General features: G+C 38.9%; 1 protein-coding gene across 1 annotated transcript; it reads right to left on the minus strand.

Moving 5' to 3' along the window:
- Positions 1–18,872: 18,872 nt before the first annotated feature.
- Positions 18,873–37,682, minus strand: map1b (microtubule-associated protein 1B). The gene is made up of 7 exons (XM_030787035.1): positions 37,493–37,682; positions 33,628–33,729; positions 26,430–26,512; positions 25,227–25,367; positions 19,690–24,970; positions 19,276–19,508; positions 18,873–19,028 (listed from the first exon to the last, which is right to left on the minus strand). The coding sequence occupies exons 1-7, from the start codon at positions 37,680–37,682 to the stop codon at positions 18,873–18,875; spliced, it is 6,186 nt and encodes a 2,061-aa protein (XP_030642895.1).
- Between the last annotated feature and the right edge of the window lie 34,407 nt (positions 37,683–72,089).

Below are 72,089 nucleotides of genomic sequence, written 5' to 3' on the forward strand. Positions count from 1 at the left end.
CTGTTTCCCAGGTAAAAATCTGGCTAATAGAGCTGAAGACAAAAAAAACTGCAGGACTTTGATCCTTCAGGGCTAGACTTCAGAATCCTTGATTTATATTATAACATAGAGTGCCACGGAGTAAGCAATTAGCGTACATTTAAAACCACCGTAGAGATCCCAAATGCATAATGACCAAACCTATCCTTTTCAAAAGCACAAGGGTTTCCAGACTCTGAACTGTGAACAGCCTAGTGTATCACGCGCAGTATGACAAATCATCTGGTCTGACTGTCCAGCATCTTTCATATGAGAGCTTCAGACCGTTTCACTGTAATCAGCAATAGGTTTCTACAACCGAGATCTGTCAAACAGTGACCTCACTAAGTCAAAAGCAGCACACCTCCACTGGGAGGGCCCCAAGGGAAGGAATGTACCTCAACTGCTGTTGCGTGTGTGTGTGTGTATTTGTGTGTGTGTATGTGTGTGAGTGAAGGGGGGGGGGGGGTGCTCTGTGATAATGAGTGCTCTAAGGGTGGTAATGGAGAAAGAATGTTGGTTCGGTGCCATCTGATGCTTTTTTGTAAGTCACTAGTCATACTCACATCTGCACTGTTTAGATGGAAATTACTTAAAAATATTCTAGTTGACTATTCATTCACCTCCTGGGTCATCAGGAGAGATGATCTTTCTACAAAGAGAGGAAATAAGTTCCACGAAATCACTGAAAACGAATTTGGAACAGTCTGTATCAGCAGTCTTACAAAAAAGATTATTAATAATTTGAGTCTTGGATTCAGTGCAAAGTCATTTTTAATAACAGACCCTGAATACAAGACACAGACACTTTTGAAGCTCAGTGACACATTGATACATACATGCCAATTGCCAAAAAGTGATAGCCGTTCGTTTTTATAATAAAAGAGAAACGGGATATCAAGGAAAAGACACTTGGAATGATTTATTTTAAAGTTAAGCATGTATACCACTGGCCATTGCTTACGTAGTGTGTATCAAAGAGTCACCATACTTTCATGTGGATATCCAGTAAGAAATTGACTCCCCCTACTGCACACAGATGAGAAAATTATGGCACGAAAGGAACCTAAGACTGTATCAATTTCATTTGACCAATTTAAACTGAACCGTTATTTATTTATTTGTTTAAATTAAAAAGGCAATGTATACCACAGTCTATCATGACTGCACTTCAAGATGACTGCACTCCTCAAGTGAAGAAGTAATTTTCTTTCTTTTTTTTTCCACAGACAGATAGAGAATCACACATAGGTTCATAAGCCACGTTTTAAAGTGTGATTTTATTTGTTGAGTTACTTAATTAGGGGGATTAGCACTTTCTCAGTGACTCGTCACAATTTTACAACCAATTACCCCCATTTACGGCGTTTCAGCCGTGAATAGAGCAGGCTTTCATTATTATTGTTTTAACATGTACAATACACCCACCTATAAATCCAGCAACTTTGACGCACGGAGCATCTGAATTGGTGGGAGCGGCTGGTGAGAGCAGTAGGAAATGCCACACACTTCAGTATGACATGATTAGACTAAGAGTGGCTTTTCATATTGTCAAATTCACATGGACAAACATAAGGGATTCTCTAAATGCACTATTTAAAGATTCCAACAAATTGTGACAGTCTAGAACTAAACGCATAGACAGTTAATGGATAATAAAGTGTAATGAAGATTTCAGGCAGTCTACCCAGATATGTTACCAGGTGTGCAGTCTATTGATTCATTCAGACCTAGCCCATACATATTTCACTGTAAGATACCAGCTTTGTAATTTAAGGTTCATCATTAACTGAGCTATGGAAATGTACCATGCTTGGACCATGTTGTCTTTTTCTCAGACTTTCATAAAATCAATTCTTCTTTCTCATTCAAAACCTAAGGAAAACAAAACAAAACAAAACAAAACAAACAAAACAAAACAAAAGCAAGAACGAAAAAACCCTGATCTCTTCGCAGGGAGTATAATTCCTTGCACTGCCTATGGTGTAGATTGAGTGGCGTCTACTGCCACCTACCGTTCTGATGGGGCAAATACGCTGCAGCAAGAGAGAGTAGGCAAAGCAGGAAATGAACTGCACCAAGCACCTGCATGATCAGCTGTAATTTGTACAAGAAAGTATTGTTTACAGGTAGTGGAAAAGGTATAGCCAAAAATGTTCAAAAATTAGGATCAATGAAAGGCACAGAGAATATCGAAAGCAGTTGCTTCCATTCGACTGTGTTTCTTGAGTTGCTTAGGTAATAAAATCCCAGCATTCCAAAGGGTGTGTGAAAAAAAAAAACCCAGCCTGATCACGTGTAATTATGGGTATTATGACCATTAGGTGAGAGTACACTAACTGCTAAAGAGGACTAATGATTAGGGTGTGTTTGACAGGAGTCTTTGAGACTCCTGTCAATTTGTTTTTGGAATACTGCTCATAGACATGTTTGTGTGCTTAAGACTGGTTTCTAGATTGAAAGGTGGAGGATCCCACTGTGCCTGTGTGAGGTGGTAGTTCTAGAGAACCACAGGTCTAAGATAAATGTAACATTTCAGGTTATTGGCTGTGCACTCATCATTCTCATCAGTTCCTGTACAGCGTTCGGATGAGAGATTTAGGGTTTGATATAAATGACCTGAGTGCTTTCTCAAAGAAAAATTAGATCACAATTCATTCACTCCAAGGTAAGTATTTCAAACGCTTCCTTTATCTAAAGCATTTTCTCCCACAATAAAACACCACTGCATTGATTTACATTGCTTATCAGGATGACTTACACTGAAGGCTCTATTTTATGTTTCATTCTATATTCATTGTTCTATTCTTAAAACAAAAATCTCTGCAAAAGGACTTTAAATGCTCTGTAAAGGGTCTGTACACTGCAGTTTATAATCTTGACCAGAACTGTAAAATTTCTTAGATGTGTCTGAACAGGAAAAAATGACATTTGTCACGCTGTGAACAGAAATGAGTGACTGACAGACACCTGGTGAGACAGCCAAATTATAGCCAGTTGTTTTTGAGTAACAGGAGTGACATAATTAGTTAATCAGTTAAGCAAGCAAGATACGTAAGGAGACATCAATTATATTTTTATAGACAGTTACTGAATGAATAATCTATATAATAGTCTGAGTTTCAGGAAGCTGAAGATATTGAGGGATGTTGTGGCTTTGACAGTGGCTTTGGAAATGATCTCACATTTAAAAAAATGCCTGTAATGCTTCATGAGTAATGCATTCTTTGTCTCTGTGGCCTGCAGATCCATGTCGTTATGGTTTTGGATTGTCTCTGCAGCAGTTCTAGTAAACAGCTAGAATGGTTTGACCTTAAATATATTGGACTTAAACGTATAAAGAGAAGTATGTCAACGTATTTTGTAATGTGTTTGTAAGTTTTAGACACATATTAAAGAAACCTATGGGAATACTGTATATTTCATTTTTTCACCACATAACCACAGAACTCCAAACCTTGTGATTTTCTATTAGCTGTAAACCTTGCCATGCTCAGTGAAGTTGAGATGGTGTCATAACTTGAGCTCAGCTTCTCATTCAACGTGAAATATTTACAGTAGACTCAAAACTGACTGAAAACAAGTTTACAATAATGAAAGGACTTTTCAACACTGAAGAAGAGAGGTAATTTAAAGATACTTTCTAGATTGATGAGTAGTAGTGCAGTAGTGCAGTCACACGAGGCTTCTTTTACATTAAGTAGGCAGTAGAAAGAATTTTACTGGTATTATGCTGTAACTTCACATCTGACTGAAGATTTGGGGTATTCTAATACCCTCTCCCAATATTAATATTCCTAAATAGACACTGTAAGTGATTATCCATGCCTCAGGTCTTTGACAAGAGAGATGAAAAAAGCAAGGATAGTGGAAAGCGCACCAAAACTTAAAGGCTTGTGTAACTCAGATCTAACAGAATTTCAAGCAGAATGCTTGGTAAGGAACAATATCTGCCACTTACATGGACCCCTGACATCTGAGCCTTAAGATATAAAAACTTAGTCATGAAAGTGCCTTAATCTGAGTCCACTGCAGCTCAATAAATAAGTCGTCTGCTTCAATTTCTTGATTGAGGTCAACTTGATTTTTTCAGATTAGCAGGATGTAAGTCAGTAAATAAATCTGCCTTTCTAAAATTTATATAGTATGAAAATAAATAATATGGCATGACCACATCTCTAAATCATTAATTACATTTATAGAACTTTTTTTTTTTTAAAAAGCCCCCAGATGTGATGAACCTAACATCCATTAGAAATATTTTTGGTGTTGGACATTCAGAAGTACCAACACCCTTATATCAGCCCCAGAGAAAGACTAATTTTACAACTTTCAGGAGCATTTTTCCCTGAATCCAGAATTGTTGACAAGAAGTCATGCACAGTGACAGTACCCCAGTTTGGCTCTGTAAGTGTTGGAGAAATGGAAGAAGGCCTCTGTAATGGAAGAAGGCCTCTGTAAGTTGAAGCCAACAGAAGAGGACCTCGGTATACCAAAAAGGGAAAATGCAAGTTCAGCAAAACATGAAGGCAATATGAAAAGGGTGAAATCTAGGTTATAGTGACAGGGAAGCATAAGTAATGGCCGGGGTGTAGTTGCTTCAGTGTCCGCCTTGCATGGATTAGCCCATCGCTTGATAACGAACACCTGCGTTAAGGGGTAAAATATCTGAGGTGAGATCGGGGACATGGTTGAGTATCCAAAGCAAAGTAAGGACATGGCTGAATCATAATTTTTTACTTAGGCAAAAAAGGAAGTCGGAAACAGTGATGTACGGAATAATGAAACTTTGGGAAAATTTGGGGAAATTTCTGGAAGCGAATGGGTTGGACCGTGCAAAAACGGATGATGTAAGGGGTGTTACTATACAATTGTGTTATGCGCTTACTGGATACACAGGTTTAGCATGACGGTAAAATTTTAAATATAAGTGCATGATTTTCTGTATTAGATTCAGTCACTCCCTGGGACCTGACTCAGTTTGTTGTATTTTGCTCACCACTGAATGCAATAAACTTACACTGCATTGGACTCCTGAAGACTTTGACTGCTTTTTGAAACTTAGAATTTATTTTTTAAAGAAGAAGAGCTTAGAATAGGAAATAGAGCACTTAGTTAGGAGAAGGGACTCGGTCACATCTGGCCCTGACCGGGGAGTCTCTCCCACATAAGGATCAACAGGGATCACAATTTTGCTATCTTTGTAACTTCAGCCCCAGTTTCTCTGCACCAGATGAGAGCTAAAGCCTGCCTAAGTTGTCAGACCCGGGGCTGAAAAGTCTATATATATATCCATCAATCAAAATCAAAATCCTGTCTGTAGTCAGTTAGGGAAATAGTAGGTCACAACCAATCAGTGAACCATGTTTTTAGTATTCAAGACAGCTGTTATTCTGCCCCTCCCAAAGAAGCCCAATTTGGAAGGTACTGGTTCCTTCACCAACTTCCCCTTCCTACCCACAACTCTGCAGAAAGTCATGGTCACACAACTACAATAACCCAACTACAGTTGCCACAATAAACTTTGTGAAACTGTTCAGTCAAGCTTCAATTCTGTCCCAGCACAGAGATTGTACAACAACTGAAATGTTCTCATATTCTCAGATGAATTATTCTCATATTCTCTCTCTGTTATAAAATACCGTTTGCATTACCCACTGAAAAGCTGTTTAGGGGCTTGAGTCATGCAACTAACAGATCATCAGTAGGACATTTAAAAGAAAGTTTGCATGTGTTGGGCAAAAAACAATATAACACTGAATGACGTCACTTAATATCATGTGATGTATTTGTGTATATGTCTTCGTAATGTTTGATGTTTAAGCATTTTAATAGTCCAGTTCACTTCATCCACAGTCCTTTGGGGGATTGGGTAGGGGTGTGTATTTGAATGTGAATCCTGTGTGAAATAGAATAAAAATGGCCTCTCTTAAATTTAATTTTAGCTCTGTATTACAAAGAAAAAACCCTACAAAGAGGTAAGCTTTAACCACAAAGTCAAAATAACTTAACAAAAGTCAAAATAAGTAACGCCTATGAAGAAGATGGTTGCATTTTTTTTTTTATATTCTCATTTTTTTAATTCAATTTTGATTGGAACACACAACTGTTATAACATAGTTGGTACACAATGATTCACAGTGCCCAAATATGCAAATAAAAGGAGGAAGTTCACCAGTAAAATGCTGCTCTGTAGTTTAAATATTTCCCCCATTTAAAGTGCCACAGTTTGAAGCCAAAGATACACCTGAGCTGATCATCAAGGGAAAGCCCAGTTTATGATGAAGCTCATGCTCTCTAACCGAAACACTGCTTGTCTAAAACCAACACCAAACATGATACAGCAAAAACTATTCATCGATGAATCTTGTTCTGCTCGTCAAGGTACAGTATATACCACACTATTAAGAAGAGGACTTTATTATGATTATGATTATGATCATTATGATTATGATTATTATGATTATTATGATTATTATTATCATGATTATTATTATTTTTGTTTTTGTTTTGATGTTGCTGTTGTAGTTATGCCAGAGGAGTATTTACCATGCAATAGTTTTAATAGTTTAGACCATTTACTTCACTATTTTAGTTCTAAGGTGTATGATATAAGATACGATGGTAGCACATGTACAGACATGCAATAATTCTGAGAAGACATACAGTAGAGCTAATAGGACTTGATGTTTCAATCCCTGTTGTAAGTCAACACTCCTGACGTTGACAATGGGATTGGAGTGGTGTACAGAGAAGGAAGGTCTGTCCTCAGGGTCTTAGGTGAGTGTCCTCCTTCTTTAACGTTTCGTATATAAGCCCATGACATCTCCAGAGGACTCAGTGGTGATGCCTGGCATACCCACTTGTCTTCATCTTGCAGTCCAGTGGTGGTCTTTCCTTTTGATCCAACACCAGTGGAGCGATCAAAACGGACTATCCAAAAATTTTCACCCCGTGGTATACAGCCCTGCTTGGCTTGAGCGATGAGAAACACGCGCACTATGACGAGAGACACACCGCAGGGTCCATAAACGCAATGAAATGAAAAAATGAAAGTTCAAATTTAAAAAATTCAATATTTTGCTTTTTATCGAATACCTCTGGTTGATTAAGGTCTCTAAAGTTTGTAAAATAAACTGAACCACTAAAATGCTGACTAAGTTGACCAAATGTATTTCAAATAGCAGTAAGGTTAAATTGATTTATTAATTGATAATTGATTTAAATTAATCAAACGATAGCTTATGATCAAGAGAAACTGACTGTGCGATGTAACTGAATGAATAAGTCAAACTAAACTTCTCCTTTTACAGGGAACTGCTATAGCATACTGAAGTAAATTGTGTTTTACTGAAGTAATTTTACTTTGAGTCATTAGCAAAGGATTTACAGTAATCCGTAAAATTTACATGGGCTGAATAACGCTATCACAAGTTCCTGATAACACATTTCCCAAAAGTTTCTGTAGTTTCTCAGAATAGCTTCACATGCTCAATGCAATCTGATGGTATAGCATGCACTGAACATGCAAAAGTCTATGGCAAGTTACAGAACAATACACAGAGCATAAGATCAGATAGAGTGGTAAAATGCCTGGATATTTACCTGTTTATGTATTATCTGGTTATGTATTTATATATTTGTTTATTTATGCCTTTATTGATTTAATCCAAGTATCATTTTAAAGATTCGTTTTTAGGTTGTGGAGGTTCCCTCCATCAGAATTGAACAGAATTTAAATTTTTGATCAGTGGAATGGAACTTATAATTAGCACATGCGCAGGCAAACCTTGGAAATACTTTAAATGAACAGAAACATTTTTTTTTAACTTATACCTTCTTGGCATAATGTTGAACAGTGATCAGTATGTCTACTCCAGGTGCTTTCCAGATGTTATTTTCTGAATTCATAACTTCCAAGTCAGGTTTGTTTCTGTAGGCCACTGAATTGAGAGCCTCAGCTAAGGTGTTGTCTTGTTTATTGACACAGAGCTGCAGCAACAGGAATAGCTGGTAAATGATGTGGTGAACTGTACTGACATAGATCCACATGCTATTAAAAATACAACAACAACAACAACAAAAAACCCTCTAACATGACAAAACATTTGGGTGGCAAAATGGACTCATGAGCTGAATACATGAATTGGCTCAGTGGGTTAAGTCTCAAAAGAAGAACACTGCTATGTCCTTGAGAAAGGCACTTAATCCAAAGTTACTCAGAGAAGGAAGACTCCCACCACGAAATTCAGGCTGGAGACACAGAGCCTGTAGATGCCAACACTATTTTGTTAGATCTGGTTCCAGCAGCTATATTGCAACAAACCCAGTTGTGTTCTTTGCCCAACCCAAACAGAATAGACGTATAAATCTGAAGTCACGACCTTGGTGCTACACCACTCGTGCCAGACCTGTAACTCTGAAAAAGAGTAATTGTGCTCAGTGGTCCTGGTGTGGTAAAGGCAGGATTACTAATTTAGTACATTTAATCCAAATAACTGAAACCAGCACAGATATCTGGGATCTAGCAACATCTTACCTCAGCATTGTTTGGAGATGAAGTTGGGCCAGACAAAATCTAGCAATGTCTGAAATCAAATCAATCAAAAGTAATTCACACTGGATGCCATTCTGTTTCTCATTCTTCAAGTGCAGTATTGTATTGGATAGAAAATCGGTGCTGTTATAGCTTTATCTAAATGATGCCCTTCTGTTCTAGAGCTATGAAGCTGGAGTACAGTTTGACAGACAGACAGACAGACAGATTTGATCTCATGAACAGAACACACAAATCACAAACCCTGTGATTTAACTGTGAAAAGTGCCCATATAAAATGCTCATAGCTTTTTATTTGAATGGCCTTGACAAGTTAACTGAGGACAATACAAAAAAAATATCTAAATGTATAACCATCAGCTCATCATTGTAAATGTCTTTTCATAAACATATCCCATATTTAAAAACAGTATATTTATAAAATGTTAAGATGGATTGGTAAATAAATGCATGTTCTTATGTATATTTTCACATCAATAATGAAATTGGTACTCCCTTGAACTCTTGCCTATAAACTACATTTTTCAGATGAACTGTTTTTGCTACATGTGTTTCATGTGTTTGTGCGTGAGTCCTCCCTGTTCTCTGGGTTATTTAGGAGCCATGACTAACCCTTGTTTTAATTCAGATCTGATTCCCTGGTTATTATCTGTGTCATTTACAGGTAAGAAGTCCGGACATGTCCATAATCAGGGTAAGCTCCCATTCACTGTGCAAATGCTGCTACTGGTGGTGACATTGTTTTCAGGTAGGTCTCAGTATGACACTTATACACTCTCTTAAATCCACTCTCTGTTTTGTTTAATTGTAAGCTTTTAAAACTGTGTTATCAAACATTTGTGATCACTGTGAAAGAGATTGTATATATAAACATCTGCTGTTATCATGGTCACACTTAAACTTCTTATTGGTTCAAGTTCAAGTTCAAGTTCAAGTTTATTTAGAGCCCAATATCACTGTTTACAGTCTCAAGGGGCTTTACAGGCCACAACAGTCAAATCAAAATATGACGGCACCCCCTGACTTAATCCTCATGGCGGGCAAGAAAAAACTCCCCAAAAACCCAAGAGGGAAATGGGAAAATGGGAGAAATCTTGAGGAGGACCACAGAGAGAGGAGACCCCTCCTTGGTCAGACAGGTGTGCAATAGGTGCCGACCACGTGGGCAGTTACAGCTGAAAATAAATTGGGGCATGAACAAAGGGGATGGTGATGTAGACAGGAGGCTGACAGGGGATGGTAACCAACTAATAAAGGTATCTAAAAAGATTAACTGTTATGTCATTAGTACAATATGTACCTGCAAAGCTTGAAGGTCAACCCAGTACTGAAGCGCTTGACTGCTTTTCAAAAATATTTATAGCAGCCTCTACCTTACCATTAGCCCTCTTGTCCTTTTCAGTGGGGTTAATGCCAGCATGTCTTATTCCCTCCTACCACAGTGTCTCTCCAGGTTTCTGCCTCCAGCACTCCTGATTCAGGTACAGTATGCTACCTTAGGAACCAGCTTCTGCTCTATGTAATGCTGTGATACTGTGAAATTGATGAAAGTAAACACACTCACACACACACACACACACACACACACACACACACACACACACACACACACACACACACACATGCACATACACATGCACATACACACACACATGCATGGCTTAGCTGCCCCTCTCTCTTATGCTGAAATGTGTCTTAATAGCTTTGTTGCTACGTTACCCATGTTACATTTTATACACATAGCATGTAAACATTAACATTTTCTTTTTAAATTCAGTGTCACATAATCCCCATGTTGGTAAAATGTGTGTAAAACAACAATGTAAATGTTTAGTGAAGAATAACTGTGGGGTTTCCTTTCACAGCTCGTCAATGCTTAATTCATATTATTGCTGGTGAATCTTTACATCTGGATTTGCGCTCATCAGACCATGTGAAAGTTCGTTTCACCAAGACTCACACCGCTGATGTAGAGGATATTCAGATGTGTTACTGGAATGGAAGTGGGTATTTTTGTGTACCTCAGTACAAGAAGAGAGTGTCGATCAATACTACCTTTCTGGAGTTGAAAGGAATGATGCCATCTGACAGTGGAATTTACACTGTGTTGAACTGGAAGAATGATACAGTCATTAGAACCTGCAGTGTCTCTGTCAGGGGTAAGAATTCACTGTGTTCTCTCCTACCATTTTTCAGAATGCAAGCCGTACATGTGATGAGAAACATGGATTCCAGTAGCATCTATAAGGGTTTTATAAATTTATAGTAACAGTCTGTCTGTAATATTTTACTATAGAGACAGAGCTGAGTGATGTGGTCCACTGTCATTAATTTGATGTATTTCTGTTTTCTTCCTCAGAGGTGAACTATGTGGTATGGATGGTGGCAGTAGCAGTGTTGGCAATGCTTGTGCTGCTACTCCTGATGCTGTTTGTTCCACCAGTAAGAAAGGCATCATTGCCCTACCTTAGGATGTTGTTAACTTGTTTTTGCAAAGCTGCTGAGGAGCTGTCAAACAGCAAATAAGAATAATTTAATGATGACTCCTTGTGTTAATCAGCCTACAGAGAATGGCCACACGCCTATCTATCTATCTATCTATCTATCTATCTATCTATCTATCTATCTATCTATCTATCTATCTATCTATCTATCTATCTATCTATCTATCTATCTATCTATCTATCTATCTATCTATCTATCTAATGAAACAGGAAAAGTCTGGATGTGTGTGTTCTGCTCAGATTAAAATGGTTATGCATCAGAATTGGTTCATTTTGTGTGGAATCTTCATTAACATCTCATGTTAATCCCAACTTGATCATTGAATTGAAGAGCCTTGTGCTGTATTCCTGAGTAACATAAGTAGCGGAAAAAGTTATTTACAATCTGACCATTGCATGCCTTTCAGACATGCTGTTTAATATTTCTGTCCAGAAATGAGTCATGAGCAGCTAAACTGAGTGAGAGTCAGTCAATGTAATACAAAATAATTGTGTGATCTGTAGTGTGTGAGTTCTTAGATGACTTTTCTGAATGCAATACTATGCTTAACTGTAATGTCGTAAACTCTAGAGGCCCTGTTATATAGTATCCAAAATCCACTGTTGCGATGTGCATTGTTCTGTACATTGTGAACACACATATGAATGGGATCTTTAAGACTAAAAAATGGGATCTTTTAGACTAAAAGTCTAAAGAATGTGAACAATCCTAAAAAACTTTAGACCAAAAACCCCCCATCCTAATAGTTTTTAATATACAACAATAGACCTTTGCCCCTCTAGCTCTTTTCAGACAGAAAATATGAAATAACATTATGCTTCCAGTAGTTATGGTGACAATTGTTTTCGTTTGTTTTGTTTTTTTTTCAATTAATTTCCATCTCTATTTGTAAAACCAAATGAACATAAAACTCTTTCAGTGCGCTTGAAAAAGCATAATTATTCAAATTCATTTTAAGCCAGTGCCATTCAGTATTTGAAAAAAAAAATGACTGACAATCTAATTTAAGAGGTTGTCCAAATGCTGTGTGCTTAGCTTATTTTGACCAGCAGAGGGCATAACGTTAATCTAAAGTGTTCTGTTTGGATAGAACACGCCATGGTGGTAAACAGTACTGATTTGTATCCATAAGTCATTTAAATTTCTCAGTTCTGGTTGAGATCAATAAAGTACAATGTAGAGATATACAAACAAATGCATAATCATATGTACATATGTATGTTCTCACATTAGTAATTAAATTTTTACTCCCCCAGACTCTGAGATGGAGGCTACTACCTTTCTCACTACTCGATTCAATAAGGATGCTCTTTTGAGCTGCAGAGAAAAAAGGAGAGCAATTAAGCTGGCTGCTAACTGACATTTCCCATCAGTGTGATTTTAATGGAACAGAGGAGCCTATTAGCTTAGAGAGAGAGAGAGAGAGAGAGAGAGAGAGAGAGAGAGAGAGAATATCCTCTGTGGTAAATATAGTTCAGTGGAGAGAAGTTCACAATTCATTATTGATGTGGGGATGCTTAAAATACTAAAACAAAAAATATTTTTATAACTCAGCCCTCAGTGATCCTGAGGCACTGACAAAATGGTATGTGCACATACATGCTTTATACAAAATACACACACACACACACACACACACACACACACACACACACACACCTCATTTACATACAGAAAATTATGGGATCTGATTGGATGGTGTCAGAACGAAGTGAATGCTTCCTAGATATGTGCACTGAATGCTAATTCTCAAAACTGCTGACTGTGCACACATACACACACATGTGTACAAACACAAACACACACACACACACACATGCACTGAAGGAGGATGCAGAGTTCCTGGCAATAATGTGCCCAGACAGAAGCAAAAAATTCTTATGAAATCTGACCTAGGTAGAACATGAAATTGTTTTGTCTGTGTCCCCCCTGTTGTTCCAGGTGCTATTAAGTAGTTGCTATTAAATAGTTCTAACTCTAGTTGTTGTTAATTATTATTAAATTTATTAAACCAGACTCTATGATGTCACTATAAGCATTTTCAGTCTTGGAGCATGTATTTCTGTTTTTGTGAGATGTTGGAATGTATGTGCATATGTGTGGAGAAAGGGGGTCCTGTCCAAGTGTTGCCATAGAGACAACATCTCACCCCATGCAGTCAAGGTTCCCTCTTAGCCAATCAGAGCTGGCCCTTAAGCGTGTTAGATTATTGATGAGATCTCTATGTGTGTATGTGTTTACACATATATGTTTTAGAGAAAAAGAAGCAGAAATTATACCATAGATTATATACCACATTTTGGTACATGTTTTTATGTTTTTACTATTATATTGTGTAGTATAAGTAGTAGCACCCACATGTGTAGTGGGGTGTCTTTTACACCAACAAAGCAAGCCAGAATCAGTTACAGATTTATATTGTTGAAACAGACATAGCAGATGTGTGATTTATTGTATTGTATAATGCAGTATTATGGTTTTTGTAGATAACAGTGTCATGTTAGCCTAACACCTAGTGACTATATAGTGTTTTGGATACTGTGATTTGTTCCTGCCTAAGCCCCCTCACACCATAACATCTAAATAGAAATTCATGGTCTGTTCCTAAATCTCTCACAAACAGCCCCTAGATTAAACCATCGCCCGTTTTGATACCTCTTTAAAGGACAGGACAGATTTCACAAATGCAACTGTCTACCTACCTTGTTTGCCAAGCAAGCCAAAATGATTTAGCCTCTTACGTTTAATGTGCTTTTGGAGGAGCCTTCAAATTAGATGCATACATCAATATGCTGAGACCTACTCGGGAGAAGAATGAGTGTCTGGAAAATCTTAATTATGGCAAAGAAATCAATTCAAATAGAGTCAGCGTATGAGGATCTAAGTGTTTTCATGGCTCTGATCCAACATCTGACCGGTGAGTCACTCCTCTGCATATGCGTTTTTGCATAATGAGTTTCGTGAACATTTTTTTTCTACAGATATATGACATCACGCACTGTATAAAACACAGAAATTGCAGTTGTTCTATTTTGAAAGAGTCATAAAGAACTACTAATAATTCATAACTTGTTATGAGATTAAATGCAGTCTTTATGAAAGAACTTATAACTGAGTATAGTTTCATCACAATTTTAAGACCAAAAGTACTGTCAGCCTTTTTTAGCTGTTGAGCCAGAAAACTGGATCCAGTGTGATGGATTCAGTTGATGAGTTAAATGAGATATGTTGGCACTGGGACAAAGGGCCTGTGGCTACTGAGGACTAGAAATGTGACTCCTAAGAAATGTTTTCTTGAAGTTTCTGAAGTGCTGGTAACTGGTGGAACTTTTAAGTAGCTTTTCTTAGAAAGCCCTTAGTACAACTTGAAGGCTGTTATTTAGTTAATGAAAATAGGACTGGAACTATTTCATATAAAAACACACTTATTCATAGTAGTAAGAAAGGAACAAATACTCCTCAACATATAACATGTAACATACAACATACCATATATTGGCAGCCATAATTTCAGCCCAGGAACAATGGCAACTACACACATTTTGGAATTATGAAGATGTCGGGCAGCGCTGATGATTTGACTGAATTGTTGATGTACACTGTAAAACAAATTCTCACATATAAGTACAAATACCTGATATACAGTGAGTTGAGTCTGGCATATTTGTGTGCATAAATATACAGCATATCTCTCTGTATTGCAGTTTCTGGAACAATACCATGCAAGCTATGATTAGATAAATTCACTGCTCTGAAGCTGTCCAGTGCACAAACAGACACAACGCTCTCCCATGTAAAATCCAGGTTATCACAGCTCTAAAAGAAGGATCACGTCGTCAGAACTGACCTCACAATTATCGGCTGAGGAAAACAATCTTAATTACCAGTATTGACTGGTCAAGGTCATGGCCAGATCTGAACACACAGTGCAACCCAAACTTCTATTACTGATCTGATAAGCTGCCAAAGTTATTTGGCCATGAGAGTTTTCCAATTTGATTTATCGCTGTGCTTTTGTTTGGGTTTGGAGACTGCCTGAGGTGCCTGAGTCCTCACTGGTTTATGTTCTCGTTGGCATCTGCCAAAGTTGGCATGGTAGATTGGTATACCACGAATGCTGTTGGAAGGGCGGGGACATTTTTCTTGGAATAGAACCAATGAAGGCAGCCCTCTCTAATGTAAGTTAAAAAGAAAATAAATTGCATTTATAGTTTACAGACATATTCACATTGTTAGACAATGTGTAAATGGTTCAGTTTAACTGCTGAGTTGAGCTGTTCAATTCTGTGTGTGTGTGTGTGTGTGTGTGTGTGTGTGTATGTATTGTGTGTGTGTGTGTGTGTGTGTGTGTGTATTAACTGTAACTCTCTGTCTAGCCTTGCCCCAGGTCTTAGATAGAGCATATACATAAATCCTGGCCAGCTGTATCAGGGCCACTGCTCTAAGCATCACACACACACACACACACACACACACATACACAAATACACTCTGAAAATCCATGGTGTTCATAATTTTTTTCAGCCAATCAGTTTTCAAGAGACATTGTGTGACATCTTCATAGATGTGTGTATGTACCAGGACACAAATGTATGCATGCATGCATGTAATCTTCAGGCTTGCACACACAGATATAGCAAACATGCTACATAAAGCTATAGAAACACTGTCTCTCACACACATACATATGCCGAATAAACATGAGGTCATTCGAAAGCTTAATCAATGTGTCATTATTTCTCACTACCAGATGCATACAAAGAGGAAATCAGTATCTGAGATTCTGTGACATTCACTATACACAGTTATAAAGATTCCTGCAAGACACCAGATTCCACAAAAAATGTTTATTGTGGGTCATTTTCAAACTTTTTCCTCTTTTTAATAGTGGTTTCCCTTTACATCAAGTGCTCCAGGGAGCAGCAGGTTCTGCACACATATGTCAGAAAAAGCATGGGCTAATACTCTCACTTGAAACTATCATCTACATTAGGTATGAGTTTGGGTGGGAACCAGGGAAATGCAAGATCACAAGACATATATGTGTATATATTTAACATACAGAGCTGCAGACAAACGCATACTATCACTCAAAAGTGCGCACGACAGAGAGGGATGAGAGAGAGAGGAGAGAGAAAAAGAGAGTGAAAGCGTGTGTGTGCGTCTGCATGCGTGTGTGTATATGTGTGAACGAAACTGTCTCTCTGTGAGTGTGTGTGGGTGTATGTGAGAGACAGAGAGAAAGAGAGAGAGAGAGAGAGAGAGAGAGAGAGAGAGAGAGAGAGAGAGAGAGAGAGAGAGAGGAGATTAATAGAGATGTGGACTATTGTTTGGTGTTTTGGTTTGACTGAATAAACATGTGACAAACCTTATGTTTGTGTGTGAAGTTTCTGTAAAACTGCTGCTGTTCTGGAAAGGCAGCAAGGTTTACCAAGTTCTGCACTGCTGTGTTTTGTTTGATCAATGTTGATTCGGTTTGCAGAAAAGTTATTGTTTGTTTTTCCACCCAAATGTGAAAGGTTGAAAGATGTTGCTAGGCTTTCACCATGGTCTGGTTGATGTGTCATGAACTGTAGAATTAGTCCTCTGATCATGATTTGTATTAATGATCTGAAAACCTGATCATGGATTTTAAACTATGAAAATGTCCAGTTACAAGTCTCTGCTCATCATAGACTGGGACCGGACAAACTGAATAGAGGTTTTAAATCCTTGAAGTCTGTACTAACACAAGACTAATGTGTACAAGGCTGAATTAGCCTGACAGAGTATGAGGCCCCATTTTACGTTTCCTGACTGTTTGGCCAATGTTTTATTAAAGCACTGTAGTGAACCAGATGATACAACGCCTGACTTTTCCGTTCTTACATCACTTTGAGTAATTGCCTTGCATGGAATTGTTGGCAGTTAAGAGCGAGTTTCCCTCTCTTTAAAAAGACAAAATGGGGAAAAGAAAAATGTTGAGTATATTAAATTTCACATGCACATTTCATCCAACCATTCACCCTGCCGTAAAGCTATTTATAATTATAGTACACAGTTATTTTAAAAATGAAAAATCCTAAGGAAAAAAGAACATTATCACATTCAAATAGGCTCTGGTGATAACGGTGTCTAGACTCAGCTGGCAGAGTTGCAGAAGATTCAGGGATATACAGTACACACAGCGCAACATTAAAATTAACCAAAGAACTAAACAAAACAAAATCTCCATTGTAAAGTTACAAGCTCCATAAAATAAATAAACAAAACATCGGAATTGGGCAAACAATGAAAAGAGTCATAATGTCTCAGGTTTGTCAACCAGTGCTCCAATTTCAAAACCAGAAACTGAAAGAAGACAATTTTGTTCCTAAAAGGACAAAATAAAAGTTCAAGTAATTAGAAGTGCAAAAAATATATAGTGCAAACTTACACATACATCATGGGTGCTCAGATAGACTGAGCAGGTCAAAATGGCAGTTTTCCAAAGGAAAAAAAAACTAAATAAACAAACAAACAAACAACAACAATAACACACTGATTTGTATTCAAATGCTTAAGAGGGAAAAAAACATTTAAGTTGCAAATGCCTTTACCCTCTTCAGTGCTACACTGCAATATTTCTCCCTTTCAACCTATAATTTTTCCATTTCACTAATGACACCGTGAATTAATGTCATTGTTTAAAACAAGAGCATGAAGGAATTCGTAACTGTTTTTGACCTTGGTGCAAAAACTGACAAATATCATAATTAAAATGTGTCCTTAAGATAGTAGTGTAATACCTACAGTGCTAAATACATTTAGTTCAGGTTTTGTTCTTTCCTCTTGCTAAGCTTTTTATATTACCTGTTAATCCCCAAAAGACAATAAGCTTCCCATTTCCTAACATCTTCAAGAAGCATTAAACAGAACTTACACTCAAAGCTGCTTGTAAATTCTACATGAATTACCCTTACTGGACATTCTGTGTTATTTCAGTATTTGCGCAGCATACACGCCTCATAGCTGTCTATAAGTGCATCAATTATACTGTACATTCAATTGAACTCTCTAAGGCATTTCTAAAGAACATCTGCATACTTCATCCTTTGGTGTATGTGTCACTGGTTCTACGAATTATACATGCTGAGTTGTTCTATTTATTGACTTTGTAAGTGCTTGATTTGTTGAGACAATCAACTTGATATGACCTAAACTATGCAGTGCAACAATCATTTGTTCTGAATTCAAACATGAATGATAACTATCTATTACTTTTCAGTCTTTAATTACACGTTTAATCATAGCTGGTTTTGAATTATAGTATGAATATCTTGGGCCTGCACATTTGATTTAGTTTGGCTGCCCTTATTTTGACATAATTTGAGTTTTAATTTGTCTGGTAGGCATATGTGAAAGATTCAAATTGACAGAACTGACACATTCTTTTAGTGCCCCGTTTACATGACTTGCTTAACCCCCTGCAAGTCTTTCAATTCAAGTATGGTGTTAACATCTTTCAACCAGACAAACAAGATAATAATTAAGGATGACAAAGTTGTTTTACTGCTGCCCACTGCTCTTTGAGCTAATTAGTGTGTTCTGGACATAAATAACCACTAAAGTTTGCCTTATAGATTTCCCAATTGTAGATAGTTTATGACTGGAAAATTCATATTTTTGTTATGTTAATTCAATGTTCATGGAATATTTAAACCTATTTTATTTTATTTAATTTCTTGTCTTAAAGAACAAACATGATTATTTGGGGATCAAATTGATCAAAGCAACCCATCAACATCAGATCAGACAAGTGTATGACGGCAGATCACAGCTCGATTTTGCAGGCAGGGAAGGACTCATCCTGCATAACCACAGTGCTGCTGCTGGCTAAAACCATTATGTTCAGGTCCTGCTGCTTCTCGTGGGTCTCCTGATACCATTCTCTCATTACCTCTGTATCATGGGTTGGAATAAGTGTCACCTGTAATTTGGAACATAAATCCAACATAAATCCTCCAATTTGCACCTAAAACACTAACATACAGCAATTTCTAACGATACCGTGAATCAACAGTAATATTATTGCATCCTAAAAGAAGAATTTGCATATCATTGTATTTACCATCATATGTTCTGGAAATTACACAAAATTTACTTAACTAATTGCATTAGCCAAGATGTTCATGAAATCATTTTCCATCTCCTCACTATACAATTCTGGTAATCACCTGCATGTTATTCTCCCACAGCGCCTTTCCCTCCAGCAGGGAGTCAAGGACGTCCTTGCTGGGTTCTTGGGCAGTCTGATCATTTCCACTGACAACATAATATGAGGACCGGATTCGTTTGAAGAACTCCGTGTCCACGTTCTTGGCGCTGCAATGGTTTGGGATGTAAACTAGATCCAGGTACACAGGAGGGCAGTTGGGCACTGATGATCCACTGCTTAATTTAGCGCTTCCTAAAGAATATGTAAATAAAAGCATTTTAAATAAAACAATTTCCATTGATATATATTACAAAAGCGATTCATACATCTAAATGAGTAATGTTGGTTATAAGCTATAAACAGCTCTTGAGATGCTTGAACCAAGCTGAAAAACTCACATTTTGTCACACCATCAAAGTTAAATGAGACTTACCTGTATTGGTGCTTTTAACACTTCGTGATGCAGAAGTATTGGTTGCATTTTTGGCATCTTTATCCTCTGTGCTCTTTTTTGGAGAGGCAGTTTTTGATTCTTTCAAAGCACTTGTCTTTGACAAGTCGCTCTTTCTTGCTGGTGATGCTGACTTAGTCTTACTACCAAGTTTCTTCTTTTTGAACTTGTCACCATGCTCTGTCTTTGAGCTTTTGAGTTGATTGCTCTCTTCAACTGGCAGGGCTTCTGGGTCCACCATGCAGACATCTGGCCGAGGTGGGGTAGGAGCTGGGTCCCTAGCGGCAACAGGAGGGGGGTCCACATGACGGTAAGTGAGGGTCCTGTCAGTTGGCAATGTTTCTGAGTCATCTTCAGAATCGATATTTGCATCTGCAGTAATGGAGGGGCACTCCTCCGTCCCTGGTGGAACATCAGAATCTGTCTGAGACGGAGCAGATTCACTGACAGAAGTTGGAGGTGTCTCCTCACACTGCTTGCTGTGGTGTTTCCCTCCAGGTGGAGGAGGGCCTCCACCTGACTTACTCAGAGGCTTTTCCTCTTCAAGAGGGTTCTCTTCATTCATGAAGTATTCCAGTGGACTTGGGTTTATGAAGGAAGGGGATAGCTCTGTCTTTGGGTGCCTGTACTCACATGATGTCACCAAACACAAGTCAACATCTGATCTGGATTGTGGTGAGAGGCTCTTTTTAGAGGTTTCTGGATCTTTGGAGCCACCCGCAGACTTCTGTGTTGTCTCACCAATGTGAGAGGTGCTGGAGCATGAAGTTCTACCAGAAAACTTGTCGGACTGATTGAATGAGAGAGGCAGGTAAGTTGGAGAAGGTGCCTTGGGACTGACAGGAGATTTAGACTCACATTTGAAGGGATTAGTCTCTGCTGCCAGGTTAAGTGTTTCAGACTTCTGAGAAAAACAAGGGGACACTGAAGGGGATGAGGGGGAGGCTGCCTTTGGTGGAGTCTGATCCAGCTTTAGCTTGTCATCTTCACTTCTAAATGAACTTACATCAGAGAAAGAGGTAGGGCTTATTTTACCCTTATTAAATACTCCATCTAGAGCCGGAGAACTACCCAATACCAGAGAAGAGTCTGAGGAAAGAGGAGATTGTGTTCGAGAGGTCACTTTTGGAGTGACAGACTCTGAGCAAGGGGCCGCATTTGGGGATATTTCCCTGGGCCCCCCAATTTGGGAGGGGGTGGTGACAGAGGGAGTCGATTGGGAGGCATCAGATGGGGAGGCAGAGGCAGCGCGAGTAGTATCCAACTCTTTGAAAAGCATTGGCTTCTCCCCAGCACCCCCAGGGCGGTGTTGATCTCCTGATCTAGGAGCAACTGCATCAGAAGGGCTGAAGTCTACCTCTGTGGGCCCATTTTCTGTGACTCCACGCTGGGCTCCAGCTGCCAATGGATGCTCTGGAGATTGCTTGCTGAAATCCAAGGCTAAGGAGTGATCTGGGGATTCTGACATCGTGGACTGCTCGGGTGATTTTGGTTCCTGCTGTGGCGTTTTGGATTTTGCTGTTTTGGGTGAAATATCTGGGGAGATTGACATGGGTCTGGGACTGTCCTCCTTTGATGGGGAGACTTCTGTTTCCTGTAAAGTGGTTGGAGTCTGTACCACGGACACAGAGAGAGAGTCATCTACTTCTGTGGAATGAGGAGAGCCCACCTCTGCATGCAGAGAGGGTGAGACATCATCAGTCGTTGGCTCTGGCAAAGAGCTTGTTGCCAGAGAGGCTGTGGAGGCTGAAGCAATGTGAGAGAATGTATCTTCTGCCACAACCTCATCTACAGGAGTGGCAGACTTATCAGATGTGCTTCCCTCTGATATGGACATCTTACTTTCCTCTTTAAAAGCTGTGAAATGGTTTGTATCTGATGAAGATTCATGTTTAGTTGGTGGAAGGGATGCGGAGACAGAGGATGTATCACCATTAACTGTTTTCTTATCATCATGGCTGGCTGGAACTGAGGAGAAATGGTCAAGATTTAAGGGGGATTTTTCTCCTTTTCCATAGGGTGGAGGACTTTGCACAGGGGATAGGACCCTCTCCACTGGAGATTTAGGTACAGGCTCATCCATGGGACTACTCTGATTTGGGGAATCCTCTCTGTCGCTTGTGACCTCAACAATTACTGGACCTTCAGCCTTCCTGAAGTGTTCTAGTGGAATTTCTCCTTCTTTCTCTTCCACGGGGGATTGGTAATATGGTGTGTGTCCTGAGGACTGTGGTGATGAAGTACCCTCTAATGTCTTATCATCTGGACTTGATGAGTCAGCTGTTCCTTTTTGGGGCTCTGCAAGTGTAGTGCCCAGCTCAATTGGAGAGGAAACACCTTCATGTAGGTGATCAGTGCTAACAATTTGTTCACCAGATGGTGACTGAACAAGAGGCCATGTTGTGGATTCCCCTGTGAGCCTCTCTGAATCAAATGAAATTTTGCCACTGTCTTTAATGAAAAAATCCTTTGTAGATCTGTCCTCCTCCATTGAGGATGGAGGTGAGATGGTAGAGGCAGACACATTATAGTCCTGACCATCTGTGGCATCACTCTTAGAGAGATCCAGCTCTGGAACATCCTGGAGAGGGGACAGCTTTTTCTGATCAGGTTCTGTAGAAACTCCATACCTGGCAAAGTCCTGAGATGGTGACTCGGTTTCATCATTTGTGGTTTCATCACTCATTATGTCTCTAGGAGTTGACATTTCATCCATTGGAGTGGGGATGCTTGAGATCTCAATGGTGGACTGCGTGTGGCCAGAAGTAGTGTATTCTTCTGGTGGTTCATCTCGGTTTTCATCATCTGAGGCAACTTCACTCTCAGAACCTGCTGGAAGGGTTTCATCATGAATGGATGCAGTAGGAGATACTGGAGCAGAGATCTTTGTTGGTGTTGGCACATGTAAGCTTGGCTTCTCAGTTTGTCCTGCGCAAGTGCCCTCGTCCTCTGTCTCTGCCTCTGTTTCCTCCTCCTCTTGTCCCTCTGCTTTTGACTTCAAATGTCTTCTTCGTTCCTCCTCATCCACTTCTTCTGTGTCTCCCTTCTCATCATAATCACCAGTTTCAGATGACTCCTCAAGCCCTGTACCCTCATCTTCAAATTTTTCACTGCTGACACCACTGCTTTTTCCTTTGGCTTCAAGTTCATCTGGAGTACCTCCACCTTCCTCTTCAGCTTCAGTAGTTGTGATTCCCTCATCCACTGACTCTGCTGCCTCTGGTGAATGCTTATAGATGGTGATTTCCTCACGGTGTATAATGACACTTGTTTCAGAGTCTTCTGTTTTGGTTTGAGGTAAGCTTGCATCATCTTCCACAATCTCCTCTGCTTTCAACTGCTCAAAATCCTTCGTAAGATCTTCTGGAGAAGACATCAGTGATCTTTCAGCTTCAAGACTGTCAGTGGTGCTAGCCACTGCTGCAACAACCTGTGCAGTAGTTACAGCTGCAGCAGACTTTCCTGTGTCTTTTTTAGTGGTCTTAACCTTCCCTTTCTCTTTAGATTTTGCAGGGCTTCCTGGTGTCTTTCCTTGAGATACTAACTTTGGTTTAGGGGCAAGTTTCTTCACCTCACTGTTGGCAACGTTCTTCTTTAGGGCACTCATGGGTTTCTTGACATCTTTCTTTACATCTTTCTCATCTTTCTTCATTTCTTTCTTTTCCTCTTTCCTGATCTCCTTCATAGGAGAATCTTTCCTGATATCTCTTTTTTTGACTTCTTTCTTGACCTCCTCTTTTTTTACCTTCTCCTCCTTTTTGACTTTTCCTTCTTTCTTAGGTGTTGGTTTATCCACATTTATTTCTTCCTTTTTATCCATTTCACCCTTGACTTCCTTTTCATTGTTTTTCTTTTCCTCTGATTTCTTGGTCTCTCTCTTTAGAATTTTTTCTTTCGGTGTAATATTTGACTTAATCTCAGACTTCTTTTTGTCTGGAGTTTCAGCTTTGGGTGTTGATTCTAATTGGGCTTTGACTTCCTTCTCTGGTGCTTTTGCCTTCTTCACAACAGTTTTTTCTTTCTTCACTGTTTTTTGTGTCTTCTCCTGTGCTACCTCTATATCTGTTTTTGCTTTCTCTGGTGTTTCTTCTTTTGACTCCTTCTTGGAGGCTTTGCTTAATGGGGCCCTTGAGGTTGATTTCAGGCTTTCCTTGCTATCTGTTTTGTGTGTCATCTTGGCTTGCTTAAGTGCTGGTGCCATGTTTGAAGAAAGTTCTTTCTGAGTGACCACTGGTTGCTTGAGGAAATCTAAGTGTTTAAGTTTCTCTAAACCCTCTAGGATGTGATTCTGAGTGGTATTGCCAGGGAAGAGGACACGAACAATTTTCTCAGATGGGTTTGCAGGGTGCCAAACAATCAGTGATGCAATAGAGGACAAATATGAGACTGGGAGCTCTGATTCTTTCTGATTTGGCAACAAAATGGAGGTTTTGTCCTTTTCACTTCCTGTCCATTGCTTCAAAAAGTGCTGCAGCTCCTTGCTATTTTTTGCTGGGTTGAGGACATACATCTCCAGCTTCCCCACTCCCATTTTCTGGAAGAGTATAATGGGTTCTAAAGTGTTCCCAGTGCCTCTGACTAGAGGCTCTGGTTTTAAAGAGAGCTTGTTGAGGCACTGTAGAGTGTAAGCAGCTTCTTCAATGTTCTTTCTGACCCTGGGATTTGGCTCAGGGTTATTCATATTCTGAGGCATGTTGAGGAACACAACTCCAATGTCAGGAGAGATCATGTTCTTTACCCAGTCACTATTAGCTGTGGATCCCTGGGACTGTTCCTCTTCTAATTCTGCTATTTTTCGCTGCAACATGCTGTTGATCCCAGGAAGGTTGTCATCTCCGATGTGGGTGAGCAGAATGGAATCCACCCGGTCCAGATGCCTTACAAGCTTCCAGAAACAGGACTTTCTGTCTGAACCACCATTGATTAGCATGTTAAAGCCGTTGACTGCAAAAAGTGCAGAGTCACCTCGTCCACCAGGGAAAATGTAGCAGCATGGTTTGGACAGTTTGAGGAACCCACCAGAGGTGGGAGGCTCAAGCAAGTCAAAGGGAGATGGAATCTCCACAGATTCTGAGAGATACTCAGTAAACTCTGAGAGGCCCTCCATTTCTGGAAGAATTGTTGGTGAATTCAGCTTCATGTTGATAAAATCTTGCAGATTGTGTTTGTCTAGATTAGAGTTTTTCCAGTCGCCCTGTTCAGGGCAAAAGAGGGTGAGGCTGGCTTTGTTGGCTGGGTTTATAGTACTGAGTAGTTCACCAATCTGTGAAAAAAGGACAATGTAGAGATACATACATTTCTGAAGATAAGGGAAGTGCCTTTTCAAAGATTATACTTGACAATTTCTCTCCCAAGAACACACATATATATTAAATAAACGATAAAATGATGCCTGTGTGGTTCAAAATCAAGACGGAGACAAATCCTTATGACTTTTAATCCTTAATACAAACTGAGATGCAAAAACATCATACTTCAAATACTGTTTGCCATTTGAGCTTCATCTTTTGTACACTAACCTCTTGGTCTGTGAAGATGTCAATGAAGTTGAAAAAAGAGAAGGATCCTGACTGAAGGATGACCTCGCCGGTATTTTCGAAACACTGCCCTGCCAAGACTAGCAGCTTGTTCCGAGCTGTGTCAGAGATCATGAGACGAACCTGAAGAGACAGACACAAAGAATGACTCGGTGAAGCTTTAGACCAGGCCCTAAAGGGCAGCTAAACTAACACACAATCTCATCAGCCAATCAGTAAACAGTAAACAGATTACCCAGAAAACTTGCCCTTATGTCCTAAGAGTGTTTTGATTAGCTTCCTTCTTAATATTGATTACAATTTAAAAGCTCCTTCACAATGTCTACATGCAAATAAATATTATAAACTTTCTACATTTTCTACAACCTCATTTTCTACAACCTCAGTGCACTGATGCCTTAATGTGCATTTAAATGACCAACTACAAACTCTTGAGTGTTTTATTTGTCCCAAAAATGATCTCAGCTTCACTTACTAATGAGTGCTTTATTGCCTGAGAGGCTGAATTAAGAAATACTCAAAACAGTTGAAACACTGTTTACGGCTAAACCTACTTTTCATTGCTGTGCCAGATTAAACTGATTGCAAATGTCATCAATTCCAGCTGAGCCAAACATGGCTACTCTCTCTCTCTCTCTCTCTCTCATATCTGATTTTCCACTTCACTGCCATTGACTGTTCTGGGCTGTTGGCCAGAGTCAAACCTGCAGTGCTGCGCCATTTTATTAATGCAGAGAAAGACTGCAGACAGTGTGTTTGTGTGTGCATGTGCATACGCATGTGCAAGTGTATGTAAGGATGGAGATAACTAATGCCCTCAGAGACAAAGAAACACCCTGTACCAATCACTGTGGCTAGACCATAAACCCTCAATCTTGTACAGATGAAACTTCTAAAATCACATGTAATAGCCTTAGTGTGCAACAAAACAAAACAAAGCGACTGTAAGAAAAGCTGAACTGCTATGCTTTTTGCACTTGCTGCCACCCTCTTCCAGGCTGCAAGGGCAGAAGTCTCACCCTTTGTGCTGACAGTCTCTGCCTGTACTGACGTCTGAGTGTGTGGATGTGTCTGCTGGAATACATTTTTTTGTAGATACATTTCTACCTGTAAAGTGATAGAGAGTGAGAGAGAGAGAGAGAGAGAGAGAGAGAGAGAGAAAAAGAGAGAGACCCTAGGTTGTACCTCAGTGCTAACAGCCTCATCCGAAGGGTTGATGAGTACGACTGTTTCCAGCACGCTGCTTTTGTGGTGCAGTATCTTCTGTCCTGAACACACAGACACACACAAAATCAAAGGAGACAGTCTCACCACTGTGATTATGTGATGTGAAGCTATGTATGGGAAGCACAGACTTTATATTATCAACAGCTCTAGCTCTCAGACACTTATCTCAGGCATACTAGGTGCAATTATGTTCCTATTTGCAGACACATACATAAACACAAAAACACATGTTTAAAACAGCGACAGAGAACATTAACAGGGCATCCTGAGCTCTAAGCATTCTTTCCTATATTCTTGTACTCTTTCCCATCTTCATAACTAATAGGAAATAAAGGTGTCAGTGGACATATCCACTGTATCTCTCTGTCTCTCAGCCTTAGCAGATGCACTGTGCAATTATCTTATGTCTTGTTATTATTGACCTATGAATTTGCAAAAACCTCTCAGAATAAGTCAAATAGCAGTCCAAAAATAGCTCCAGTTATTTATTGATGTCCAATTATACTGCTTATTATTATGCATCTCTCATTTCTCATTTTTATTGCATATTCAGAGTATATTTTCCTTGAGTTGTAATTCATTCCCTTGGTATGCTTTCTTGTTTCCATAGTACAAGCTATTTTTTTTGGTCCCTCTCCATGCTTAATGCTCTTATTAGCATAATTTTCAGTTATTAGAAAATACACTGGAGGTGTAGATCCTAATTTGATACATTTCTCCCTCACCGTTCGGTCTTCACTGTGTTTAATTTTTCTATACACATATATTATCTTAACTGTTTCCTACTCAGCTATGTTTCCATAGCTAATGGTCAATTCATACTCCATTTGTTTTCTTTTTCCCTTGTGTGTGGGAAAATCAATCTTATAAGAAATTCATCACACAGTTCTGTCATGGTTGGCAAGCCAGGCCACATAAATATTAATCTACTGCCTGAGAATGAGACACTTTATCATCTGCACAGCCTATGGTTCTAATGTGAGTCAGGCTTGGGGCTCCATAAGCCACTCACTTTCAGCTTATGATGGACAGCTCCAATCATTAGGTACATCATAATGCCCCTGTGTTATAACATAAGACTTTTTTCTATTACTATTCCCTACTCACTCTTCTCAAATGTCTCTGTAAGTTAATTCATTTTAATTATGAAGGGCAGATATTAGAGCGATAAAATATTTCATTTTTCTTAATTCATATGCCTTTCTCACTTAATTCTACCTGCAAATATGTAAACATCTGACTGACAATGACTTCTGTCTAACAGTATGATTGAGACTAAATCTGTTGAACACCCCAAGCCAGCAAAACAGCAAATTTCTCCCTCCTGAGAAAAGCTGAACACCTTCAGACACACAACAAAGGCTACATATGCTCTACATCAACAGCTGGCATTTGTGTATAACCAACAATTATCCTATATGTTGTAACAGATGGGAGGACATGTGGATAGCATGCTCTAATATATGACAAACTGCATCATTTTGTTGTCCTTTCAACCCAAAGTCCAACAAAAGCACTGTGTATGTCTCTGTGGCTGTGCCAATAGAAATGTCTGCCAGACACATTACAGTGCCAGCAATCTCATTACCGCTGTCCTTGACAGAACAAAATCTAGTTTTTTTTGTTTGTTTTTTTTTGTCCATAAACATAATACAGCTACAGAGAATGAGGGTGTGACATCTCTCTCTCTCTCTCTGGAGGCTAACTCGCACAGGGAAAGTAACTATAGTGCCATTAAGCATCTTCTGGGTCATCATTTTAATCACCTGCAAATCGCTTTCTCTGTCTCTCTCTTTTTTAAATCTATCTCACTATGTTTATCCTTTCACTATTTATTTATTTATTTTTTTGCTTTCACCATCCTACTTTCTTTTTCTCTGATCTCACCTCTTACCTTTTCAACACATTTCCATTGTTTTCCCAGATTTAAGTTTACTCTAAGAAACTGAGGCTACTATCTTCTCAGTGTAGTCTTATTTACTGCTTGTCTGCAAATACTCAATGATTACTCTATGACTGTTTTCAAGTTTTCTCTTTGGCTTTAGCCTCATGCTAACACCCTGGAGCAAAACCACTGAGTCACTTAAAACAAACACTGTACAGTGTGATCTCAACAGCAATCTTAAAATACAACAACCTACAGAAAAAAAAGCAAAACCAAATTTACTAACACTGGGTTCAATGCTAAGGCTGAACAGATTTGACAAGGATAAGCGATACAATCAGCTCTATCAACAATACACCATACTTCCATAAAATCAACCAACCCCTACCCCGCCTAACTCACCACCAGTCTCAGGTTCCATCTGTTTCATATTCCATACATCACACATCATGGCAGCTTGGCAGAATTTTCCATTAACCCTTTCTCCCATGGGTGTGTCATGCTAAAACGGATGACTTGCTTAATAAATGCCAGCACCAAAATGGCCTCTCCATCAATGTGGACCCTTGTTTTCATGCTATAGTGAATGCTAAGACAACCATACCAGGTCCATCAGGTCCAGGAAAAAACTCTTATGCAAGTTAAGTAAGGGTGAAATGTTTCTGGGATAGAAGGATGAGGTTCATAGAAACATTAGCTCAGTTGTTAAATGGTATCTGGGGAAAAAATGGTGTCTGGAGAGAAATTGTCAGTATTCTAAGATATTCAAGTGTTATACACTGTTTTCTCATATGTGAATTTTTTTGTTTTAGAGCAATTCAGAATACATATATCTTTCTAATTATATGTTATATATCATTGTAATACTGAAAAAAATCTTTTTCTTCATTAACAGTGAGAGATTCTGCCTTTAAGTTACCAGTGGTCCTGAGCTTTTCTGGCTTTTCTTTAAAAATTAAATATGAACTTGCTATAAGCACAGCAGTATTTTCAATTCAGTAAAACAAAATTCATTCACATCCATATGTGCTCTATCACCTTCAGAAATAATATCATCTGGGAGAGCAAACTACTCGTCCAAGATTTGTAAAATCTATTTCATATACAATCAGGGAATCCCAGACCTCGATTTTTTTGTACTATTTCACAGCACCAGATGACTGCCTGGCCTCTTGTTGTGTTTGTTCATGAATAAATTGACCACGTTTGATTCATCACAGCAGGTTTGATGTCTGTAGGGTTCCGGAAGACTCTTTAACAGTCTACCGATTAAAGCTGCCCACTCTCTCTCTGTTTCAAATTTTATTTCATGAAACAAGCTTTGATATCTGTTTAGCATCCAGATCGCCATTGCATAACTGCATTAGCAAGGCTTTTCTCTCTTCTCTCTCTCTCTAATCATTAACATCAGGAAGCAGTGCTCCTCTGAGACAATTATACTTTAGGGAAATCAATGTAAGAGCTGATGGACAGAGAAACAGAGAGAGAGAGAGAGAGAGATGGTTTTAGGTGAGTAGACACAGAGTGTCATATACTGTAGAGTATGGGGTTAATTCAGAGGGGGTTGACTGCATTTTACACAGGCTGACTGATGAGAGAATCTGTACCTCATACACACATACACTATTTCATACACACGTCTCTGTCTCTTTTCTGATGGTGCATGTCCTCTAAAAGTTTACAGCAGAATCAAGAAATACCAAAATAAATAAATAAATAAGTCTCTCAGACTTGGCTGTTCATTTTCTATACCTAACTTTGTCCAGGCAAAGAGTATCTCACATTTTTGGAAGTTATCCTAACTTTTTAGGCCTACAGCACAGTGATATAAAATGTAATCTCCAATATGTGGCTAGCTGCCAGACAGACAGGTGTAAACAATGTTATATTTTTGGATGCTGCCAAAAAAATGTATCAAACCAACCCCGTAACTATAATTATGCAATCCTGTACTGCTTTATCATACTAGGACAAATGACATACAACATTATTTGAAGTAAAAGTATATAATTAAGTCTCTTTCTTGACTGATATTTATATACAATTTTTACCCAATTTAGATAAGCTAGTCATTCATTACCTTGATTCAGTCTTCCTCCAAAATCTTGCTTTTTAGATGTCATTTATTCTTAGGTTAGTCTGAACCCCCTACCACTACTGTGTCCCAAATTATCCTCAGTAAAACTCTGCTTCACTGCTCTCCTTGAGTGAACCCATGGCCTGACGCTAATACACTCTGAACTACCTTTGGGCTGTCCTCAGTCACATACACATAGCCCTGCATGCCCTCACACACGCACTCACACACACACAGAGAAAGAGAGAGAGAGAGAGAGAGAGAGAGAGAGAGAGAGAGAGAGAGAGAGAGCGATGCAAGCAACATGAAGAAAAACTGAATTTGATGTAACACTGAACTCTGAGTCTCTTTGCCAGGCTTTTTGTCTCTGGGCAGGGCAACCTTATCTAGCCTGTAATACACATACTCATTATCTCACCAATGTTAAAACAAGCCAGCAGAGATTGTTCCATGCTTATTGTCATGGAAACATAATTACTCAAACCCTTCTGTACTGTGTACTTATGGAAAAGGTGGATATGAACATTTCTATGGATAGGTAAATAAAATCATAACATTGCATTAGTTTGGTTGTTTAAATGTGTTTAAGTGCCGTTAACATCAATTTGGAATAATGAGATACTATTTTCATTTAAAAGACTATCACAACAGTATTGTAAACATGTCATATGACGTCAGAGCTGATGAGCTTCTATCTCTCTCTCTATCTCTCTTAGCGCATGTGTATGTGTTTGTGTGTGTGTGTGTGTGTGTGTGTTTGTGTTTGTACAAGCTGCCTGTGTGTAGAAGCACTTCTGGTCTCTAGTGGCTCTTTACTGCTAACTCTGCATTCTGCAATTAAAGTAGAGAGAGAGAGAGAGAGAGAGAGAGAGAGAGAGAGAAATCCATATGTACAGCATCATATGATCTTCCCCTGGGGGCTGGGGTGTCTGTGCCTATAAGATACTTTCAAGGATACATTTTCCTCTCATAGCAACTCCACACCACCTCCCCACTCCCACCAGTGTTTTTATATTTCTACATTTTTCCCTTCTTACTAGTTCTATGATCCCATATTCCTCTGTCTTGTCCCCAATCTTTTCCCTTTTGTCAGCCCATTTTCATCTTTACTTGAATCCCTTCATTTCTCCCTCCCACTGTTTGATATCAAATGCTGCCTCTATAACTATGTCCCTCACTTTCCTCTTTCAGCTTTGTCTTTGTTTTTTTTTTTTTTTGTACTATATATTTTTGCATGCCTCCTCTCCAGTCCTACCAAACCGTAAAACAATAATCTAGTCACTTTTTCATCTTCTGTCTTTCCCTTCACCTTGCGTGTGTGACTGAAGACAAATTGTGATGTCCTCACATCCATCAGACAGACAAGTAAAGACCTTCCTCCCACTCTCTCGTTCTCAGTCATTCTCTCTCTCTCTCTCTCTCTCTCTATTTCTTTCTCTTTCTCTGTCTCACTCTCGAGAGGGGCAGGGCTAACCCCTGCATGAACCACCCAAGTGCAACTGCTGACGTTAAGACAATTTTATCATCTAAAAAGCCTGATCTAAAGCAAAAGTGAAGAAAGAAAGAAGAAAGGAAGCACGAAAGAAAGAAAGTATCAGTGTGTGAGTGTGTGTGTGTGTGATGGCATCCTCAGGTTCCAGCGCAGACTAAACCCAGTAGGGGTTCTTCAGTAATTACCCACACTATGCCCCCCTACCACTGCACCTGCACTATGTTGGACATTATGTTGCCATAATCACAGAGACAGAGACAGAGACAGAGACAAAGACAAAGACAAAGACAAAGACAAAGACAGAGACAGAGACAGAGAGACAGAGACAGAGACAGAGAGACAGAGACAGCGAGACAGAGACAGTGACAGAGACCAAGAGAGAGACAGAGAGAGAAAGGCAGAGACAGAGACAAAGACAGAAAGAGAGCTGCAGCAGAAAAGTGCTGGGTCAGCAGTTTTACCTCCTCAGATTAAAATCTGTACCTTTTCACATTAGTCTTTACAGAAAATATATAAGCATGGTTAGAAAAGACAATAATCTGCCATCTTCAGTATTAAAGATACAAAAAATAAAAAAAATAGACATGATTCTATAAATGAAATCACATCCCAACCCCCTCATACACACACACACACACACACACATGCATTATACTGCATGACATATGAACACATTTACTTTTGTAATGTTTGGCACCCCATCGAACACACACTTCATCAATCCTCCAATGGAGTAGGTTCCCTCAATATTATTTAAAATCCTGACTAGAAAAGGCACTCCACTGTGAGTGTAATGCATTTTGCTAACACACACCATTGGTTCCACCAAAAAGAGAAACACATAATACTACTAGGAAGTCCATCAGCCTCAACCAAGACAGATAATGGTCAAGGTCATCTTAACCTCCCTACAAAACGCAGCAATGTAATTGGATAATACTTTCTTTGGACACGTGTTTTAGCTCCTGTAGTAGAGATGACATACACTCTGACAGCTAATATTTATGAAATAAACAGTAAGCACACACACACAACAAATCAATCCCAAAATTGGACCAAAAGTGTGACTGCATTTAATATAACATTATGACACATTACAGTTAGCACTCCAAGCCACATCTTTACACATAAAATATGCATTTCAATTTTAAAGGTCCCCTGAGTCATTAGTCATATGAAGGAGCAAGCAATCACTGTCATCATGGAGATTCACTTAAAAGTAAAGAAAAAATGCAGTAAAAACTGTGGGATGAAAGCTAAGACCTTTTAGTTACAACAGCTGACTATGATTGGTTATCTTTTATGTAACTATTGCTTAATGCTTCAAATTCAACATTTTAGAAGAATCTCCATAACTCTGAACAACATCATAACTGTTAGGGAATTACAGTTTAGAAGCACGAGAATGATTTCTATTTGGGGGCAGAATTTAGAACTCTGTGAGTAATTTTACAGCGGGTGAAGACTTTTTGAAACTCTAATAATCACATCACAGGAGGGATAGAATTTAGAGAATGAGAATGATGTCATATTAGGGACCGAATTCGGAACCCTGAGAATGATATCATGTTGCTGACAGAATCTGGAGCTTCAATGTCCATGTCAAAAGAGGGACAAAATTTACACAAGGTGTTCTGCTATGAAATGGCATATTTTGTGCACACTAAAGTCACGGGAAGTCACAAATGTATGTTTTGCTTACCTCGCACATCAGCAGAAAATCTGGCAGAGTGACGGGAGACAAACAGCTTCAGCTCATGATCCAAGTTACAGTCAATGAGATTTGTGTCCCAGGAACGAATGCCTTCAAGTCAGACATACAACAAAAGAAACAAGAGAAAATGATCACATCTTTTCTCACCTATCATTACATCTGTGAAGCTATTTCAGTTTGCAGTTCTTTATTCAGTTTAATGGAGAGCATCAACTTTCTTTTGTTCCAATTCACACTCCCTGCATAACCTTATTTCAGCTACACTCTAACAATAAGGTTGTATGAAAAGTACTAATGGTTAATGTTAGGCTTTGGTACAGTAACTTTGTAAGTTAAAGTAACATTTCATTTTAAAATGAAATGTGGAAACATTTGTCTGCATGTCAATATCTGATGTCTGTTTCATCAGATCAGGTTGTTCATTTTGTCTCCCTCCGCTGGAACATGTAGTATTTGGCTCAACATCAAATCGATTTTCGGAAATATCTATGGAACCCTGAGTGATGAAAGGCAAGCTAGGGCTAGCAATTTCAGCTGAGTCAAAATCGATGAATTCTGCCCTGTCATTTCTTCATTAACCCCAACACATCTCAATTCAGAGATCAGCAGTAAAACTAAAACACAAGGTCCTAGATGACACAGGGCATGAGAATGGGTTTCCCCATGGTTCAGTAAGCTTAGTTGCAGCAGGCCCGGTGCCAGGATGAAGTGACTGAGGGGGCAGTTAAAAAAATGGCAAGGGGGCAAATGTTTTTATCTAGTAAAACTGTAGGTCATCATCCTGCTATGCCTATTTCTGCTTTTTTTTCATCCTGCAGGTGGTAGTATAGTGCGGTTTTGACTAGATGCGAACGATTCCCTACTTTACCTTTTCCATGTGTTTGTGCATCGTGGCCATAATATGAAATAGGAATATTTGGGGCAGATTGCCAGGTCACCACCTAAAACTGGCCTGGACCTAGGTTTAATGACATTTTTTGATTTAACCATGCAATAGCCTCTGAAAAGCTAAATAACAACATAAGACTAATGTTTCACAATCAAATAATACATTTATTTCATAGCAGTGGTGAAACCAGTATTAAGCCTGAGTGTCCTCACACAATTTAGGGAATCAGAGCACTCGGAACGTAGGTCTACAAGACGCAAAATAATAGATTTTATGAACGATTCTAGCCACTGAAAAACTGGAAAACTTCAAAAGCAGGTGTTTCATTACTGTCGTCTCTATGACACTTGGGTCGCGGCCAGTATGTTTGTTGTTTTTGCTATTTTTCTACAGGGTACATAAAATTTGAACTGGGGGGCAGAAATTGCAACTGAGGGGGGTGAAGCCTGCTCCTGCCCCCTTGTGGTGTTGGGTTCAAGTTGCCAACAGAAAAGGAGACTGAATGGATCATAACCTGAAATGAGAGATTACATATTAAAAAGAGAGAGGAAAGCCAAGATCAGAGGGCAGATCAATAGACTGGCATTATGAAGCAGGAACAGGAAAACACACACACACTTCGGCCTACTCTAGCAATAACATATTCGTAACCACACTATTCAACAGTCATGACTTTGTATTTTCTCCCATTGCCATCTCCTTAATCCCTTAGTACTGTTCAGTACAGTACACAGTTTCTGAATATCAGCTCCAAAACTGAGGAGAAATAAGTGAGGTGTGAGCAGAGTGAGTAGGATTGGAGAGTTTCAGGAGACCAAACTGAGTAGTCATCAGTAGTATATTACCAACATGTTATCATTATGAGCACCAGTAAATCAGACTCAATTAATCTTATAATTAGATTACTGGAATCTGGTGTCTGGGTGCTGGTCAAGAATTAAGGAAATCTACACCAGAGGTCTGGACAAATATGCACTCCAAAGCTACAAGTAAGGCATTTATTAGAGCAGCTCCAATTTTTTTCTTCTAACTAATCAGTGATAACTAGCAATGTCATTTTAATTTGAGCTACTTTATATCAGCTATTTTTTTTTCTTCTGTTTTGGCAATTGCAAATGCAAGTCCTGTTTTGTTTGGCCACACCCACACTTGATCCATCCTGTGTGTGTCTGTGTGTGTGTGTGTGTGTGTGTGTGTGTGTGTATGTGATCCCAAAACCCCACCCAGGCTTGGTCAGAGAAAAAAGCAAAGTCTTCAAAAACTGTAAAAATCAGTTAGTAAATAAATAAGCTGAGAAAATCTGTAGCTTATGATTAAAAAAAAGCCGATAAGAATGTATATGTATTTATTAAAGAGTTTATCAAAACATGGAACATATAAACAGGATAAACAGTCATAAAGCCTGTGAAATCCATTATGCTGAGCAGGTAATTCAGACTAGAGTGATCAAAGACAAACTCACAAAAGAGAGTAAACCTTTTCAAATGTATCCATGTGTCAACTGTTGCTCCGCATCAAGAATTACAACTGACAGGTTAGATTCTTCTTGGCTTCTACATCAAAACCGGTTTTATCCAAGCGTTTGAGCTTTCCTTCACTGAATTATCCTTTGCCTGAATTTACAGGCAGATTGGGTGACTCTTGGGAATTCTGTTCCAGAAAACATTGAGAGTTCTTTCCTGCTTACTGCCGCGCCGCACCGCCCCTCTCCTCTCTTGTCGTCATGCCAACCTGTACCAGACCAATGATAGCAAGCGCAGCATATGCTGTGTCACTCTGAAACGCCTTCTGGATAGGAGTAAAGGCCCTACAGACTTTCCGTAGGGACCGCACTGCGGACCGGAACCACGCCTACAAGCGGGTGTAGGATGCTAGATGAGAGATGAAGCGGTAGCAGAAACGGCAATGTTCATCAGAGTCATAAAATTCAGTCAGAACAAGCATATAAATATCGACGGTTTGCCGCGAAAAAGGATACGCAGCTGTACTTTTGAGAGCCTTTAAAGCCTACGCGTACGTTCCTGGAAAGATTAAGTTTCCAAGGACTAATGATGATTTCTGTAACTTTAAAACAAATATGTCCAATGCTATAATCATTTAAGAGAACAAATCTTTTTGCTGTTTGAATAAGGGAATATTTTCATCAGTATACTGATTCTGTTCATTCTGGCTGATTCCTAAGGGTACTCACTTGGAAACAAAGAACTCGAGACGCAGCAAAACAAAACCACGCAGATGCAAAGTGTTGCTCTGTGCTTTGACGCAGAGTCGATGCTCTGCACCCCCCGTCCCCTCCCCCCCAAAGAATAATATATCTTTATTGACGCATCAGAAATAAGATGCTTAGTCATTTTATCTACCCAGGATGACCTAACCGTTCGTGGGAGAGACAGTAAGCAAAAACGCTGTATTCCATTCATAATCATTAACGGAGGCATACATCCATTACAGTAAAATAATTCTTTACAGTGAAATAATAACGAGAATTGGGCTAATGTGTCTCCAAGGAAACTGACTGGTTTAGGTTGCTCGTGCTTTGATTAACAGGCTACCCACAGATCAGCAGTGATCAAACAGGGAGGGGCACCTGGGCGATTTCCATCACCAGACAACCAGACATAAGAAAACAACACAAAGTAACTAAAGGTCACTGAAAAGTTTCCACTGGTTCATATAAAAACATATGGATGAAAACTACGCCCAGGAAACAATAGACTGCCTTGTGCATAAACTCTGTTCAAGGTTACACACCGCTATGGTGTACAATTTGCAGTACCAACGCAGTCTTATTATGTCATCCGACAAAATTCACCCTATTTTCCTCCACCATTTTGGTATGATGAATAGAAAAGAAACTAGGCTACTGCTTTACACGTCACCATCAATTCACTGTAAGGTTTTGTCCATTAATTCAATAGAAGTACTGGTGTCCAGGAAAGCATCCAGTAACGTAAGTAGCCTTACCTTTCTCTATGTCCGCAATGGCACACCTCAGGTGCTCTTCCGAGACAAGCTCCCCGATAACCACGAGCAGGTAAAATTTACCATCGTCGAAACGGTGGGGAAGGGTCGATGTCGCTGGTGGTGCCATGTTCCCGGTGCCTCCGCCGCAAAACGGTTCTGCGGAGTCTACAGATTCCACAAGCGTCGCCATCCTCTCAGACCACACTCAGATATACATGCGAGCGCACTCGCGCACTCCCCCTGTCAGATATCGTGGAGATCGCTGGAGTCAGCAGCGGGGTGGGGTAGGGGTGGTCCGACCTTTTATACTGCCAGACTCCGCATCATGCGATTTGGAACTGGGGTGGAGACCGAGGTGCGCACGAGGAAACCGGTGTGCGCCTGCTCTCTCTCTCTCTCTCTCTCTCTCAGCTGATGTCATCCACAAAGCGGAAGCAAGTCATGGCATGAGGGATAAATCTTACTTTTTTGTGAAATCACTCTTGACCATCTTAAGAGGGTCCCTACTGACTTTGTAAACTAGACTGAAACACTACTGATGCAAAAGTGGTACAATATGGTCATTCATTAAAGTGAGAGTCACAAATTCTCATCATAGAAAAGAGACCTAACTGTCCTACATGACACTGGCCTGCTATGCTATGACACAGTGAAATCTCAGCATCAGTTCAAAATCAGGTCTTAGATGCCAGAAGATGACAGCTATAAAGATACACCTCACACAGTATCTTCCACATACACAGCTATTTCCAACATAAACTTGCCCTCATTTGAATATATAATTATGGGATGTTCCAAGTGATATTTCTGAATGGAAACCTAATAGGGTCGCAAATGAATGTCGCATCTTGAAATTTACGTGAGATACATATAATATGATATTGCTATGAAAAGATAATAATATAGTGTCAGCTGTCTCTCCCCAAGTCAAGGTGTATAGCTATGAAATTTATATAGGTTTAACAATTTCTCAACCTCATATTCTCCGTATTTTATTGATGTTAGTTTGCTAAAACCAAGCTATACAAAATAACTGAGTGTATCAAACTGCCATTTACAGAGTCAGCTGAAGGTACCAGTGACTTCAACCATTCACAGAGTATCCATTCAAAGGAACTGGTTCATTTAAGAGTATTTCAAATGAAACTGAACTGGGCATTTAGCTAGACAGAGACAAAGATTTTCCTCTTGGAAAGTTATGGAATTCTGCCTGTAACAGTCTGCCTACCTCTGCTTTGTTACCTGTTGTACCATTCTGCAGGTGTGTGCATTGAATTTACAGGTTCTATGATGTGTGTGTGTTTGTGTGTGTGTTTGCGCTCCAAGAGGCTCTATCATTGTTAGGTGTTTTCTTAAGCTCTCATTAGGATCTAGATGATACAGCATTTCAAACATTCTTCAGTCTGCAGCTGATTAAATATGAATCGACCTGTCAGTTTACTTATGCTGTGTTTGAAATATCCACTCGTTCACTCAATTACTCACTATATATTGTTTTCTAATAGTACACTGTATAGTGAGTGAGTGGACATTTCGAACACAGCAGTAGATTCCCTAGGAGAAACTCCAAAGACTCGGAAAGAGGGAGGGAATGAAAGAGTGAGTGAGTGAGGGAGGGAGTGAGTGAGTGAGTGAATGAGGGAAGGAGTGAGTGAGGGAGGGAGGTGGCAGAGTGAGGCAGAAGGATGACAGCAATAATTAATTTAACATGAATTGTTAAATGTAGTTAAAGTCTACACAGATGGTTTAGGTGAGGATTGTTGAGTGAGTGAGTGTGTGTGTGTGTGTGTGTGTGTGTGTGTGTGTGTGTGTGTGTGTGTGAAAGAAAGGCTTACAGAAAGAGAGAGTGATGAATGAGAACAATTTGGGAATTTGGCAAAGACAGTTCAGTAAAAATGGTTAAACTACTGGAGTATGTTGCCATGGTAGCCTGTGCAGCTGTCATCTACACCCTGTCAGTGTAGGGCAACAGATTAAGATATTAAGATGGTGCTATTACCATGGTGACAGCTACCCCAGGAGTGGGATGGGAGGTACTCTCCAAGGTACCTAAATATGCCCAGACACTGTGTGCATGGTTCCAAACAGCAAATATTAATGGTTAAAAATATTAATATTATTAATATTAATTTTTGCAAAATTGCTGAATTGCTGCTAACAATTTGCATTATAGTTGTAGAGATTGGTATGAACATATATAGATTGCTGAAGTTTAGTTTTGAAGTACTTTCACTGGTTAGCATGAACACGCTGGACATATTTTATCTCTTACATTAGCATTGCGTTAGAGGGATGTGGAGTCTCTCTCACTGTGTAATCTGAGTGATGAGTCATGGAATCAGTGTGAACTAAGAGATTCAAATTAAAGTCGGGGTATAAAAATTACTCTGCCCGACAAATGCTCTGAATACATGACAGGCTAAGAACCTAAAGCACTGATAAAATTATTCATCCTCAGCTTTTTTAGATCTTCTTATAGACTCTTTTTTTTTACAGCAGAGCATTTTTTTGCAGTCTGTGGTGCCTCTCTCTCTCTCTCTCTCTCTCTCTCTCTCTCTCTCTCTCTCTCTCTGCAATAAAATTGATTTATAGAAACTTTCCATGGACGTTGGACATGGCCATGACAGTTGAAGAAATGGCCATAGCAGATGTTCAGGTGTAGTCAATATAGTGGTGTGTTGTACTTTTTTATGCATGTTATTATAATGTGACGTTTGACCATTTCAGTCCTCCCTGCTCTGAATTAATAATCAAAAACGTTCTGTCACCCTCAGCCTATTATACATTTAACATTTATTATTTACCTTTGTACATTTAATATTATACATTTATTGTACATTAATTTAAGAGTCAGGATGGCTCCAAATGTAATATATGGCCCATCAGTATTTATGCTATAACACAAACATATTTAAACTTTTTAATACCATGCCTCTGTGTATTTAATGTTTCATATAAAATACTGCAAAATGTTTTATTGTTTTCATTGGTTTTTATTGTTTTGTTTGTTGAATGATTCTCCTGGTGTCTCAGAAATGAATGAATATATATATATGTGTGTGTGTGTGTGTATACACACACAGTATGTAAGTGTATTTAACAGTGATCTCTCTCTCTCTCTCTCTCTCTCTCTCTCTACACACACACACACACACACACACACACACACACACACACACACACACACACACACATATATATATATATATATTGGACATCTTACTGTTCTCACACTGGTCCAAAGCCATAAACATTCTCAAAGAGAGAAAAAGTGGTAAAATAATTTGGTTGCTGGAGTGATAATTTTAGCCTACGCATTGCTCTGTCTTACCTACAAATTCAAGATACTGCGCTTGATTTTATTTGAAATAAATGTGACTTGTAATGTACTCATTGTAGAATTATGAGGATATATTTTTATGTGGGAATAAATCACAAATCCATAGTCAGCCTTAAATGAGAAAGTTTTGTGCATTTTTAATTTAAACAGTACAGAGAAATTAAATTAGATTCTGTTATTAACATTAAAATCTGAGCATAGTTCACAAACAAATATATGTCAGCTATAGTGGGCTCAAGATATTACAGGCTATCAAAATTAAAAAAAAAAAAGTCTATCAAGAAAAAAACTGGCCCTCATCATTCACAGTGTAATAGTTTTTTAACTGTAGTTTGTATTGTTAGTCTGGTAACATAGTTGTGCCATGACATGTTTATAACTTCATTGAGAGCCACATGCACAGGTGTAATTTATGTCACTCTTTGTGGTGTCTGTACTTACATAACTGCACTGTACTGTTCTCTGTCTAACCCTGACGGCCAGACAGCCACCAGACAGCTATGGTGACTCACAGTCTGGCTCTCAGTGTGCATGGAGGGCATCTCACTGGCATCACTGTCACCAGATTCTCTCTCTCTCTTCTCCCCTCCTCCCTCTCTGTGTCACACACACACACACACACACACACACACACACACAATGCCACAAGCACATGGTGTTGTTCTGGTTGATTTGACTGTGAAATTGGAATTCTTCAGTGCTGTTAATTGGATGTGTTTCCCTCGGCTGCTGTTGTCAGTGTTACCTCTCAGTATGTTTGATTTATTTTGATGAGTCATGGGAGCACCCCACTGGCCTGTCTGCTCACTGCTGTGTCTGCTTGCTATGCTGCTGTATCTACGTACACAGGGTATCAGCCAGAGAGAGAGAGAGAGAGAGCGAGAGAGAGAGAGAGAGAGAGAGAGAGAGAGAGAAAGAGATGGTGATCTTCTCGTAATTTTCACTAATCTTTATTATTTAATGTGTGGAAAGAGTATATGTCTACCTAAGAGTAATTCTGCACATGTATTTCCTAAACTTAAGATTAAAGCTATTTAACCTTGGCTATGTGAAGTTCTGAGGCCTGCTGTTTACCTCAGTTCTGGCCATGTCCAGTTCTAAGGTTTACTGAGGATCGCCAGTTTTGTCTGAGAGATTAGATTTCACTCATGCCAGCATCAGCTGGTTTAATGCAGTCATTAATCACTCTCTAGACTCCCCAGTCTCCTCAGACAGACTGTTCTCTCCATTTACTGCAAAGTGATTGCTCCCATTCAGAGAGAGAGAGAGAGGGGGGGGGGGGGGGGGGGATTTTATTTTCTTGTGAAATGTAATGTCTTTTAAAACTATTTTATATTTTTCGAAGAATTTTCTTCTTATTACAAATAATTTAGGTAATTATTCCAGTGTTTTTCATGAACCTTAATTAAGTGTCTTAATTTTCTTTTTTCTTAATTTTCTTAATTTTGTTCTTTGTTTTCTTTTGTTCTTAAGCCTTTTTTTATATACCTGAGACATCATACATCTTGCACCTCAGATTAATGGCACTATATGCTGCTTTAGCAAAATTGTATCCTGACATTTGTGCCAAAAAAAAGCATTACTGATTTCAGATTTTAGAGAGAGAGAGAGAGAGAGAGAGAGACCTTTTTGGCTGGATCACAAGAGGTGTGTCAGGCTTTCCGTCAGTCCTTCAGCGTTCTTTTGAAGGTCATGTGATATCCCCAGGAGTTGACATCCGGACTGCCATTGCCTCTCTTAACCTGAGATTTATCAGACACTAGACTGATAGACTAGAACCAGACAAGGGTGATTCAGATTGCTCCCAAACTCTCAAAAATTAATGTTTTTTTTTTCTAGGCAAGTCATTCATCAACCAACAACCAACTCATCCCCACAACACATGCTCACACACATGCATGCACTCATATGCACACACACACACACACACACACACACACACACACACCCAACACACTCAGAACCTTTTCAGTTTTCTGTTAAATTAAGCATATTAAGTGGCTCTTTAATTACCTAAAAAACTTGCAGCTGATAATAAGAGAAAATTAAAAATGGAGATATTTCCATTTGAAACAGCTGACAGAGTCATCAAACTGCACTCTCAATCTTTAGTAAACTAAAACTAGATGCTGTTTCTTAACTGATTACAAAATAGCCCAACATCTGTCAATACATTTTAGACAAGTGCAATCATTTTACACAACCTGTGTTTCCACTTTGGGGTCATGTAGCTGTTAGGATCATATGTGTTGGCCTATTCACTGGTTCCAGGTTAAGTAGAGACAGGGCATGAAGTAGCTTGTTAGCAGTGCCAGAATGGAAAACTCCTGTATAGGCTCCTGCTGCCCTCTAGAGGTCAGAGCAGACACAGTGGGTCTGATACGGAGTGTTACACAGCTGCAGTGAGATATTTCCTTTGATAGACAGACTCAGAATTGATTTGAGATTACACTTGCATGGTTCTTGTCTTCAGGAGCTTCATAGAACTTCTGTTCTAACACACCTGAATATACCTCAACCTTTTCTCTTCATAATCGAGCCCATATGAGGAGTGGTACTGCTGGACGAGAGCACGAAACTGTTGTGGACTAGGTTTTCCAAGGCATGCTGGGAGATATATAACACTTGAAAATAATGTTATAAATGAAAAAAACTATCATTGGTCATATATGACAGAAACCACCTGTCAGGGTTCCTGCATGAACTTTTGTTTTCTCTATTATGCCCCTGCTGGTCATGTCTGGTTTGGGCTGTCATTTGTTTGTGTTCTTCTTTGGTCATGTGCTTGTGTTTATGTTGGTTTTCCATGTGCTCTGGCCCCGCCCCTCATTTGTGTCATTCTGCTCACCTGTTGCTCATTGTATCTGTATTAGTCTGTCTATTTAAATCCTGCCTGTTCAAGCCTTTGTTTGTCAGTTTGTATGAATTTTCCTCAGTGTGTTGTTCTAGCCATTCTGAAAGTCTGATATTGCCTTTTGTGTTTGACTTCTGCATGTTTTTTGACCTAGTTTTTTGCCTGTTGGATTTTGCTTCTTCTGCCTGCCTGTCTTGCTCTATACCTGTTTTTGAACCCTCTGCCTATCTCTGGATTTTGCCCTTGCTTACTGTTTGGATTGTTGGCCTGCCTCTGACTGCTTTTTCTGGGGGGTATTTCAGAAAGCAGGTTTAGTGTGACCTCGGTTTATGTTTTGGATTCTGCTCTTTGTCAAGTGTATTGAAAGACTTTTGCGTGCTGCAATAAACCTCTTGAGATCATTCATCTGCTGGTCTGCATCTGACATTTATCCTGACACCATCATCAGATACCATGGTTTCCTCTTTGTATCAGCTGGTTGGGATCCATTTAAATAGCCAGTACAGAGAAAAAGTATGACCTCTGCATAGATATCTACTGTCACAAGGATTTCAGTACCTATATTGCTGAGTGGTCACTCTGAAGAAACTTGTATTGCTAATATGTACACACTCAAAAGACACAAAAGTACAGATAGAGAAGACTATTGCCTCTCTTTGACCTGTCTCAAAAAAATGTAGTTGTCATTGATAACATCTGTAGGGTAACTTCAGTTACTGTAGTAATAGTAGTGATGATAAAACGTAATGTTTGTTACCGTAGCGGATGTAATAATAGGAGTAATACAAATTGTAGTGGTATTAGTAATAGTAACTGAGCTATTCATCAGAAGTATTATCTTTGCACACACACACACACAGTCAGAGAGAGCATAGTAGATCTTTTCTTTTTTTGGTATGTCTTTGAAGTCCCTTCACTTCCTCCATTGGTACATACTCATCATGAGTAATTTCCTCCCTGTGACAGACATTAAACAATCTCCCACCACCCTGAGGTTTTCAGAAACTTCTCAAATACCTCAAATACCTGCTTTTAGGGGAAAACATTCTGCGGAAACCACCTTACTGAAGACTTCAATATTATCTCTAAGAGATCTCACCGTGTTGCATCACTGGAACAGCCAAACAGTTTCTACAGAGGTTCCCCATGTCATGTGGAATAAATCTACTCCTTATATGGTCTACGGAATGCTGAAAGTGTTCCATTTTACAATTAGAACTCATACTCATCCACTGATTTCATAATCACTAAATATACTAACCAGGCTTTGTAAGCTGCCGCAGTCATTTGGTTCTGGTTTTGTTCTTTTTTATTTTTTTCCTTTTTTTTTCATTTATTTATTTTTTTGGCTCTTTGTGGTTTTGCCTAGTAATGATGAATAACAAATAATAATCTGTTTTAGTTAATGTACTGTAATCCAGATGTTCTTTAGCTTTGAAATGGTACATAAAATAAACCAACTTAAGATGCATTTAAATAAACAAAACACACACACAGACACACACCCACACACATGTGCATACATACACTCAGATAGAGCACAGTAGTTAACACATACCACAAGATGGCACAGTCGTGTTGTTTCATACAATCTGTCTGCCTTGGTCTTGTTTGAGGATCTTTGCTGTAACTTGATCTTTACCTTCTACATGTCTGGACAACCTGTGTTTGTACTGAGGAGGCATAAACATGACTCATAGCCTCTCAGTCATAGTTTATGGTTTGGTGCACCTTAATATGAGCTTTTGTTGAGCGTATACAAATGCTTCATAGGTTTGGTATTCATGATTTATGGGCTGTGATACACAAATGGTGATGTAGATTAGGAACAGCTGGCTTAAAACCAAACTGAATGAAGTGCAACGAACAATAAAACCCAACTAGAAGATCCGTGTAACATTTACATGTAGAAGTTCACGTGTAATTTTCTCCCAACATTTTTGAAACACAGACATATCAAAACTGATGTTATGATCATGTGAAGCTTAGCTACAAATGGAAAATTTTCAATTTTAAGCAAGATATTTGGTCTTGGATTTGGAAGAAATACTTTTTCACGTATACCACAAAAAGAATTCCTGAGTCTTTTTCTTGTCTCAAGGTTTCTTACTATTTATAGCCTAAATTTGCCACTTATAACCTGAAAATTACACAGACGTACTCACTCAATATTGTAGGCCAGAAATTCCGCAAGGATGGACCATAAAAAGCACTGTAGAGATAAAATAAAATGCTGTTAAATTGAACTGAATTTGGAGCCCTAAAGTGCTGATTAACTCACAAATGCAATACTCAACATTTGTATTTGTTCAGACACTAGTCCGATTAACGGTACATACATATATTGATGGCAAATTGATGGTGTCCTTGTATCTATTAATGTGATTATGAATATCTACTTAACGTTATTATGGTTATTCTTCCCCAGGCTTAATCATCAGTATTCCAAAACTAAAGAGCCACAATTTTGAATTTACCTTATCTCCTTTTACAAAAAATGAACTATACCAAAAAACAGCAGCGTTAAACCAGGCCCGGATCAAAAAGATATTTGATCAACAGAAGATGTATGGGTAATGCTTTATAAACATAGCACTATCAACATCAACAACTGTTTTGCAGCAGAAACCCACAACTTATCTTACAGCCAGCAAAACTTTACACTGATAAGGCCTTTAACATTTTTTTTTTTTTTTTTTTTTGAGTTTGTGAATAAATATCACCATGGGAAATCCTAAGAAAGGGCAGTGTCTCTTGACGTCTGGTGATTTTATGGTGACTTCCAGCCAAGAAACCTCTGATATCATCCCTTCTTGAGAACTCCTGAACTGTGACTGTCAATAAATCCTCAGCACATCAGTGGAACGTACAACTCTTCACTTTCTCAGACTCTCGAAGAACACCCGTAAACCGCTCAGTATTTCATTAGACAAACAGACTGCTGTTCTCTTTATTTTGTGTATCATGGTTCAGTTGCTCGTTGAGATGGAGCTGCCCAGTGAAAGTATATTTTTAAATCAGTGGTAAGTGTTGTTTGGATGTCTGGCTGAAGCCATTAGTTTCTTCAGGACAAGGCTGAATTTGTAGAAACTGCTGCTGTTCTCAAGGTCCTTTTCTTAACCTTTACTCATTTCACATGAGCATGTGACATCATGTCACTCAAAGATGACATGATTTTACTTTATGGTCAGTACAGGAATTTGAGGCACTGTCAAAGGCATAAACAGGTGTTTTTTCATCAACCAGTTCCAAACCACTGAGTGTTATTTGATGAAGAGCATAGTGAACTTTTTCTCTTTTTTTCAGTAATACACTGTTGGCAGTGTAATCAAATTACTCAGGGATCAAATTAGTCTTTTAAGACACATTCAGACTGAAGGACATTAACATGACATAATATTGTTAAGCAGTGAAGGTGCCTGTTACCTTAATTATGTGTTTTTATACCTTTCTTTTTAGATGATGATTTAGATGATTTGTCATATTCAAAAAACATGAAAAGTGATTGTTGGGTATTTTGCACACACACACACACACACACACACACACACATACACACACACACACAGCATTATACTGCCAGGGAGCTATCTCTTATCTCCCACCTGAGATGCAGATCACAAATCAAGACCATGCTGGTCTGCCAGTGTCAGCCAATAGTAAGTATAAGTCTATACGTTTTAGTGCGTTTTTAAACGTGCCCTTTACTTTCATCAGTATTACTAAAAACAAAACAAAAAGAAGTGCACTCTTGTTCCAGATGATATTTCCCTATGTAACTTTTAAAGTCCTTCATTAACACACATTTTATCAGTGTTGTCACACTTCTCTCAACCTCCATTTCCTTTGGCCAATCAGAGCCCAGTTTACCAAACAGTCTGATCACTTCAGGATCTAATTATTGTTTGCGCCTATCTTCAGTATGTTTCCCCATTCTGTCTTTGGGTAGATTATACCCCTTTTATTCTGTGTTCCTTGTGAAGTATTTCATCCCTTTAAATGTTCCAAGCTTAGGTCATCCTGGGTATTTGTGTTGCTGAGTCTTAGCCTTGCCCCTCTTAGTTTGATTTGCCCTTCTTAGTCCAACTTGGATTCTGGGTAACATTCTTTGCTGAAATAAAGCTTGGTCTTGCACATACATGAAGTTTCCCTCCATAATTGTGACAAGTGTGAAACCTCAAAAGAACAAAATCCTCGAACTTGTCTCTGATTTTCCAACAAATGCCTATCTATTTTTTCTTTAAATCACATACAATTTAAAAGTTTACACTGAAGCCCAAGACATTATAAAAATTAAAAAGTATTAATTATCCCTTACACAAAAATGCATTTTCAACAGAAACATATGTCCTGTCAGTAAGGGAGAGTCAAACGGAAACTGAAGATAGCATGAGAATGTCCTTTCACTGTATTTCAAGCCAACAGTAAATGACTGAATGAACATAGTTACATCACAAATATGGAACACACTGTTTGGACAGCACATTGGACAGGTAGGTACATGCATGTCTGCCTACCCTGTTCTTAAGCATCTCCTCCAACATGAGTAACTGAAAACACATGGAAGATAGGTCAGTAGGACCTCCAAAATTAACACAGACTGTTAAAATAAAAACACACACAGTCAAAATGCTTTAGGCGGAATAAAGACATGACTTTGCTTTTTGGATCTGAGGACCAATCTTAACACAGTATCAGTGTATCATGTGATCACCTTTTGGTTTCATTGCATCATGTGCTGTTTCAGCAGTGTTACTGGACAGTGTGATTTACGTGTGTGTGTGTGTGTGTGTGTGTGTGTGTGTGTGTGTGTGTGTGTTGCCAAAACAAGAATCTGTATCGTTCTTTCTTTCTCACGCTCTCTCTCTCTCTCTCCCTCTCTCTCTCCCTCCCTCCCTCTCCCTCTCTTTCTCTCTCTCTCTTTCTCTCTCTCTCTCATATCTAGGGCCAGTGTGCACTGCCATGTGATCTACAAATGTTATTCTTAAATGTAATAGCATCTGGACTAGAAATCTTTCATATGGTAACTGATTTCTGCATGACATCTCTGTCAACTCTGGCACTTCATCAGTACTAACACAGACCTGCTACACTGCTCTGACACACTGAGCATGAGCTATTCACTCCAGCTCAACACGGTGAAGCTGGGAGTTACCAATAACCAAGCACAGCTGTTCTCTCTCTTGAAACTTCTCATCATTTTTTTTCTTTCACCCTTTCCCTCCCACCCTTCCTCTCTTTCTGTCTATCCTTCATTACACCTGGATCCATTCCCAAAGCTAGAACAAACAGAGAGATAGCTGCAACATAGCACACACACACACACACACACACACACACACACAGACGTCTTACGAGCAAAAGTACAAATCAAGCATGTCAGTAGCAAACAAAATTCACAGAAAAGTATCTAGTGAAATTTAACAAGATAACAGCTGTAAGTTTGTGTGTGTGTGTATGTGTGTGTGTGTGTGTGTGTGTGTGCTTTTTTAAATCATTTTTTACTTGATATAAAAATTTCAAAATTTGTTAAGTTATCTCATGTATGAAATTTGAGCTCAATGATATTTACACTGAAATGGATATGTTGATATCACAATTTAAAAAATGATGCATCAAAACATGCTCTATGAAATATGCAAAAAACTGATATGGGTCTTAGTCTTAATCTTGACATCAGTCTCTCTCTCTCTCTCTCTCTCTCTCCACCTAAAACAAATGAATTAAATGTTAAAAATGTCCACATGAAAAGCTGGTTTCCATGTAAGTTAAATATATTATAGCTGTCTGATAGAGTGAGAGTGTGTGTGAGGGTGTGTATGTTTCTGTCTGTTTCTGTCTGTGTTTACACCCATGGTTATACAGTATCCAAGGGTGTGACAACATAAACATGTAAACACCAACTACACAATATGCTTCCATTTGTATGTTTAAAACTGAAAAAAAGAAAGAAAACAAAACAATATTTCACGAACTTGTGCGAACAGTATGTGACCCTCAGTGTGGTCAACTAATGTCAAAGGAATGATTGAAAGTTTTTGTTGATATCTACAGACCTTTTTATATAACCTGTCGGTTCTCAAGCGACAAACAAACATATTCTTGCTGCTTTTGTTGTTATTGAGCAACTTCAGGAATCATTTGTACCTTCTAGAGTTGTTGTAAATGAATCTGTATTAGGATCTCCATGACAACAAAGTTGCTTTGGTGCTTTGTCCAAATGAAGTCCTTCTAACAAAGTCATATATTGTATATAAACTGCAAAAGATACAGGGGTTTAAATGCAAAATTTGATTCTGGACAAAGACTGTTTCAACTGAGCATTTAAATGATGAATCACAATTTCAGTTTTTGAAAAATGGGAATTCTAAAAGATGTCATATGATGACATGTTTATGGACTCCAGTGCTCTATCTAAAAAGATTTGTTTTTATTTGAGATAGAAGTCTCAGAGGAAACTCTCTGGGAATGCCAGGGCTCATGCCAGGGTTCATGCCTAGCTAGGAGATGTAGTATTGATTTGCCCATTTCAAACCACAAAATTGTTGGATGACATTTTTATGGAGTAGAGAAGCCAACTATCCACTCCGCTGGGTGAATTTGGAGTGAGAATGCTTGGGAACCTTCTCTTTGGGTCTCAGAGGATGGCATACAACAACACTGGACCCACCACCCCCCCACTACCCACCCCCCAGCCTCTCTCTGGACTGAATCTCGCTAGTACACCATGGCTATATCATCACAAGTGTCGTCAAACATTCACATTAGATGACCCTGCTATGACCCACCCCCCCACCCCCCCACACACACACACTCCCCCTTTCTAAACTGATTCTCTCTGTCCATTCATTTCTCTTCTAATCCCTGTCTTCCTCTCCTCGTTTCTCACATGATTGCATCTTCCTCCCTTCATTCCAATAATTTCCCCTCCTTTATTCCACTGTTCTTTTTCCCTCTAAAATGACTTTGACTTTTGAGAGTCTCCAGTGGATAAAATCTCTTCATGTGTTGTGATTGCCCTCAAGCCGCTGTCTGGTCAGGAACTTGAAAAGCTGGAAATTCTTCATTTCCATCCCAGAAGACTCCTACTTTATCCCTCATAATCCACGCAGGCACTTGAGTTTCGAACACAATCTCGGTAGAAAAAAAAAAGGATTTCTGTGAGCTGGATGAATCATAATGATACATGCATAATTTAGCCATACATTTTTCTGCATTAGCTCATTATAATCAAGTGATCCTGGGTGAAAAAAATGCATTGTGAAATCAAAGCAGGTTTTGGAGCAGGAGGAAAAGGTGTGGTAGCCCAGAGAAACAGTATAGATTTCACTGATGTTCAGCTCTAGTTGGATAAAAGGCTACAAATGCTTTATGTTAGGGCACAGGTCTGGGATTTTTTTTTTAATCTTCATAGAGCTGTTTTGATTGACATCTCTATTTGTATTATAAACATATTCTGGTTTATGTGCTGGTACTGATGTTTACACATATGTAAATATGTATCTGAATTACATGCTTTTACAGGATTTTGAAGCCATATGCCTTTGGAGTGACCTTGCTGTCCAGCACCTTGTTTAGTAGTATATAGTAGTATATCAGCTGCACATTGTTTGGGAAACATTAACCAGTCCCTCTCCAGAGCATCTGTCTTTTTTTTTTTTTTTTGCCATTATGCTCTTTCGTCATACTCCATACTTTCTTAACCGGTTCTCCTGCCATCCCAGCTACCGTAAAGTCTTCTAATGCGCTTTAAGAAAAAACATGTCAAACTGACATTATAAAATGACAGGCCTGTCCCCATTATCAGTGAAGGAACACAGTGTTATATATTCATTATACTTTGTGCGGACACTCTTGAGAACAGGGCTAAGGGGATCAAGTAAAAGACTTCTGTGTCTCTGCACTGACAGTCTGGGTGAAGAGGTGTCTCTAAGAGCCATTGAGATTGACACCAGCTCAATGACTAACACCAATAACATTACCAGATGCCTGCTCTCTCTGAAGCATTAGCTGGATTCTCTCTCTCTCCCTCTCTCTCCGAATCTCTTTTTTTCATCCTCTCTGTTGTAACGTCCAAGCACGAAGATGACTATCTCCATATAAATATCTCTCAGAGCCATGTAATCAAACTATCAACAATGATCAAATTGTCAACTCAAAAATCTAACCTTTTTTGTGATCATTTTAAGTTTTAATCTCAAATAAACTATATCCCTACTTCAATCTAAAAATATATTATTATAAATCATTCAGTCCTTATACTTTGACTCATTTTGACAGTCATGAATATTACTGCGACCTAATGCAGAATCAGTTCAAACACCAAGACCTCAGTCGTCCATTATTTACGCCTCCAGTGATTACTCTGTTTTCAGATCAAGTGAGGACTGGAAGCTGTTGGAAAGCAAATGAATTCATTACAGGCAGTTCAAGGCTGACCTTTTTTCCACACACAGCTCTGTATTTTAAACTCCTCTGCCCTTCTGTCTCAACAGCATAACGGTGTGTCTGCCGCTGTTAGCCTGTTGGACTCTGGCATATTACACATTAACCTGGCATTTACTGCACATTAGCCTCCTCTGTGTGTGCTTTAAGGTTAATGTATGTGTGGGGACACACACACACATGCACACACGCACACATATCCAGGTGTGTTAATTAATGAATACTGACCACACGGTTGTGAGTGAGAAAACCAGCTAATACCTGTTTATATTCAGACTATTGTTACAAATGGAAACCTAACAGAGACAGAGACAGTTCAGCCAGACCAGTCTGGTCCCCATGGAAACTTGGTGAGACACTTCAAATCACACGTGGAAAATCTGTCAACCTCTCTGTTCTTCCAAGCATCACCAACCTGAACAAATTAAATGTATTTATTACAACATTTCCAGGTGAATATAGAAGACACAGTGAGAGAGAGAGAGAGAGAGAGAGAGAGAAAGAGAGAGAGAGAGAGAGAAAGCCTAGTGCTAGCTAACCAGCCACACTGTATGATATGCCCTGGAGAGGCACACTCACCAGACTAAGTCAGCCTGAAATGACAGCTATAAATATGCACACCCATCAGTAAAATCATCAAAGGCAATTAAGCAAACAAGGTTAACTGGTTTCCCAGGAATCCAGGAATTTTCATATTAAGGCCAGCTTTTAGCTGCATTTTCAAACTAATGTTTAATCCCTTTCTCCAAAAGAAATTCTCTGCTAATGTGACTGAATTAAAAGCTGTGTAGTTTGTTTTCTTGAAATTTTAAAAAGGGAATTACCTCCATTTTTTAAATTAATTGATTCTTTTTTTTATTTCTGTTTTTAGAGAATAAAAAGAGAGAAAACAACACTCTCTTCCATTCCATGTTTGTAAACTTGCTTTACAAAAGTACTCAAATAAATACTTAAACAAATGACCTTAAATAATTCCTTGAGATGAAAAAAAGATAACTTCTGTACTATGATAAATACTGCGTATTACATCTGGGAGAAGACCTTTTAATATATATGCCTTCTGTACTATGATAAATACTGCATATTACATCTGGGAGAAGACCTTTTAATATATATGCCTTATGTACTATGATAAATACTGCGTATTACATCTGGGAGAAGACCTTTTAATATATATGCCTTATGTACTATGATAAATACTGCGTATTACATCTGGGAGAAGACCTTTTAATATATATGCCTTCTGTGGGAGGGTGTTGAATCCGAGTCAGCGGTAACTATTTGACAGAAACATTTGACCCTGGGGTGAAATGAAATGGCCATGACGACAGTCACACACATGACTGTGGAATGAAAGCTCTTGACTGACTATTCAGACCCGTGCTTTTCTCTTGACTGCAATAAGAGTGATCGCTCTCCGTTTCTCCCCCGCCAGGAAAGAACAGAATTTCTCACAACGGCCGAATACGAATGGAAAGAAACGTGATGCCAGGAGGAAAGAAGAACGTGCAGAACAACAGAATGGTGAAATGAAGAAAAGAATCAGTCCCACTTTGTGTTACATTTTCCTAAAGCCTTTGTCCTTTGACATTAATCCCAGAAAGACAATAGAACTGCCTTCCATGTAATCCCCAGCACACAGTGCCTGCATATTTTCCATATGTTTCAGTGCCTGGTTTTAATTTCAAGCAATATGGGATCACAAGTATCAAGTTATGTAACTTTTACATAAATGCATGGTTAGATTATATCGAGATCTGTAGCATAAAGTGGATTTGAAGAACTTACCAATGACCAATATTTAAATACATATAAAAATAACAGTTTTCAAAATACGGCGACGTGTATGCACACGCACATTCAAACAGTACTTAAGATACAGTACTGATGACAAAAGAAGAATTTGAACATACATGCTTACTGATTGAGGGTGAAAATAATAAACTGCAGAAGTGTAATTCACAGCATGCCGTATTAACTCTAATCTGAAATATGATAACCATTATGTTCAACTATCTTATTTGGACATTTAATGATCTGGGGCAGCCAGATTTCTGTTGTTTAATGCAATGTGCCTGGTAGCCTCAGTACTGTATAAATGGTCTTACGTCCAAGCGCATTCTCCCGTGTGATATTAGGATAGTGTGAAATTTGATATGCGCTAGCTGAAATTTGCAGTAGGAGTCCACAATCATAGTTACTACACATGTAGGCAAGCTGGTGGAGTTAGTGTGATGCAGCAAAAATGCAGGTGCTTATTTTGACCAATTTGAAACCATGGAGATCTGTGCTTCTAAAAGCTTTCTGGAGATAAACACAGTGGGTGAAATTGCTCTGAGAGCTCTGTGAAATGTGACATTCACATAAGCATAATTAAAATGATTTACCTTGGGAAGTAAATGTAAAAAAATGAAAAGCATTTGCACACACACACACACACGCACACACGCACGCACACATGCACATACATTTTGCCAGTGGTTGCCTCATGTGTCTTATTCTTCTCTCTTTTGGCAGACAGAATGGCACCAAAACTTTTGTGACCTATCGAAATAAAAAATCTATTTACATTTTTATTTTATTTCTATCTCTTCCTCCCTTTCTCTCTCTCTATGAATGCTTCTGCAGATGTGCAGGATGATCTTTTCCACGCACGAATCAGATTCAGAGATGAGGTCACAGAGTTCGGTGAAAATCTTGAAAAGTCTTCCGCAGCCATGTCAAACTGGATCAGTGATCCCAACACACACACACACACACACACACACACACACACACACACACACACACGTGGTATTTCCAGTGATCTACTTCTCTCTCCTCTCTCTTCGTCTTCCTCTCTCTCACCCCCACTGTCATAATATGTAATCCAAGAAAATGCAAACACACTCTGAAGCAGTTTTACTACATCCCTCAGCGGAGGGCATATGCTCGTAAATTTAGTTTTAGGGAAGATAAGTTTCCAGGAAGATCTTTCATTGGGGTGTTCCCCCACAGTCCCCAAAGGCATAAACACCCACATAAATCAAAAATTCATTTAAAAAGAAAAAAAAAACATCAAATGGGGACTAATTGCTCATATCTCTTTTGATACCAGTGATTCATTAGTGGTTTTTCTTGCCTCTGTCCCTATCTCTCTATCTCTCTCTCTCTTCCTTTCTAATTCCAACACATTTTGATTCTATTATGTGGAATTAGGCAAGAGTTTTTTTGTTTTTTCTTCAGCCAAAAAATCACACAAAACTGCATTACAACAAATTTAGTGATGTATTTTTATTTTTATACATTTATACATGATTCAGTAAAATATTTCACGTCTTCAGCTGTTTCAGCAGCAGAGCACATGATGGGTGATGAATTCAGATGCACTGTGTATGATTTGAGTCAAACACACTGAACTAATTACCTTCTTAGTTTGATTTTCAATTTATCCTTAGCAAGAAATTTCACTCCACAGATTCCAGGAAATTAATCTTTCACATCTTTCAGTGCTTCTTTCGGTACACCCACCCACCCACACACACACACACACACACACACACACACACACACACACACTCTGAGAGACAGCTTCTAAAATATATAACAGAAAAATGTACGACAAACAGTTTATTGGCAGTTGATTTAAAGGATTTGCCCAAAACATCCTACATTGTAGTATCTTTCCCACAACCTCGTGACAACAATATACACATGCAACAAAGAGTCTCACACACACACACACATACAAGATACAACACACAACACGCTCTCAAATGCACATACACGTTAATACACACAAACACACAGACACATAACACACACGCACACACACACGCAGAAACACAGAAACCCACACAGACAAACATTTCACAACACACTCCATTTTACCCTTACACTGCTGATCCACTGACCCAGAGTACTTCCCTAGAGAATTATTTATCATTTCTCCAAAAGCTGAGAAAAATCCATTTCATCATTTTTCCACTGAAATAATGACCCAGCAGTGAGCACTTCACTGTTACATTTGTTGTGCAAGAGCACAGAAATAATTTGGTCTAAATCAAAGTAGTTAATTCCTTGTATAACACATAAAAGTATTTTAGCTGCTGTTAATGTATTAATGGAGTTTCTTGATGTAGTCGAGTGTTCTTTAAATCTAAAAGTGCATTTCAAAGCTGTGGAAATATCTTATTTGGAATTTCCACTGCACTCTTTTATAAACCATGCATACTATACAAAAATTGCCATTCATTGTCATTTTGTATATATCCACGTTTGCAGTAACCCTAGCCACTTTTGCCGTGAACAAAAAACAAACAAACTTGAATTTAACTGACATTATGAATGGACATTTCCAAGGCTCTACAACATTTTCACATAGTTTTCTAAACAGTTTTCTAAATACTTAATGGATTATTCATGGTAAGACAGGCCCTTGAGAGACAGAATAGGGAAAAAAAACATTTTGACAGGTGCCCAGCTATGTGTGGCCATCACTGTAGCCTAGCTGTCCACATCTCACTGTTAATGGGTTAAAATCAAGTGGTTTTTAAGCTGTTCAGAAAACTGCTGAATCTGGAATCCAGACCTGAATGAGTAATATTTAAACAATAATTCCTACTGCAATAGACACAGTGGGAAAACATTTCACTGCCATTGTCTTGACACTGTGTACGTGAGGAATAAAAACTTGAATTCGAACTTGAGTTGTTCTGGAAGTCAAATTGGACACTACAGGAGAAGTTTGATTGAGATGATCAAAATGTTAATCACTGATATGTAATTGAGAGATCAAATGACGATATGAAAATATATGAATTTGGAAAGTAATAGAAATGTTGTGTGTAATGACAACTTTTTTGCATTTTATTTTATGACACATTCTGGGGGAGACTTTCAAAATAAAGCTTTTTTTTGGTTTGTAGGCCTTAGCTGCTGTTTTGAAAGGACATGAATTATGATCTTCCCGGTAATAAAGACATCATAACTGGAGCATTGTATATTAGGACTTTCACGATGCCCTCTGTCAGTAATTCGTACTGACAGGAAAAAGGTGGAACGTCACATATACGGTACAATATGTAATACATATGTATTATTGATTTATTATGTTCATATCCAGTCTTTTTTTAGCTTTCTCTTAATGTTCTGAAACAAAGTTATCAGGACAGATTGCCTCTGGCACAGAGTGTATGGTCTGATAAGAGCGTAGGGGTGGTATGTTCTGACGTGTATGTGTGTGTGTGTGTGTGTGTGTGTGTGTGTGTGTGTGTGCGCGCGCATATGTGTGTAAGTCACTTGAGAGAGGAGAACCAATAAACATTTGCAAAAACATAGAGAGGTAATAAAACAGCATTTGTGGTCAACTCTACAAAAATGCTTTTAACTTATTTTCTACCAGTGTGAAAGAGCGTGGGACACAAAAAGTGTAAATACTGCTTATTAGGCAAGTTTAGTCTGAGCAGTGACACTCGTATGTTTCGTATGCCTGGAGAGATATTTGAACAGATGCTGATAAAGAGCTTTGTAAGCATTTCAGACAAATATTTAGTTTATGAATTACTCTATACTTGTTGAAGATTATGCCGGGACTGAATGTTTCAGGCACTCACTTGACATGTTTGAAAGGCTATAACCATTCAGTGTATAATTTTTAATGGCCACCAAGATTATTTCTGAATGTGGCCATTAGGAATTTCCCTGGTTTTTGGCTTTCAGTATCCATGTGGAACACTCTGTGTGTGTGTGTGTGTGTGTGCGCGTGTGTGCATGTGTGTGTTTGTATGTGTGTGCCACAAAGAATATTTTTATGATAGTTATCATTTAATTTCTTTTCCAACATCTAATAGTGGTATTTGTAACAAATACAACGAAGTCTGTGAGCTCACTAGAAGAAGAAGTTTGTGCAGTTTATCATTTACGAGGACATAAGACTGTGAGTGTCTGAAAGTTGAAGCTGAGGGAAATATCTGACTGCAGATCTCTAATGACGCCATTGGTCTATTTGCCACCCAGATCATAAATCATACTCTGATGCCAAGAGGAGTCAATGTATTTTTTTGACATTGGGGGGTGGGGGGGGGGGTGTTAAAATCACTTCTCATCCATCATTTAGGAGACATATTTGAGTTTTGTTTCTGCTGGAATCATGTCATATGAAATCCAGACTACAAGTAATTTAGTTTAGTGCCAAAGAATCTGCATCCTAAAGGTCAAAAAACTCAAAACAGTACTGATGTATTACAGCTTTTTCAATTTTTAAACTCATTGAGCAATCTGTGACTTCAGTTCTGAGGAAACGTAGACACACTTGACAACACTGCGGAATGACTCCAAAATTCTATGACCTTTTGGGTCATGTAACAACTTACACTTAAACCACTTCAAAAGAGTGGTCCATTTTCATTGGATGAATATACCCAAAACTATAAGACATTTTGCTGGGAGAAGAGAGATTCAGAAAAAGTAATATTTTCCAGATATGAACAAGAGACCATTGATAGACTATGTTTGGAATGGTTCAGCATGTAGAGAGCAGGATAGCTCTTCTTCTGCAGAACATCCTTTAGAGTACATAAAGCTGTAGGAGTTACAAAGACTACATAAACAGATTATAAACTGGGTATTGCTAACCAACAGCTCAGACTTTCATACTTTACATGTGTACAGTGTTTAAATGACTCTTTTCTGAAGCTTGTGTCTTTGGCATGAGTTAGAACACAATAGTAATTTTTCAGAAAAATGCATACAGAATGGCTTTTGCGTAAAGACTGACTTTTCAGGACAGTCATTTTAAAACTTCAAACCATTTTTCACTAATGCTGTATCCTTAGTGTATCTGTAATGTACATTTGAAATGTACAATGAAACTGGACACTAAATGAATCTGTAAGGCTACATTTTGGGTATTCTAATGGCATTTTGCAAACAGAAGTACCCACTAAGCAATCATAGAAGCACTTGCATTAGAAACAGTGCTAGAATGCCATTATTGGTGAATATTCTGTTTGGCTTTTTATTGATCACTAACGTAATGGAAGTGCAGCATTAGGTCTTATTAAGGTTCTGCCTAGGGTCTGCGAGGGACAATTTTTATCCACTCACAGGTCCATCTTCATAAATTGTAAAATTCATGTATGACATCATCCCATATTTTCTGACTGAAATTTCAGTCGTTTCATAGAAAGGGGCTTTGTAATATATTTAGTCTTGATCTGCTTGCTGCATTCACTCAACTTGTTCAGAGTTTAGCTACGTTATTATATAATAATCTGCATATTCATGCTATTTATTCTTCTACATATTCTGATCTGATATTCTGATTCTCATCTGATCAGATGTTGTGTTTTTTTTTTTCTACCCATATTCAACCATTGTTGTTGTTGTTTTACCTTTATTTCTTGCAAAAGTTTCTTTCTTTCTTCCTTTCTTTCTTTCTTTTTGTTAAAACTTACCTTCAGATAACACCTGATGGAAATTTACAGAAACATAGGCTCATGTGTACACATTTTTCCTTGTGGAAGAAACTGAGAAATATAGGCATGATGATGGTCAAGTCAACATGCAACACTCTCTTCAGCTAAAACATTTTCAGCCAAATAAGCCTGATTTGTTGTTCAGTAAAACATTTTACATATTTAATCTTTTCCTCAAAAGTAATGCAAAGACAATAAATCACATAGATCAAATTACCCCCCTTTTTGAATGCCACTGTACAATCCTTCCATAAATATACGGTATCCATACGGATGGAGAGCATCTAACACAACATAATGCACGCTACTGCACTGTTGGAAGTAAGCCAGCTCTCTGAGAGCTAATTCATGTAGTCCATGTACTGCGTTGACCTCTTAGCTTATTATGACAGTTATCCTTCAAAGCGCTATTGGTTCACAAGACTGATTTTCTTTGTCATGGACAAGAAGCAGCTGCTGAGAGATCGACCAACTGCACCCACGTTACTACGCACCCGTGTCTTCCAAGCAAGACTGCAGTCGGAGAAACCCAGTCCTTCCCTTAGGTTTGAACGTTGCCTGCTCGGTTGAGTAGCTCCTCTTTTTCAGAGATATAGACATTTTAGAGCAAACTATATGAGGAAAAAAAGACAACTTGCTGGAGGAAACTGGAGTTATTCAGCTTTGGCAAATGCCTAAGTCAGAGCCGTACTTTTTTATAATGTACTGAAAAAATCATTAAGAGAAAAGTGCTTTAAAAGATACCATGAGTTTTTGTTTGCTTATCTCGGACCTAGGGATCACCGTAGACCACTTCTTGTTATATTTGCTCAGTAAATCTGCATTTAATGGATCACTTTGGTGTGCCTTCAAGTGTAATCCCTAATTACCCTCTTATTTATCATCGTCAGGTGAGGATATATGTAGTGGACACCAGACTGATACACACCAGTCATTTGTTGCATACGCCCACATTAAGTAAAAAATGTAGAATTTGCTTGATAAGTGAAGCTCCTAGTATTGAGCCCCAAACCAGTGGGCACTGCCATTTTGTCTTCTTGACATCCAAATTTAGTTCACGTACTGCAGCATCTGCCACTCAGTCAAGGGTCTTGCCACTTGCCCAAATATTATTAAAAAAACTGGAACCAAACCGAGTTTACTTCTGTGACAAATAATGTTTTATGATAGGAAATAGGTGCAGGCCCTATATTTTTCTGCAATGTTGACACAGTATTTGTCATTGTTGTGATTTTATGGTGGTTTTAATTTCTTCTCTTGTGGGAAGTACCTTCCCCTGTGGGAAAAAACTGACTTTTCATCTACATGTAGTTCATCAGCCTGAGTTATGTCTCAACTTGTGTGTGTTTCTCTAGACAACTTTCACCTTACCTTTGAGTTGGACATTTCAGAATTGCTTTAAAGATTTAAGTGAAACAGATACACAACAAAACAACAACAAAAAACTTCTTTACCCTCTGGCTGTTTTCATGTTGTTGCTTAAGCTTTTGAGCTCATCTTCAAATTATGATTCATGGTAGGCACAAAGGTTAATGATACAAGATCCACTGAAATGATTTGTGGGTGATTGCCCAGCCTAGTGCAGGACAAATAGACATGAGAACTGCTTGGCTGTTTTCATGAACTGTACTGATTATCTTAGCTACTAATGCTAACAGTCAGTCAAACCCAAATGCAGATTGTCTCTAGCGGCCAGATTACATAATAGATGTCAGCATAGATCTTTGTGCCTTGTGATAGCCAAGGACCAGTCAAGATTATGTTATAACATTTGAAACAGTTCTGTTTTTTTTTCTTTCTTTCTTTCAGCTGAATGTGTCATCTCCTTACAGTAATAGGAGGTGCTTGAGTTTCATGTTCCCATGATAAGACAGGAATTTTCCAGCAAATTTAAGACCCACATTCAGAAAACACACAAAAGGATTGAGGCCATCCTGCAACAGCTGCACAAATCCACTATGCCAGCTGATATTTCACACACAGTTTGTTCCCGCTCAGATAAACATGTTGCAAATGCACTTTCAGCTGATTTGTAAACTCAGTGTGTGACATCAGTGTGTTTGGGATTCAAGATATTTGGGCTCCAAAAGCAGTAGGTAAATGATAAATAAGAATAAAAAAAAGAAAAGGTGGAATCCAGTTTCCACCCCTCAAGTCATTTGTCCGTTGATTTACTTTTGAGTCCATTTTAATATATGTGTATACCTAGTAAAGGTACAGGTAACTATAAGCTTCGGAATTATATAGAGTCAAATGTAGTGGGATGTATTTTATTAAATTCCTGTAAATTCATGTGTGGTAAAGTTCTGTCATGATGGACAAATGCTTTCTATCTTGTGTTTACGGATGTTTATGGGGCAAACAGAAACACACTAAACCACATTATGGACTTTGGCAACACCCATAAAACTTGCTAGAACTTTCTATTTACTTAATTATCCCGCAAAAGTTTTTGTTTCCCTTTAGTTGGCTTAACAGTCATGGGTGTCCCAACATTCAAGTTTAACAGCATGTAACTGAGTGTCAGAGTGCCATGGATTACTGCATGCTGATTGGCTGAAAGACTTTGTCCTTGTCAAAACAGCACTCACTGACTGACACACAGGAAATAGGCAGTGTTAACAGGAAGTGCTTTGTCTCATTCAACAAATATTTCATCACATAACAATGTTACAATGTACACAGCTGCTTGTGATCTCCCAAAACAGCACACACACACACACACACACACACACACACACACACACACACACACACACACACACACACGTACAGGCACATGCAAATGCTAATGCATATAGCAATGTAATACACACACAAAAATACACACAAGTAGAAATATAGAAACAAGAGTACAAGCACACACACACACAGAGTGGCTGACCACATGTTGGTCTGTTGAAAATAGCAGGCCATATAGTAACATTTTACAGAACTCCAGAAAGCTATTTTCCCATGTGAAGTCTGATCCTACATTCACCTCCGCAGTTATGAAAATTGACCTCTTTTATAATTTAAAATAATACAGCCACACATAACAGATTTGCATGTATTACATTAACTCTGAGAGTGTTTATAATACCTATTGTCCCACTGGAATTTTATCTAAACTGATTACCATAGTAACCATGCGTTCTGGTACATCAACATATTAGTTTTAGCACACATCACCAAAATACTAATTCAGGATGTTTTCTTTATCAACCCCTCAAATAAGTCACTCCCTTTCTTGTTCTTTCCTCAGACTGGTACCTAAAATTCTGCAGATCAAGAACAGTTTGAATACTTAATAATAGTACTTTGTTATCATTTAAAAGTTAGGATGCAAAAACAAGCCAAAGCTAAAAGTTAGAGGCAAAAATAAACATATCTTGGTATAAGCATTCAGGACTTTTTGCCCCCCCCCCCCCCCCCCTTAAATAATTATGGAATTTGACATTCAGTCAGAGAGGAAAGCTGATGGAAACAGAACCCAATCTCTTTCCCTTCCTGCTTCTTTTGCTCCCTTCAGTCTATTCCTCCATCTCTCAGTGCAAAGTCAGGAACAACAAAAGAGTGGTTCTGTTTTTACTGTTGGAAACAGCAGGAAGCAATAAAATTTAGTAAAGTTTGACTGGATTGTCCCCCATGGAATTTTTCACCTTCTACATTCTACAACCTGGCTCTGAATTCTACAGTTTATTTGTCCACCTTTATTTAGTATTTATTTGGCAGATTCTGCTTCTTCTGCCAAGAAATTGAGGACAGAGCACTAAAGATTTACTCAAAGGATTTACTTCAACATGAGGATGTGTGTGTGTGTGTGTGTGTGTGTGTGTGTTCCTGAAAAAGTCAAGAGAGCAGGAAGCTCACCTGTGTTGACAGGAAATAAGGTTTCAGAGGGAATGAGAGCCCCAGAACTTTCCCTGAGGTCAGAAAAAGTCTCAAAAGCTCACTTTAGATGCCCCACCTGATACACACACACACACACCTGCATACATACACAATAACATGCATGTGTGCACATGTTTACACACACACACACACACACACAAAGTACATGCATGCATAAACACACGCGTAGACACACACTCACATAAACACACACACACACACACACACACACACACACACACACACACTAAAGTCTTTTATGAAATAACCAGCACTTGCACTTGGTTCTCAAGTAATAATAATAACAGTATGTTGAAAGGAAAATTCTCTGTACGAACATTTTTGTCGTTGTAGTTTTTGTTTTGTCTTGGAAATATGAGTCAGTTTGTCATTATAAAGACATTTTCATGTTATTTCATGTATCAGTTGAGTTTTCACTGCTTTAGGCAAAAAACCTTTCTCTCAGACTGTCCAGTGATAATTTAGAAGGGTTGAATTTCTTTAAAATAGTGGTACAGATTAATTGCACTTAAAAAAAACATGATTTACAAACACATATGCATATTCTGATGAGAAGAAATGCTACAAAAGGCCATGTATGTAGCACAGAAGAAAGAGTTCACTAAGTTGGTGAGATGGGACAGAACTCCTCACATGGAAATCTACTGGATTTCATCATTGCTATTGAAACAAACAAACAAACAAAAAAAAACATGTTCACATGGTTTGGTACTGGTATCAGCAATCTGGTACTTCACATTAATAAGTGTGAATGTGTGTATGTGTGTTAGTGTGGACTCTGAATGAGAACTGGAAATGGTCTTTTCAGAGACTTGTGAAATCTATGATCTATGATCTATAATATCTGTGATCTCTTTTTCTTTAACTCATTTTTCTGTGCTCTCCGTCAATGAGGTTTGTTGTCATTTTTAATGGTTTTTATCTGTGGCTTTTTGTCCATTACCTCAACCTGTCACTCACCAAAAAGGCAGTCTAATCAAATAGAGAAAAGAAATATGTGTCTGTGTGTGTGTGTGTGTGTGTGTGAGAGAGAGAGAGAGAGAGAGAGAAAGAGGGAGAGAATGTGTGTGTGTGCATGTGCGGGTAGGTAGGTGGGTTTGAGGCATTCATTCATTCAACCATGTCTATCTGTGACATGCACTACTACTGCATTATAGAAAAAAAATAGACCTCTAGTTAACTTTGTCAAAGTAGAAACAGTTTGACTTCTAAAACTGTTCTCCAACACTCCAACACCATTACTGTGATAGGACCCTGACGACTGAGATTATTCTCTTTCTGTCTTTGTCTGTCTGTTGTTCTCTCTCTCTCTCTCTCTCTCTTGGCCAGAGATGGCTTTAGGGTATATACAATAGTATTATATTATAGTAATATTATGACTATTGATAGAATCTTTAAAATTTCTCTGGCAATTTTACCAACCTGAATGTTCATGATTCTGACCAGTCCCATTTAGCGATGCACATTTTTCTATCCGGGTATCTTTCCATGCTAAGCAGTGCATTTGTTTGCAACAGAGAATGCTGCAACTTTCCATCATTCAACAGTCTGAAGGGACTGAAGCGGTACAATAACAATTTGCTTATTATTCAGCAAATGTTTTTACATGTAGATTATGGTACAGCTGCTGAAATTTTCATGCTCTTGTCCTGCCATTTCACCTGGCACAAAAATCTGAGCCAACAGAAAAACAGTGTTATGTTGACAGAGAGAGAAACAGTTAATATGGGAGCATTCTTATAAAACACATCTGTTAAAAAGCCAAGAAATGTGTGTGTGTATGTGTGTCTGTGTGAGAGAGAGAGAGAGCGAGAGAGAGAGCAAGAGAGAGAGAGGGAGAGAGAGAGAGAGAGAGAGAGAGAGAGAGAGAGAGAGAGAGAGAGAAAGAGAGAGAGAGAGAGAGAAAGAGGGTCACATTGCCATTGTTCCTCGTCCAACCCACCTAAACCAAGTCAAAAATACCTCAGAATTTTCTATGCTGTTCCAGAACTACTTCAGCTATAGGGTTTTCAAATCATACTTTGCTGGGATACAGTATGATTTTTCTAGAACATTGTTGCTGCCTAAGGAAAGTGATTAAGTACATTATGTTATTAGGGACAAGATGTGTTTGCCACAGAGGAAGATAATGACAAGTTAACACTTGTACAGCACACGTTCATGTACGCACTCACACTTTCTCTCTCTCTCTCTCTCTCTCTCTCTCTCTCTCTCTCTCTCACACACACACACACACATTTCCTCTCTCTTGTTCTCTCTCACTCCCTCTTTCTCTCCCTCTCTCCCTCTCTCTCTCTTTCTCTCTCTCTCTGTTTGTGTGCTTATGACCTTTATAAAGCCAAATATTATGTCCTTTAGACAATCATGGATGTAACTCATTAGTATGTGATAAGCAATCATAAATATCAGTGTTACATTTTTGCCCCTCTTTTCCTGTCTGGCATTTCATTACAGGAAAACAATACCTACTTAATGTTCCAGTCCGAAAATACTGCATGCTCAGCAATGTAAATATTAACCTTAAAAGCTCACAGCTGAGGTATTTGCTTCAGAGATAGCACAGACCCGACCACCCAAAAACAAGGCCTAGAAAAGATGGATGTAAACTTTCCAGAAAAGGGTAGAGACAGGTCTCTGTATATGGCAGTTACACAGAACAGAATTGACTTTCAATCAGAAATCTTGTAGAAGTAAAAGATAATAATGGTACAAATGTGATAATCATTTTGCTCTCTTTGAAGGCACACCTGTGCCTAGACAAATGTACACACACAATCACACACACACACACACACACTCTCAGTCATGCATACAAGTCCATGTATATACATACACATATCCACATATACACTCCTATACATGTACGTGTGCATGCATGGCAATGCGCAGAAACACCAACAGAACACATAACAACCTCTAACACTGCCACGGTCACACTGAAAAAACGCATGTATCATTGGAGAGATGTGCCGAACTGGTTACTGAGTTTCTGGAGAGCCGGGGGGAAATAGTTGGCAGCTGCTGAGACTTGTTCAGAACAAATGATGATGACGGCCGTCATTCTGTTAGAAATTTCTCTTTTCATTTTCCTTTCTCATGTGTGTTCCTTTGAGAGCACAAACTGCTTAAGCCCTGCATTTCCACCAGTTCCAACATCCACCAACAATTACAAAACACAAAGGACAGACAGAGAGAGAGAGAGAGAGGAAGAGAGAGAGAGAGAGAGAGGAAGATTTGTAGGTTACTGATAAAGCAGAAATGAGTCCCGTCACAGCTAAAGGTCAAACAAAGCATGGCAGAGAAACCCCTACAACTCTTTAACACTTATAGTTACACACACACACACACACACACACACACACACACAAACACACACACACAAACACACACAAACACACACACATACACACACACACAAACGCACAGTTAAAGAATTCCCATCAGTCCCCATCAGCACATTATCTTGCTTTTTCCAGAGTAATTCCATTGTATCATAGCACTCCAGATGTGCCATCATGGCATCTGGATAGTGACCACTGACATATAAAAAATTCTTATGGGTCAGCTTATGCACCTGAACTAAGATCAGATAGGGGACATATGATCTATAGTCAATAACCACAACATATTTATTTCTTGTCCACATACAGGTCAGAATAGTTTCTGAGGTAAGTGTTAACTGAACTCCAGAAGGAATGTTGAATCAGTGCAGACTGCCCTCTTTCACAATCACAAATTCCAGCATTATCGTGGCATCACAGAACTGTCTGACATAAATCACACCACATGAGTTAGGGTAACAATTAAAATCCTATCAAAATTGTGTTTTTCCAAGGCAGGAAAAGCAGTTAAAGGTGGAGCCTGAGCTCTGTGTATAAAAACAAATTGGGCCTTTTTCTGAAGTGCTTGAGGTTGTGTGTTAAAAGTGCAGATTAGGAATAATTTGAGATACAGTCTGGTTTTAAACTTTTTTCCGGATCTCCCACTATTTTAATGTTTTTCAGAGAAATACATAGATGAAAGTATTGGAGCAATGCCGGATCTCTCTGTATTGAAAACCTTATAATAATCGTACTTGTTGTTTGATTTTTGTGAAATAACATACTGTCAAGTACTTTTCAGAGTAACGCAAAAAGATTCTGGATTCTAGTCAAATGGTCTAAGCTCATAAATACTACAATATTACAATTCTATAAATACTACAAAAATGCTACACATGTGATAAATGTATTTGTCTAAGCAACCCTCATTATTATTATTATTATTATTATTATTATTATTATTATTATTGTAGTAGTTGTTGTTGTTAGTTATTTAGTTAGTTATTTATTTTTATCCTGTTCATTCATCATGACTCCTTTTCAGTGGGTCAGTTTGTTGTTCTTCTGGGTCTCGGAGTTCCCACCAGTCCTCTGCGAGATCCAGATTCTTGGGAAGGATGTTTTCACTTCCAAGAGGTGATGCTTTGATGAAGGCTATGGCTTTGTGTGCTCCAGGCAGGCATCCTAGGTCTTTATTCAGCTCCGGGGAACGGCTGCCGATCCAAACCTTTTGTGCATCAAGTTGCAGGTCTGGGGAGCTGATGATTTTTCTCCTGCTCCTTGGTTGAGACCTTCTTGTCACCTGGGACTGTGATGTCGATGATCACTGCTCTTCTGGTATTTTTGTCGATCATGGTGATGTCTGGCCTCCTTGCTGGGATCTTCCTGTCAATTCCGATTTCTATGTCCTACGGGATTTTTACCCTGTCATCCTCTGTCACTGGTTCAGGGATCTGGAACATGGTCCTATGGCCCAGTGCCGTGACATTGTTGTATCTGTTCAAGTACTCTGTGCTGGCGATCTTCTGGCATCCAGTTAGTGGGTGGGTGACTGTCTCATCCTGTTCCTGGTACGGTCTACACTTTGGGTCATTGGTGACTTTCAGTATTCTTGCTTTATGACACTTGGTGTTCAGTGCCTGGTCCTGGGCTGCAGTGATGAGAGCTTCTGTTGAAAGCTCTCATGGTCTATTAGGGTCTTGTCTCCCCAAGCTCTGATTCCTTCTACATCCCCCATAGGTGGATTGCCTGGAAGATTTTGTGCTGATGTTGCTTAGGGGACCATATGTACTCATCCAGAATTCCAGAGTTCCCTTGCCCTGACGGCTATTTTAGTGTGTCAGAGGCCTCTTCCTCCTTTCTCTTTCGAGGTTTATCTGTCGGTCTCCATCACTGGCATTTTTATCATTTATGTTCTTCTTGTATTTAGTATTTGTCATTGTCATTGATGGCGTGAGCTAAAAAAAATGTTTGGAATGTGGTTTAGGCACAAGGAGTGGGTTGACTTCTGATCCCCCTGTCTTGACATTCCAGGGCTGTACTCTCCAGAGTAAACTCCCAAATCTGAGTGCATGGGAAACATGCAGAGGAGATGGCAAAAGAGAGAGTAAATACAAAGATATACCACAAATATACACATATCACGCTCCACACACAGACGAATGGGCACACACTGCTACTCATCTCACAAGGATAGCTGACTGAAGCATGATGACAAATCAATACATCAGACAGAACAATACACACTCTCTCCTCTTCCTCCTTCTCACTTGGCATAGATCCTATTTATGGAGTCATCCATTTCCATGTCATGCTTTTTTGCCATGCGTCCCTGACTCAGGGTGTGTGTGTGTGTGTGTGTGTGTGCACGTGTGCATGCGTGCGTGTGTGTGTGTGTATTACTTGCTCTTGTGAACAGACCCCACTAGGAATCACTTCGCTCAGTCCAAAAACACACTTCAAACAAAAATATTAGTCTTCAACCTCCATTTCACTTTTCTCGCTTTGCAAGACTGACCAGAATAACATGTTTTGATAAGAGTGTGATTACCCACTGCAGGCAGTATTTGTGTGTGTGTGCGTGCGTGCGTGTGCGTGTGTGTGTGTGTTTATGTGCACAGATGTCTGGTGCATTGAGTACACTGATTGTATATACAATATTATCATTTATATATTAAACCATGCATGCATTTGTGATACTCAGTATATGCATGCATTTGTGATACCCTGTGACAAAGATCTTGGGGTAGCAAGATTATTATTTTGTGTGCATGTGTGTGCATGTGTGCCAGAGGCCTGTTGGTTTGAATCTTGAGCTTGGCATTTCTGACAGTGTGTTTCTGAACAAGGGATTCAACCCAGAGATTTCTAAGGGAGTGTCAGGTCCAACATGATAGAAACAGTAAGTCCCAGTGGGTAAGAACATCACCTACATGAATAAATGTATAGGCAGTCTGAGTGTGTATTTTGTTGTGTGTTCCTTCTGATGTGTCATGATGTATTGCGTTTGTGGTTTGTGCATAAGCCTTTGTTTAATCCTTAAATGTCAGGCTAATTCATTGGAGTTCTATCCATTAAGTTTTGTTTTTCTTTCATAAAACCACAATTGGATTTTTCAGAGCCTCTTCAAAGAAAAACTATAATGAGAACATTCAATTAGAGAAAAATCATCCACTGAGACCAGCCCAGAGACATCCAGGGAGTATTCCACGGAGCAGTAATTCCTCAGTTAGCTGATAACTTGAGCCAAAGTCAAAATCATCCAGTAGGAAAACAACTAAGGAACACTCCTATTGGACAGTCTTGACTTTTGCCTCAAGTTATTTGGCTAAGTGCTTCCTGGAATAACCCATAGGGTTTGTTTCTTTGCCTTCTTACCACTGATTCTGCACTGAAATACATAGCAAGTTCATTTCATTCATTTGTAAGGACCCATTTCCAGTATAAAGCACTACTTATTTCTAAAGTACTATTACTTCATAGATTTTAGGCACAAGTACGCAATATGTATTATGTTAAAACACTTAATGTTATTAAGAAAGTAGGGTGATTAAACTTTTCCAAAGTGCTTTTTGGTGCTTGCAAATTGCACATTGCACACTTAAATGTGTGCACTATAAAACAAACCACAACTGTGAAACGCTTCTGCTTTTCTTCAAAGTAATTTTTTTTTCTTGGCACCACTAACCTCTGATCTAGTTAGTCTCCAAGTGTATGGCACTCAACCAAGTTTCAGCTGATCTGTGGGCACAGTATGTGGTTCATTAACAACTCTCACAGGGGGTTGGTGGGTTGTCATCATGTATATGTAACTCTGTCTGTCAAAGTACACACAACTCATCCAGAAAAATATATTAATGAGAACTCATACTCCAGATTGTCCATTAGTAGCTTCTCCAAATGTCTTTATGTTGTTTGTTTATTCTGTGCAACAGTAAATGTCCATTCATTAGTTCAAAACAAAATTATTATGTAATGTTCTTTTAAGTTTCAAAGTTCACAGGGATGTTTAGAACAATGTGAGGTAGAAACAGAGTCTGAGAAACAGGACAGACACACACACACACACACACACACACTCACACACTGAGTCAGGGACGCACGTTAAAAAAGCATGACGTGGAAATGCTCCAGGTACTTTATGGTGAAATGTGTGTACATCCAAATGTGCCACATCCAAACACCGGGGTTTCCAACGTAATCTGGACACTATCAGGAAAAGCAACGTCGTTGAGACAGACGCAACACAGAGACTATGATGTACCAACCACACCTAAGTACTACACACAGACAGACACACACACAGACACACACACACACTTAACCACACACACCCTTACCCCCCTTTCCTTCCTCTGTCTTGACTAATCTCTATTTATTTACCTCTCAACTTTTCCGAGGTTCCCTCCCTGTATGTCAGGAATCAATAAGGTCTACTGGTGTTTCTCTGTGGGCTCCAGGCTCATAATACAATGCAGGCCTTTTATGACTACTCAGAGATTTAATCTTTAATCAGTTTCTGAGATGATCAGAATGTGTGTGTATGTGTGTGTGTGAGGGGAGGGGGTCTGGGCTGGGGGGTGTGTGTTTGTGTGTTTCTGTGCAAAAGAGAGAGAGAGAGAGAGAGAGAGAGCAGCCAGAATGCAGTTCACCACATTCCACATATTTAACAAAGGGTAGGACAGAGTATGAGCAGAACAGTCTTCTGTTCGAGCAGACCTGACAGACTTTTCATACACTACATACCATATAATTTCACCCAGCAGCTGTAAACTATATGACAAAAAGAATGGATCAGACCTGAATGAGTATGTATATGAAATATTTCAATGATTGCACTGGGATACTCTTAAATGACTCTTTTCTCTTGTTTCCTTTTCTACCAATGTCACTAAAGTTCTACTAGGACTGCATGTGTTAAAACATCACATGAAAGCTGTAGACAGACTTCATGACCGTTTCGCCTCTCTGGTCAATTAAGAATGAAAGAAAAGACAACACATTCACACGGATGTGGAGAACTGAAGAGTAATGTGCCTAAAGAACATGATCAAATCATTCAAATGCATATTTGTGTCAGATCTAATCTAAATGAACAAACCCAACATGATCCTTCAGTGTCAATGAGCAGATGATACTTATCAAAGGTCATTTTTCAGAGTACATTTTTCCTACTCTTTCATCAGAAACTACAGCAGAAATCAGATGGTCATCACTGGGAATTTAAGGGACCTTGAGAAAAGAAAATGGACTTTACAGCATTTCTGATAGAAGTTTCATAAGTTTA

The sequence above is a fragment of the Chanos chanos genome, chromosome 10 (assembly GCF_902362185.1).
Source record: "Chanos chanos chromosome 10, fChaCha1.1, whole genome shotgun sequence".
Classification (NCBI taxonomy): Eukaryota; Metazoa; Chordata; class Actinopteri; order Gonorynchiformes; family Chanidae; genus Chanos; species Chanos chanos.

Bases quoted from the DNA above. Each gene is read 5' to 3' on its own strand.
- map1b (XM_030787035.1), bottom strand. From the start codon at position 37,682: ATGGCGACGCTTGTGGAATCTGTAGACTCCGCAGAACCGTTTTGCGGC. The intron at 26,513-33,627 runs GTAAGCAAAACA...CTGTGTGTTCAG, and splicing joins ATTTTCTGCTGATGTGCGAG to GACAGAAGATACTGCACCAC. The intron at 24,971-25,226 runs GTTAGTGTACAA...CTTTTTTCACAG, and splicing joins ACATCTTCACAGACCAAGAG to ATTGGTGAACTACTCAGTAC.